Consider the following 60,948-nt stretch of genomic DNA (forward strand, 5'->3'; position numbering starts at 1 on the left):
TAAAAACATCGTTAAATATTGCTCTTTACCAACTTTTTGACTGTAGGTACATCATCTTTGCAACAAAAATAAAAAGTGACTTTAATAAAATGGAAAAAAAAATAGTCATTATTAAATAAAAAAAAAAAAAATTATTATTACGATTGTCAATAAATTGCAAATGAAAAATATAGGTCACATAAGATATTAAATTATAATTTGTATTATTCGTGCACGATTTAACCTACGCGCATTTGGCTTAGAGGATACAATGCTGTTAAGCTATAAATTTAAAAAATAATGAAATACAATGCGGCAAAATATTTTTTTTCGATCTCTTACAAATATGAATTAAAAACTAAAGATATACTTCACAATATATCACGATCGATGGAGGCCACCATGAAGCGAAAAGAATTGACAAATATTAATTCATGCGTGCTTTTAATTGATAATTACAATGACATGGGGGAGTAAATTATTTAGCGGTTACCGTAAGAATAAAAAGGGGCTGAAATTTAATATTCTTATTTAATTTGAGAACATAAAATAAGAATAAAATGAACACGATCAATCTACTTTCAATCTGCGCGTTGTCACAGTATGAAAATCATTTCATAAAATAGTGAAATCCAAATATATTTTTGAAAAAATAAAGGAAGCGAAAGTCTTAAGTACCCTATTAACGAGTACGACATTTTAGAGGCAGATTTTAAACTTTATCCTTTTTTCATGTTCTTATACGCAGCTCTAGGGGAATGGTGTATTTATAAAAATTGTATATTGTTAAAAACAAAACAAAAAAATTGTACTCCTCCAACTATTGTAAATACGTATAAATGTGTAATTAGGAGACGTACCTATTACTTATAATATGAAGTATAAATAAACTATTATGATATAAAATATAGTATGGTATGATGTTTTAAATACTATTATGGTTTAGACCCACCAATAAAGTCACCAGAGCCGCCCCTGCTTACTCATATACAGTTCCAACTGCCATAAAAAAGAAGTTTTTATAAATATGACGTAAGATTATTTCAATTTTGAATTTATGTATGAATTTATTTTCATATACATGCATTAAGTTCAAATTATAATAAACAGGAAACACCTAATTGTATTCGTTTTTGCATTCATATTTATAAACAGTAGGTACTTGTATAGTATAGTATTTTATTTACGTTTCTTCATTAGTATAATATATACTATCTACCAAAAATATGACATACCTGTGATATTCATATACGAGGTCTAATTAAAAGTATGGCAACTGTTAAAAAAATATGATTTACATTTTAATAATTTTCAAAATATGCTTTTTCTGAAATTTGGATCAATACAGTGTCTTCAACATTCCTGTCACTTTTAAAAACACCTCTGAAAATTATTTTCACATATATTATATTTAGGTTAGGTTAGGTTATATCACAAAATTATTATAAAGGTTATGTATCTAATACTATTTTTTAAATTAATTTAAAAACAATGTTTTTACAGAAGACAATAAATTGAATTAGTAATTTTAATAAGTTATATAATTAAGTAACTAAAGTAGATAATTCCCAGGACTGTAAATAATTTTAAATTATAATATTCAAGTAGGTACCTATTATAATCACATGATGAACTATATTATATTCATTATGTTGCTACACATTCTAAATTCACGTGGAAATTCATTCGTCATACATTAAAAGAGTGCACGTAAAATTATCAACATACTCATAGAATATGTGTATGATGATATTATTATTTAATATTATGCCTTAAGCACTGTCTTCTTGTGGTCTATTCGCGCATATTATTGAATTTTAATACTAAAATTATCGTTTATAACAAAACTTCCATTCGATATTTTTATAAATAACCTTCGATGGTCTTTTGTTCTTTAGACGGATTGTTGCTACAAGGCTAAATTTAACACGAACAAAATTGAATATTTGAATAGTCGAACGACGATTTCCAATAACTATCACAAATATTACACTTTGAGTAGTATACCAAACCATGTCATTATAGTATAGGGTTTCTAGACCTCTGATCATATCCATCGTTGTGTATGACAGTGATGTGTGTGCAAGTTCATTTCTCTTATACATGTTTCTACTTGCACGCATGTGTTGACATTATAAAATTATAATATTTTAATTTACTACATATCGTATTTAGTGAAAATAATCAACTATACAAAATAGAAAATGTTTTTATGACGGTTTCAATTTAAAACTTTTTCAATATCCGCCGCAACGGTATTATTAATTAGTTTATGATTGCGTTTAATAAATATTTTATAGTAGATAGGTAACCACACATATATACATACCGATCGTATTTAAGTTTACCCATAATACAATTTAAGAACCTAATTTGTGTACCCTTGATACATCACAAAAAATAACCTTAAAATCCTTATGTTCAAGCTTTGAAAAATGTGTTACTCTATTTTATATTTATCTTCAATAGCTTAGTAATTCTCTAATCATTAAACAATCAATAAACACATTACTCTATAACCCTTGAGGAAGGCTAAAAATAAAATGTTGTAGGAATTTCCTTCTATTTGGCATCTATCAATGATTAACACAAGTACCAAGTGTTACCATTGGGTTATTTTCCTATTTATATTATATTTACCATTTATCAAAAGTTTACTGTACAAACATGTTTTTTGGATTACATATATTTACTTTAACAATAATAATAAAAATAAAAATTAATCTGAACGCTTTTTCAGAACTAATAAAAAATAAGAACTAAATTATGATATACCTATTCTTATAAGCTATAGTTTACTAATACTGCAAACATTGGCATGGTTCCGTCATTGATTACAAAATCGTATTCAATCATTGGCGCCAGACTTAAATACACACATTTTAATTCTATTTTTATTTTTATTTTTATAATATTATATTCTTTTCTTTTTTTTGTGTGGCCTAAGAAATTATTTTTGCAATTTTTTTTTCAACGATTATCTAGCATAAACGTTTATTTTTTAATAAATAAATGTTTTTAAAGTACAATTAAATATACTATATTATAAAACAGCTTTTACTGACAGTATTGTGATTTTATTAAATCCAACTGCATAAATGAATAACAATTATCCATACTATGTATTATATAAAATATTACTAAACTTGGAGCATAATATATTTGTTACCTTGTCGGTAAATGGCTGCGAATAGAGTGCGGCTAGCCATTATCCACGTTCAATCTCTCCCATGCTCTCAACCCTCTCTCTGAAGAATATATTATTAAATATTGTATCGTACAAAAGTAATAAAATACACACGCTACTTGCACGCAAATAAAAAAAAACACCAGAAACTTCTCTTTGAAAATTATCGCTCGAATTCACATTCCTCTCTATTCGCCATCTCTATAGGTACTTAATTATTTGCATTCAATCAGTTGTTTTGTTAAATATATATTGTATTACACAGTCAATAATCTTGTATTATTTCGGGGACTTTTGAGTCGTGGTAAGCCTTTGGTACTCGGCCTATTTATTTATTATTTGTTATTTTTTTTTTTTTTTAAGTATTTTCAACCCTCTTCGTGGACGGCCCGCTGACATTTTTAATAGGGTTTCCGGGGTTTTCGGGCAACGGAACATAAGAGTTTTTTTGTCAAATACAGTGCCCTTCACAAACGCGACCCTTTTATTCAACCTTTATTTGTCTTGGCCGAGCATTTTTTTTTTTTTTAAGTGAATAGCAAGCACGTTAGATAGAGAGAGACAGCGAAACTAAAAGGTCAACAAACTGTAACATTTGAATAAACTTTATCGTCATCACCTGTCTTTTCTCTTTCCAACCATTGGCGAGAGACGTTCTCGATGATTTCAATAATTTCTGTTTCAAATTTTGAATTAATTTTATGCTCTCGAAAATGTCCATTGGTTCTGAATAGCTAATAAATTATATATTGGTACCTACATCAATCAAGGAGAATATGACTAAGAATCAAATAAAACCATCACAATATAATATGTTAATCTAATAAAATATGTGCAGTACGTAGATTTAATTTAGTTAAATAGTATACTGAGTGTGTGCAGATAATGGCAGCTTAATTGTATTACGTTTAAGAAGTCATCAAACGAATATTATTCTCATTAATGCGCTACTGTTTGATAGTACTTCTATTTGACTTCAAATGTTATATATAAACGTAAAACTTATAACCGATGCGAGAATAGCTTTAAAACTCAAAAGCATTATATTTATAGCCAGTAGCAAGCCACTTTGTTTTTCTAAGTAGTTACATCAAAGTTGTGTTCCTAGATATAAGTGAAAGTAATTCATTATCCCTGTAGTGATACAACACGAAAAAAAGCTATGTGAACTTTTTTTATACAAATAATAAACATATATAAATTATAATTTATTTGTTCAAAACACTTAGTCTCAGAATATTAATATTTTTTTGGGCATTTTTATTAACATCTGGTCTATTATAAAAATTATCACAAAAGACACGTTGGGAAAGAAAATCACATAAATAATGATATTATGATATGATCGTGCGGCGTTTTAAATAGGTAATTTATGTACATCACTCTGGCATCAACTTATTTTTCTGATAGGTATCTAATAGTTATCTATTATAATGTATTGAAAATTCATTGATTAAATACATGTATCATTGATTAATTGATGATAATATTTTTTTAACATTAAAATTGTAATTACTAGGTGATTTTTATTATACAGGATACAAAAAACCCACAAGTAAACTAAAGCTATTACATTGGATCAAAGTATAATTTAAATCATGTTTATTAATATTAATATTCTACTCAATAGTCTAATCTATTAATATATAATATTCGAGTATTAATAACCAATTAATCTATTTTTTTGCGACCCCCCTCCTTATTGGTATAATTTTAAGCATATATAAGCGATAAGTACCTCTGTGCATTAATCATAAGCAAAAAGTATGAGTGATGGATGATTCGTCATCGCCTATAGTGGACTTAACAGTTAAAACGGTACTATGATATTATCATTATATTATAAAAATCTCGATTGGATTTATACACAAGACACGCATTTTCTAATCGATTTCAATCTAGCACAAATGCGCGTTCGACATTACGTGAAGCAGTTAGTTTTATTTTATTCTTATTTTTGTGAAGAAGGACGTGCTCAAATTCGCAATATTTGGATCGTATACGCGACCATCGTTTCGAATGATGTTCGCAACCGCGTGAGGTGTTATGAGGTGGGGTCGGAAAGTTGATGGCGGACCGGAAATTTAGTATTCAAACGGATGAAAATGGCCAGACACGCGTAAAGCCTAATTATGTTTATTAGGCTACACGCGTTATAAATTACGTGCATGCCCGTGTTACGCGCCACGGCGCAGCAGCAGTTCACGTCTATATATATATAGAGTGCAGCGCACTAACGACCTGCTACACGACGACCCACGGAGACCAATCCCGCTGGCAATCGTTACCGAAAAATACTTTTGGGGGAGAAGGAAGAAGAGGTAGGGAAGGTAGAGAAGAGAAAAAAAACGGTAATACACAAGTTGGGCGCTATTAGGAATCGAATTTCATTACGACTGTCAGACGTGTAATTATATAGGTCAGATGTATGTGTATGTGTTTATTTATATATATAGGTTTACTGTCACGTTTAATTTAGTTTAGAAAAATTAGTTTCCTATGATATAAAATGGCTACTGCTGTGGTGCTCTAATACGCGCAGTTAATAATACTAATATATATAGATGGCTATATCGTAATGAAAATTGATCGTGTAATACGCACTACGGGTGAAAATTTAAAATCAATTTGATTAACTTTATTACGGCATTAACATAAAACAAAAAAAAATATATATAAAAACTATCTAGAGTAGGTACTCATTTAAAATGGTCTTTAACTCAGTGGCAATAGATCAGAATGCATAATATAATATTATACTAAATAAATATACCCATAAGCTATAAATATTTTATTACGTGTTACTATAGCGTTCTTATTCAATTAATGCTGTATAGTAGACAAAAAACATATTCACATAATAATATAATATTATAATAAAAAACACGAAATTTTCTCTTCAATCCTCGAGTTTTTTATATTGATATTCTTCTTCCATCAGGAGTGTTATCGCCACTAGCGCTTAATTTAAAAAAATAAAATAAAAATATCATTACGGTACAATATAACATTAAGATGATAAAAATAATAATTATAATAATAATAATAATAATATTTGTTCAAGACTTAGGTATTTGTACCGAATTAATTTATAATTGCATGATAAATAACTTTGAGAATATAAAATAACAAATTATGTGCATAGATGCAATATAATATAATACAACGAAAAGCCCGTTGACCAACCAATAATGTGGCGGTGCACCAGGTGGCCAGAGATAAGAACTTAATGAGCGCTTGGGATGTAGCTTGGTACTGGGATCCGTGATAATAATAACAATTCGTACAATAAGAAATACAGATTTAATCCTGCCACACACATGATTGCACCGCTAACCGCACACGATGAATAAATCACGAAAACAATACCGAACACGAATGACTGCTGCAACACCAAGACAAATACGAAAACAAAACTACGCTTATTCGCAATTGCTTCTGGTACAAAATAATGAACATCTTAAAACCGGAAAAAACAAATTAGATCAAATATGGGCAAAGGCCTCGGACGATAATTATCAGACAGCCAATTAACAACAAAAACGTGGTTTGAATAAACGCCGAAGCCAATGACAATAATAACGCAAAACAATCTTCACATAACACGCACAACGAGCGAAAAATAAAAGAACGAACCGCTCTGCTCCCTCCGTTTTTACGAACCGAACTTGTGACTTAAATTAAGTACATAAAATGAAAGCTCAACATCGCCTACATAAACTGAAAATGCATGAAATTACAAAACTTTAGGTGATACTAAGCACAATGACTAGATGAAATTCACCAAAACGTAATCAAATTTTTTATGGATATACTTAAGGAAACGACGGCCATCATCGTATGACTATTAGTAACGTACTTCATAGCTGGATTGAGAAGAGCCTCTTATCACACCACAAACCGATGTTGCAACTTCGGGCGCGTTAGTACGTCACGTCATGAACTGATAATATACAATTCACGACTATTAATCACAACTCGTGACACTAAAACGTTTTGGCGTAAAGTAAAACTGCACAAATTTAAACACGGTAGCTAACAAGGGGTATAAGGTTTATAGCGCATATTAGCCAATCAAAAATGAGTGAAAAATTTTCATTTTTACATTATTATAAAATTAAAATCTTATTCTAAGTGAGCACGTTGTAGATTTCAGACTCCGGTTATTATCCTTATAATTTTAAAAATCTGTTCAAAATTCATAAATTTGTTCAACACACAATTTTTTTTTTTTTTTTAACAAACTACCTTTTATAATATGTGTTTGAAATCACGGAAGTGACTATAATGTATAATTTCACAAAAAAAAAAAATTACTTCCACTTTAAAAGCCCTCACGAACAAATATCGTCTTATTGTTCAATGATTTGTAACAAACTTACGTTTCCTAACCATTTTAAATTTCAAATTGTCAAACTACGCATTCAAATGAAATCGATTGAATTAATTTTAAACGAGATGTTTTTGTGTAGGTACAGTGTTTTCGAGTGATTCTTATGATTATTTTTAAACAACAGCATGTAAATAGTGTAATAAATGCATTAAAATATATGTCCATTGTTTCTATGGCTCATATTAACTATAATCCGTTTTGTCTTATATCATGGCAAATAAAAAATTACCTTCGAAACGTTGAAGTGGTAAAATAATATGGACCAATACTTATGCACGTTCAAACAAAAATAAACTACAACATTTATACAATTCATGACTGAAATAATTACAATTTAATTTGTGAATTAATTATTAAATAAATAAAATACGTATGGGCGCCGGCCTAGTTCAATTCATTTTTTCTTAAGTTTTTTAATTTGTCTCATCGTGAATTAAAGTAAGCACGGTCGAAATTCAATATACATTAATCCAAAGTCCAACGTCAGTTATGATAAACGTGTCATCGTTGCTATTAAGTATTTGAGTTGTAAACATTTACCACGGTGTAGTTATATTTAGGTTTAATCGTAAATTACTTGAGACTTTGAAACTATAAAACCGTATAAAAGTTTATGTATAATATAATATAAATTCAAGTAAACTAAAAATGTAAGCAATAAAAACGTTGTAAACTTTACAATAAAATTTGCGATGGCTATACGTTGTCAATGTTTCGCCGTATGTATATATTATGTATTATGTATACATAAATATAAATAAATTAATATGATACGCGTGTGCGTGATGCGTGGACGGACAGACATTATTCTACTTTTCTGACGTCTCTTCGCTTTTGAATCTTTCCGTTGAAAGTTTTATCATCTCTAATTCCACAAAGTACATTTTAGATTAAGTGCACACATTATATACATACTACAATTTGTTGTATACGTTATTGCGTATAAATGCGTTGTCGACAAAACGAGGATTTATTATATCTTAATTATTATTTCATCTTGCGAATGACGCGATAGTAATGTTGTTCAACTCATGAATGCCTGCACAAACAGTACATAGTATAATATTTCATTCGTTTATGATAATATAATAAATTGTCACGGTAAATACAAGTGATGTACTGCGCATATGTGAACATTTAAGGGATGCGAAAACGATTGTCTGAGTGTCTATAAAAACGTATGAACATATTTTTGAATCTACGAGCAACAATGATATGATGATCAAATCGAACCGATTCGTCTTTTTGGATTTAAATATTGTCTTCAACTTGCCCTTTAAACGGCTATTAGAAATACAGAGAACCTCCCCCTCCTTTATAAAACTTTACTCTGTTTTATATACCTACCTATACTGTAATAGTAGTGTAGGACATAATTCAGTTATAGTAGTAGATAATAGAACAATATTATAATATAGTATTATATGTATCATTTCAGTGCAGTACGAGTCCAGAAAACGTTAAATAGTTTTTATTTTCCGTCGTAGGTAAAACTGCAATTACGTGTATATTTAAGTAGCATATATATTATATATATATTTATCGTCATAGCCACTCGAACTGCAACACTACTACTGTTGTTGGTGTGCAAATAGCTACTGCTGCTGCGGAAGTAAGTACACAAAACCCCATCTGGCCGTCGTTTCTAATTCGTGACAAGTCGACGGTTATTATTATTATTATTATCATCATCATCATCCTCGTCATCATTATTATTATTGTCATTATTGTTAAATGTCGCAGGCGCGACAAGAGGGCGACCGTATTACGCGTTATATTAAACCCACTACAGTATGGTTTGTGGCGGGCGGCGGTGAGGTAATCGAAATACGGATTCGAACGGCTGCGGCATAGAATGGATCGCAGGTGTGCGCCACTACGCGTATATAATATATACCTACTGCTCGCGTTTGTAGTAATTGATGATTGAATATACAACCGCGTCCGATTGACAATAATATATATTATTATTATATAGTAGACATATGTCTTCAAAATTGAACATTTTATTTTGAATATATTGTAGTATAATAATATAATAACATTGTGTAGAAATCATGGGAATTTTTATTCTTACCGTGAATATATTAACCGGGATATAACAATATACGATTCTACTCCATTTTTTTTTTCATATTTCTCATAGGCATTGATCTAAAAATATGCTAGATGATAATATAGTTCTTTAAAATTTAAGAAAAAATTGGAATGGTGCGAGAAAAAATATTTCATGGTTTGTGGGGAAAAAATTATTTAGCAGTAAATGTGTACAATTTTGTACAAGGTGATCACTGATCACATATAATCACAAAAGAAACGACATGACGTGTATACATTATAAGTAAGTACGTCAAATACACTATTTAGAATACACATATTAATCCTACGGGTAATTACTAATTATACACAGTTCTATGATTTAAATATTTAATATTTCGTTTTCAGTATAACTTGTGTCAGTATATAATCTATAATATGATTTTGCATGGAACAATGATTAAACAATAAGACCATTATACGTAAAATAGGTTATTTTTTAAATTCCTCGGCAGTTAAAAAAATGTGATAAAAGGTGAAATGCATATAATCTGAATTAAATTAAGTAACACATTTGTTCATAAAATATGTATATTCGGTACAACGTATAGATGTGTACATAAAAACTAATTTGAAAAAAATATATTTTACAGTGTTTAATTTTAAAACAATTTATTTTTATAAATAGTTGTGTATAAATGCAAAAAAAATAATGTTTTGATATCAATAACATATATATTTACATCAGAAACTTTTTGTACTGTTGTAGTTTTTTTTATATGAATTCAAAGCTAATGATAAATAAAATTAAGTAATTTATTTATTATATTAAAAATAAATTCAAAAAAAAAAATAAACATATTTATACGTATATTTGAGTGCATAGTCTGATCTGATAGAACATATTATCAGTAAATGATAATAAATGCTATCATATAATACTGATCTTCAAAGGTATATTAATATAAAATTTAAAATATCAATATCATTGCAATTATACTTACACCTATGGTGTGAATAAATCAAAAACATTTTATGATACCACTGAAAATTAAATTTTATTTATGCTCAACTCTGCAAAACTATTAAATGAAAATAAAACTTAACTATATTATAATACGAACTCTTATAATGTTGAAATACTAAAATTCTAATTAAAAATTATTTTTATATTTATATATTAAAAATTTTAAAAATTCTAATTAAAAACTAGTCGCTTATATGATATAAAATTATATAAAAATATATATTTATAAATACTTAAAATACTATTTTTGCTTGTTAGAATGACGAACGATGTCAGTGACTGATAGATACAAAAACTAATATGTACAATAGACGTTACGTTACACGTAAGCCCATAATCCATTAATCCTTGTACTAACCCCGTTTTGGACAAAGTGTCTAAATTAATTTGCGATTTTACATTTTAGACTATTTTGTGCCACGTTCCTGCCATGGCTGCAGTCGTATCCTCCCTTCCTTCGCCAACAAATCCATAATTAATGGCATGGCGTATATTTAGGGTCACACGCGGCTATAATACATAGTATATACATTATATATATACACGCGTATAGGAGATCGAATCAAAAAAATGTATATGACAGTTGGCCAGTCGCAGTCAGGGCTGTTACAACAACATAAAAAATAAAAATAATAATAACAATACATATATAAAGTGTATAATTTCATACATGATAAAGGTTTCAATTATTATATGTGACTTGTGCAATGCATGCGTATATATTCATAAAAAAAAATTGCAGTAGCGTGCAATAACATAATAGGTATAGGCCCTCCTTCTCGTTGTAGAATGTGAATTTTTTTTCATGCATACAGACCGGCCCATTGAGTGTACATTTATTAACAAATGGTTTGTTCCGCCAAAACACAATATAATACATTTTAGTATTATAGTATACATGAAATTTAAAAAAAAAACCTACCCATATTCAAACTAACGCCTTTCAGTATACAAAATGTATTTCGCACGTTTATTACTGTGCGTGTTTGGTCCGTTTAGGTACGCATTTTGCTTACATTATATACATTTGTGCATGTACCCATTGCATTTAAATGCAATAACGTAAGATCTATAATACGTAAACATAAAATTTAATAATATTGTATAATATATATAATAACTTTACATATAATATGAAAGTCAAAAAGCGTCGAACATAGCACTAGATTTTTCTAAACAATAAATTCATATTTATTCTTCATACAGCCGGGCGCACGCAACGTCAATAACTCTCTGTACAAACACAATCCTCTGAAAAGATTACTGCTAACTATGTTGACAAATTGCATGCATTTTAGACCGAACAAATAACACTAAATATATGATATATAGGTTAGATATAAATGGATAAATATATATACATTTATAGAGAGATAGAGAGAGAGAGAGATAAAGAATAATATTTTTTGTTCATTAAACAATATATACATGTGTATACATTGCTACTCTCGCCAAGATACATCAATATTTTCACGTAAAATGATTTTTTTTTTTTTTATTTTTTATCCGGATTTATACGAGATCAAACGAATAAATATATTTAGCTATTTAAACAGCAATGTACATATAAACATTTTTATTTTGAAATTTTCAATGTTTAACTTTGTATTATTTTTCCTTAGTAGCATTAACTATAACTATTATTTAACTGCTATAAAAACTCCAAATTACCATTCATCCTTTAAATTGTAGTGTATAAGTAACACTAATTAAGGTAAATTATATAGCATTATGCATTTCATATTTATAATCATGAACGTTAATCTACAACTAAGCTGAAGTTGATAATATGTATGCTGAATTAATTTGTATCGCCAAATAATTAACTTGTATAAATGAATAAATTAGATAACAACTTCATAACATAACTACTTTTATTTTGATGTATCACAGTACTTACATGCATCTAATGTTTAAAAATTATAAACATTTTTTTAATCTAATAACAAAAATAAAAATGCATATTATATAGTTACTAATTACCTAGTTATATAATACTTTATTTGTAAATAATGATCACAAACAGAAGTTAGTAGGTATACAACCGATTTATTAAATCTATAAAAATATTAATCAGATAAATTTGTTTTATCATTCTTAAATAAAAGGCTATATATCAAATGTTTAATTTATTGTTTTAATAAACATAATATAATAAATATTATATTTAATGTGGTAGTAATTATAACAATTTATTAAAAAAAAAAATAAGATAAATTAAAACATATTATTATTTTCAATAGTTGACTTCAAATAAAAGTACGTTGGATATATGATTTAATGTATAGTGAGTAATGGGTACATCACCGAAAACAGTAATTACGATGATAATTGTGTATGTTTGAATGATGTGATATACGATGGGTGAACATGAAGAATAGAGCGAATAAATTATAATAGTCAGATACTATTAGTTTTTTTATTGCGATTAAATCAAAAAGTTATAGTGGCCTTGTGGATGGTTAGTTTGAAATGTAATACTCATATTGTAGTTTAGAAATCGTTTTCCTATGCATCTCTATCCAATACCTGTTATTATTATTCACTTTTTTTTTTTTACTAGATCTAAATAATTTTAATTTTTAACAATATAATTATATGTAATATTGATATTATATAAGACTTATACAAAAAAAAGATAAGTAAGTCAAGTATCAAGTGGGTCACTTGTATGCGTGTGTTAAATTTGAATTCAATGTTGTGTCAATATTTACGAAAACAGTCTATTATATAGTCAACCTACACAACTAAATGTCATAATATTTTTTTGATATATGGTTATTAAAATAATTTATTTTACTTTTATTAATATTGCAGTAAATTGATACACGAGTAGATAACTGTTTTCTAAAATTTTGTGTCCATTATATTTTTAAAATTTAATTATTCTAATAATAATACATATTTATACCTAACTCTTGAAACTCAACATTTAATAATATTTTAATGTAAATATCGTAAAACAGTAAAAGTAGGTTCAAGTATTTTTATAAATAATATTTTAAAATTGGTCGACTGCATATAAGAAAATTCATAATAATATAATATATTAAATTTAAAAAAAAAGGTTTGAGTACGTGAATAATGTTTTATATTTAATAATAGAAAATAAAAATTAAAAAAACAAATGAAAATTTGTTTTGTTTAAAAATAGCTTAAAAAGAATTAAGAAGTTTTAACATTTTTTCATACAAAGAAAATGATAATATAAATATTTAGTGAAAATTTGAAGTAGCACTGTAATTTATTTATTTTTCTCTTAAATGTAACAATATGTAAAAAATTGTTTGAAGAAAATAATTATTTTACGCGTGAATATCTATTATTGTAAAAATTTAAACTTCAAATGCTCATAAATATTTTTTTTTAATTTCTGGCAGACTTTTTTAATTTATATAAAGTTGAAAAATATACAAAAAAATCTTTAACTATAAAATAATTTGTAATTTTCGAGATATTAATAAATTCTGTCACGATTCTAAATTTAAGCTTTTGTAAAAAAATATTGTGACTTTAGATTGTAGATATTTTTTTATTAAGAAATAAACTACAATTTAGGAACCTCGTATCAAGATTTCAAGCAGTTTCACCTATCAATACTCATTTTTCATCATTTAAAAAAAAAATCTATAATTTCAATTAAATACCTTTAAATAGTTTAAAAGACCCAAAATATTTTGAAAATAATATCATGTTTAGAAAACAAATAATATATAATCATTTGATAAAAATTCAAAGTTCCTACAATTATTCGCTTTTGAGTTACACTAAAAAAAAAAATTAATTTTGTTGAAAACTTGATTTGTATAAAAATCCTCATTTTTCCTAGTTATTTTGAAAAGTACTGATGATTTTTTAATTTATCTTAACTTCCCAAAAGAACTTGCTAGATCTAATCTTCTATTTCAAAGCTCTTCAAAGTTTAAAATGAAACCATTATTTTTATTACTTATATTATACACACAATATACATACACAAGACAAACAAACATTATAAAATCAATTGTACCTATTTGTTTCTAGGTCAACTAGCTTACATACTTGTATAAATGCATATAAAATTTACACGGTTTCTTATATAATAATTTAATAAAATTGGAATTAGTGATTCGTAAAATTTCAATAACTCCCATTAATGAACTCGCTTTAAATTAAGACCGTAAAAACAAACGAAAACGATAAACTTAAAATACATTATTTTTTAATTTCTAAATAAAACATCGTTTAATATTACATTATAATAATTTATTCACCGAATTGGATTGGCTTAATTTACTTTTACGACTTTATATAAATGTCATTACATTAAATGTATAATTTATTGTTTAAACAGTAAACACTAACCCATTTTAATCGAATGTACTAAAGTATATATAATTAGGTATAATAAGTATGTTAAAAACCGAGAATAATCATTAAAACTGAAAATCAATATGACGTAGCTATGTGGGCCTAAACCACCATAATGTATAAAATTGTTGTATAACGTTTATGGAGATGATAATGTAGGTAATAAGTTGATATGTAAAAATATTTTGTCCAGTAGTTATTGTTATTATTATTTTTTTTTTCATGTTAAAATTGTCAAAAATATCAGACGATCGCTATATATTTGGCCCAACAGTACCATTATCAGTGCACCGCCTATCATTAGGTATATAAATTAATAAAAAAAATACCTATAGTAACATAGACTATTGGGAGACATGTTATTTTACAAAGCGTCATAGCATACCTAAGGCTAGGATTTATATGCGATAAAAAATTGTAATATATACTTTTGGCTTATTAAATATACACAAATAATTTTATACAAGTTAAAAAATATAAAATATACCTTAAAAAAACAAAACCATATGTTTTAAAATTAATAAAATAATATTCTTATGTATTCACGCTATTCAAAATAAATGCATTATACAAAACAATAGCATGGTGCTTTAAATTTTCAAAACTAACAGATCTTCAGTTAGACCTATGTTCTTATATATAGATATGTTTGAACAGCATCAATACCTACATACTGTCACACGATAAAAATGTATAGTAAAAAAAAAGTATTTTTCTTGTTTTTATAGTCGAAATATACAATAATATTAATTTTGTCTAAAATATGCAAAAATATACAAAATAAAAACCCCACTGTTTGTCTCATCATTTTTAGATTTTTAATTTTAGATCTAATGGAATCAATGATGTTGATCGTTTCAAGACGTGGATGTTGAACAGTTCTAATACTGGGCACGCTAAGAGTCTTTTCTATAATTTACTTTAACTACTCGTAATTTATTTTCTGTTCGATATTTCTTTAAATTTTTTTTAATAGGATCAAGTATTTTTCTGAGCTTTATGTTTATTTTTTCAATACAATGGGTGCGTTTTTTTTTGTTTTTATGTTTTTTGTTCATGGTTGAGATGTTTTATTTAGATTTGAGTTAGAATGAATAATTTATTTTGAAATCATATATTTTATTGTGGATTTAGGAGATGACGAATTAGTTATTAGACTTGATGATGTTAAAGAAACTAGGTACTTCTTCATAACAGTTGTATTGGGAATCAGCATATTATCTTCTTGTGTTAATTCCATATTTATTATATCATCTAGAAGGTTTAATTGCATTGTGGTTTGTAAATTTCTTGTATGAGTATCACCTTTTAAATTTTCTTGGTGAATAACTTATGAAGATTTATTATATCGATGACGTTAGTGTTACTTGTAGTGTTGTTTTAATCTGAGGATTCATATATCTTGGTTTTCAGAGAGTTTTTGTTGGGAGATTTTCGTATTATTTTGAGGTGCGTCTTTTGAGTTTGCATTTATTTTGTAGTAAGAAAGAATATCGTCAGAAAAAAATTCTGTGAAACGTATTTCCAAAATTAATTAGTTTAGTAGTTTTCGAAAATCGTCGGGATTTATATAAACTTGGTGTCTAAAGTTTAATATATGTGCTAATTATTTTATATTAAATCTCACGTTGATGTGTATTATTGATGATAATAGTTGAATATTTTAATTTTGTAAGAATACTATGATTCTGTCATTGAAAAAACAGCATAAACATTTAAAATTATAATTTTTGTAACTGTATTTATAATTTATATTTTTATTTTTTTTTAATGTATAGTCATTTAATTTGATGATACGATGATCATCGTTTTTGTCATTTAAAAATATGCAAAATCGATTGTTGGATATTCAAGAGACATATTTGATATTTTTTGGTAAAAATTTCTTTGTTGAATGCCGTATTGATTTGAGGTATGTTATAAATTAATTCGAAGATGATTTTATTCTGAAGCCATTTTTATCGATTTCAATAAAAAATGTATACCTACTTGGAACGCTCTGTATATAGTTGGTCTTGTTGATAGTATCATAATTGAAGTTGTTTGTATCGATGGATTTGATTGCGACATTGTTAAAGGTGTTATCTGAATATTTTAAGGTTAAAGGTGGATCATTAGTCTCGTTATCTACTGTAGTGGAGACGGGCCCGGGATTGAATATTGTAATATTATGTTTATTATAAATTATTTTTGATGAATTAATTAGTCTATCTTTAAGAACTATAGAATTGCTGATAGTATCGCTCATTTTTTGAGGTGTGAGATTATTAATATAAAAATAGTAAAAATGAATCTACTAAATGATAAATATTCACATTACCTGATTTTCACGTAGTTATGCTAAATGCTTACAAGAGCTAAAAATACGAAAGCGCGAAGCGATAAATGTGTTGCTCGATCGAGCGTACACACGTAACTGTAATATATTATATTATTTTATATTAATCATATTAATATTAAGTCTCAAACGATAACGTGAAGCACTTAAAACTCGACGATACTTTTAATTGTCGCAGAACAACAAAATAAATAAAATAAAATATAATATAATTTTAGTTCATAGAGCATTTTCTCTTAAGAATTTATCATACACATGATACAGTATTGATGTAACAACATTGAACATACCATCATGTATAGTCGCTTTCGCTGATTTTATTTAATATTATTGTTTAAATGCAAAACAAATGCGAAACTTGCCGAAAGCATTAATAATAATAATAATAATAATAATAATAATAATAATAATAATGCGTTTTGAATAGGTACCGCATGTTGCCGACATTTCCGTATAACTTATCGAAAGTATACTCGTGGCTTATATTAAATTATTATATATGTATATGTATGGCTAAACGGCTGAAATACATACATACATAAAAATAATACCATTTTTTTTTCACTAGAAAATAAACCCATACAATTTTCATAGTGGATACGCTTATAATATACATTAATATTTATTTTAGTTGTATCTCGTGTTGTATTTTTTTATGATTATTATTATTATTATTATTAATACTCTTTTATTATTATATGTTCAGAATTTCATTACATAATTTATAACAGTTATATAATTATATTAGTTGTATGCGACATGAATTCTAAAGCAATATAAAAATTTGAAAAGTTTATTAGACAATGTAATTTACACTTCTTAATCATACTAAATTAAAATTATACTATTGTTATAAAACCTTGCTTATGACATTCCTTTAAATTGTTTTTATTATTACTTTGATCTTTGATAAATTACCGTATTTATAAAAAAAAAAAAAACTACAATAATTGTATTATGTTGTGTTATATCACGATAACGTCATTTTCGGTTAGCGTTTAATATATTATTTTGTACATTGAAAATGCAAACCATAAAATATTAAATGCAGTACCCAAAATTTAAAAAAAAAAAACACACACAAAATCATGTAATAAGTCTATTGACGTCTAATTCAACTTTTCGTCAAGAATAAACAACAAATTTACCTTCCTACCAAGAAAATTGATAAGTTCACACTGGTATAGTCCGGCATATACATTTAATATACTGTCTATTGAAATGACGCCACTGAATACGCTCAGAAACTCACCCACTCACACATATACACACATACATTTATTTTTAACGACTCTCCGCCGCTGTGCTAATGTGTTTTTCGTGTCCACGTTTGTGAGTAAAAGGCGCGCGGCTCCTGTAACGAAATCGTGTACTCGCATAAGTATACATAAACAATACACACTACGCACGCATTTACATGTATATATATATACATTAAGCACGTAGATTGTTGAGTTGGGTTGAGTGTGTATCTATATAAACATAAATACGATTTTAATAACGGCCTAGCTGGTGGGCTGAACGTGGTGAATATAGTATACAGGGTGTGTTACTATTTTCGATGATATACCCATTGTACATTAAATCATTTACCCAACGTACCCAAGAGTAATATTTAAATAGAAAATCAAAAATATGATTTTTTAAATATTTAAACGGAAATTATAATAGTATCAGATGTTTCGTGAATAAGTCGTATAACGAACTTTGAATTTTCCAGCAGCCAATTTACGATTCCCTGCAAACCGAAAAATATTCGAAACAAACTATAATGATTAGGTAGTAAAATAATTGATATTAAGTGTGGTAAGAATCAAAGATGATACGATAATCATTTTCAAAATTACTGATTGGAAAAAAAATATATCGACGAGCACAAAGCGTGGTGTCTCACCCTATAGTACACCCTACAATAAACATCGTTTATATATTGAACTATCCACACGACCGTCTGCATTATTTATCGGTCCATTCGACGCCAGCCACCCCGAAGTAAAATAAGGGTATAAGCTATAAGAACCTAACCTATTCGGTCGCCTGTCGAGGGCTGGCGTCCCGCCGAACGTATGTAACGCAATCATACCGTATTAAAATATTTTAATACTAGCTGGTGCAACCCAGTTTTCTCCTAAGTCATGATTTAACAAATAAAATATTATCATAGCCTAAGAAAATAAAATAACATAAATAAACATATTATATACCTTTTTTATGATCACAAGTTTCAAGTAAAAAGTAACATTTAATTTTATTTACGTATATAGAAGATTATATTAAATTATTAATAGTTGTTCTTATGAAGCGCTTGGATCGGTTGAGGTAGTGTTTGTTTGAGGAGGAACGGAGTAACTACTATTTTTTTTTTAAATATCCCAACCTTTTATAATAATAATTATTATTGATCTATAAGCTTTACGCATTATAAACAATTCGGTATTCGAGGATGTACCACTTTCAGAAGATACGAGTATATTATATCTTATTGTATGGTTTAAATAATTACTTCGTATTATTCAATTAAACATTATACGGATAAGATGTTAATAAAATATGTATTGTATACGCGTGTATATTTTTCCAACAATAATGGTGCTACTGCAGAATTTATGTCCTTGAACTTGGCTCACTGACTTATCACAATTATGAAAGTTGCATCGATATGTTATACGATTAGTTTGCGAGAAATCTTGAGTTCGTCATAAACATAGTTTTAAAGTTAATCCCTCCATAATTCAAATAAATGTAGTGAAATTTCACGCTAGCACTTATTTCACCCGATTCCATCGAAATACTGGTATAAATATTTATTTTAGCTCTCGATATTCGAATTGTCCAAGTAATCCTGATGTCAACCCAGTGAGGGAAAATAATTCATATACATGCTGGAGACAATTTATCACCTAACGGGATTACTTTCTCATAATGAAGACGTCACAGGATGTAACAATAATATAATTTGAAACAATCGTTTAAGTTTTGGGTTTTAATTAATTATTTCTATGTACCCGCGGCAACCGTTCAATCGCAGCTTTGATTACCGCAGTTGCAAAGTATAATAATACCGTTAGTCGTCAATTTAATATGAAAAATAAAATAGATACACGTATAACGCCCTATTGTACATTAAGCGCTGAGTAGTTCACTGTTATGGGTATACGGAAAACGATTCTGAGAAAAGACGAGCTGTCAGAGAGCCAGACATATCACTAAGTATATTTTATGATAAATTAAAGTCATATTTTACTTTTTACTTTTGGTAAAACGTTAAGTTGTTTTATTTTTTATGGAAAATATTGCATTTACCTAATCTATTATAATATTTAATTATTATTTATTATTATATATTTGTACAATAGTATTTTATCAAATTATATAATTTAACATTTAATAATATATTTTTCTAAGTACCGTAAAACAGTAAAAATAGGTTCATAGTATAAATAGATAATATCTTACAATAAATAAAAAATATCATTGTGTACTTAAAAATTCATAATAATAGAATATACATAAAAGTTTTAAGTTTCCACGAATATTTTTAAACTATAACAAAATAGTTAACGCATTGATATTTATTTAATATTTATGTACAAATATAGAAACAGTTTTTGTGAGATCATGAAATACATTTTCGTGAATTTTGACCAAGCGAAAAGGTTTTTTTATTGTTATCTATAGAAAAAAAGGTATCGAAAATGACTCGTTTGCACCAATCGAACCTCTATAACAACAAATATTGAGATTGACTGGGATGAGTCTTGATCGTAACCGAGCCTGAAGACGATAAGGAAATTGCCATTATTTTCGTGAGCACCAACGCCACCATGCCGTTTATCACCTTCCACGATGTACAACCACAGCAGAACAAACGCCGATTTCTGTAATTCAACCGAAGTAGTCTCTAGAGGGTCTTCGGAACCATATTTTTTAGTTTTGCAATTCCGTGCTATCGGTATTGTGATTAGAGGAGAAGTCAAAGAGAATGCCAGCTCAACGGACACGTTCGGACAGGTGGACTTAAAAAGGGGGAGTGGGATCCTGAAAATGCACATTCATGTAAGACGGTATGTTATCTAATTCACGTTTTTTGTGTTCATGTTTTTTTTTTTCTGGCGGATGTGTCCGACCTGGTTGTCGGCTTCGGTCGCCGTCTCGACAGATTAGGAGACAGCACTACGCGTACCGGATGTTGGACATCGACGCGACTCGCTGGTATCCGCGGTCGGCAGCAACTGCAGCATTGGTAACAGAACGGATGTCCGCGACACCATGTAGCGCATTTGACATTGCAACCGGCTGCAAACAAGTCTTTCGACCGACTATACCGATTATAGGGTTTCCTGGTGCGTGGACGGCTAGCCGTTCGAGCTTAACCGGTGAGCCACAGGGGCGAAAACGACATGTCAGACACGGACTATTATAATATAAATTACATTATAATGTAAAAAAACATTTTTAGTGCACGCAAAAAAAAAACCGTTGTTTATTATTCATATTGCACTTACCTACATCTTTATTTGTTGAATGTTGAAATCGTATATACTCAACATGAATCTGCAGTAGACCTATCACTTTACTATACAAAAAGTTCAAATGTGGTATCATGACTGATCGAAGTTGATAGAAGTCACTGTAATGAATATTATGTTGAATTCAAATTGTCTTTTTGTATTAAATTAAAGAGTAATATTTTTTACAATTTATTATATTATTAGTATTTAATTATTATATTAATATTATATAATTTTAACATATAAAATATCAACCAAAGGCGGAGTGGCCCACCAAGATACCAGAAAAAATCACAGTAGCCTGAAGTGTAGATAGAAAAAAAAACATAAAAATAGTGTAGAATAATATGAGAAGTATATTTATCTACACACAAATATGAAAATGTAATAATAGAAATTTAATTAATAATCCTTTTTATAATATTTTTGTTATTTTAAATTCTAATAAGCGATGGCTATTCGATATGAATTATCCGTAGTCCGTATATAGTGTTTACAATATACCAACATTAGTGGAGTACACACATTAAATACACTATTTATTTTTAAAACTTTCGTCGAAGCCCTACAATATATTAACACCTTATCACCTCGCGACTATCGAGTCAAATATACATTTTCCTATTATTTTGTCATCAAAGTATCTATTTAACAGACTACAGCAGTGGTTTTCAAACTTTTTTTATACACGGCACACCGTACACTTCAAAAAATTTTCACGGCACACTGACATTTTTTTAGATGAACAAAATTGTTTTGAATTAATTATAATTTTATATACATTTAATTAGAAATTTTTATTATTTATTTATTAATATTACAATTATTACAGTATAATATAAATATATATCAAATCCATAGAGATTGAAAGCATTTATTTTCTTATATCGCAATTCAATGCAATCGGTAATTTATGGAAAAACCGCGGCACACCTAGTGCATACTCGCGGCACACCAGTGTGCCGCGGCACCCAGTTTGAAAACCACTGGACTACGTATGATGGACTAGTTTAGTACCTTTATACTAAGTACATTAATTATATTTCAAACGTTTTGTAACTTTTGTTTTTAAATATTATGTTCATTTCAATATTAAATATTTTTCGGGTTTTCTCGAAATAAGAGATGATAAGAAAATGATAGGTGGTGCTGAAAGAGAGAGAAAAAAATAAAAAGTTATTGATGCTAAGTGGAAAATAATATATGTAATTAGTTTATGTTATTGCAAAAGAAATTCACCAAAAATTTTAACGGATGGTACTGAAAATATTTCTGATCATAATGATTTATCATTTAAAACCAATTATATTTTTAACATAACATATTATGTAAAAACATTTTAAGATCATTAAATTTTAGTTACTTATTTTAGGTTTTAGATTTAAATTGTTTAATAGTTTTATTAATAAAATACATACCTATACAATGCATTTTTATATTTGTTATTTACCTATTTACATTTAAATACAAAATTCATTACATACATAAATAAAATAAAATTTCTATTCAAGAGATGAAAATGTTGAATGGCCTAGAGAAAATTTATTTTCCTGTCCTGATTTTTTTCTTACTCCACCCCTAATATAAACTTATATGATTGAAATGTTAATAAGATCTTTATATAAATACCGTAAAACAGTAAAAATAAATTTATATTCATAGTACCTATAAATAAATGATATTTTAAAATAAATAGACAATATCTTGCGTATAGTAAAATTCATAATAATATATAACATATTAAAGTTTAAGTACCCATGAATAATGTTTTGAAATTATAACAAAATAAATAACATATTGTTATTTATCTATTAAATAAGTAATTTCATCAAAATTGAAATTTAAAATGTATATAAAATAGTAATTGTATTTATGCTTTTTTTTTAGATTTTATAGTTTCAGTATAAACTATTAACTACTTATGAATAATTTTGCATTCAAATTTCAAAATTTAGATACAAAAATAAAGTATATAAATTTTTAACTTCAAAATAACATATAATTTTTTGCAATTTTGACAAATTTCGTCAAAGTTTTAGCTTCAAATGCATATAATAAAATATTATGCTCATGTATTTTTAATATTTTAAAAAAATTATAATTTGTAAGAATAATTTTTTTAGGATCTTGTTTACTTTTAAAATTTTCAAGAATTTTGATCCAGCGAATAATTTTCAATCGTTATTTACAGAAAAAATATTCAAAAATTGTTGAAAATTTTATTGTTTAATGAAAATGATAATATAAATATTTATTGAATATTTCAAGTATTTATTGATATTAGTATTTATTTTTTTATTTTTTTAAACACAAAAAATATGAGTGTTTGTCAAATAGTGATAACGTTTGTACTTGAAATGTTTATAAAAAATCAATTTAGATTTCTGGTAGAGATTTTTTTTCATATATAGGTTGAAGAACTAATAACAAATCTTGTTTACATTTTGAAATCTTAAATAAAAAAACAAAAAGTTTTGTAATTTCTTACTAAAACAAAATTTAATAATTTTCACAATTTTCATGAATTTCGTCAACATTTTGAACTTAAACATTTAAAAAAAATATTGTGAATTAAGGTTTTTGATATTTTTTAATTGTGAAATCAACTAAGCACAAGAGGCTTTGTATTACATTTTCAAACATTCTACTCATTAAATAATTTTTAATTACTTAACATTCATAAAAAATAAACAAAAGAAAATAATTTCAAAATGTCTTGTTTGTAAATAGTAAAAAAAAATACGAAAATGTTTTAAATTATTTATTAAATAAATAAAAAAAAAACAATAATTTAAGTTTATAGTGGTAATTTCAAAAATCTACATTAATTCTTTTATGAGTTATATAAAAAATAACAAAACCAATTCTGTCAAAAATTTGATTTACGTGAAAATTCCCTTAATTTTTGTTTGTTCTTTTCGATTACAAAAATAAACTAAGAATTTTTTATTTTGACCTCTTAAATACAAACTAAATCCAATTTGATATCCAAAGATATTTCCACTTAAAATATCTAAGCATGTTATCGACAACATACGGTGTACTCATACACACGAAAAATAATAAAAACCACGATAAAATCAATACATTCATCGCTCCGCTCAAAATCTATAAACTATTTTTTTCTGCTTCTTTTGACAAGCAGATTAATACATTGAATTCACCATTTTAGGAATGTAATTATTTTTAACAATATATCACGTTGAGTTTTATTAGGCAATTTGATAATAATATAATAATAATAATAATTTAACATCAATAATTTATCATCTTCGTTGAAATAATTCATTGAATACTCATAAATCAAATATATTTAGTTAAACATACCTGCAGGAACCATTATTATATAAAATGCACTCGTAAATCGTACAGCGATGTTCTTATACTTGTTTGTTACAGTAATATTATTATACATTTATAATGTTTATTATACATGGTTCCTATTCATTGCTTCCGGTTACAACAGTGTATTGTAATTGACGATTTACGTTCCTGGTCTTATTTTTTTTCTCGGGAATATACTTTATATTATTTAAATTTCTTTTTCGCTTTGAAATGTAAACACTCTTCTTTTGATTGTGAAATGATATATTTTCTTTTCACCTTGTAAACATACCTAAAGGTGTACTATTCCTTGTAAACAATCTTATATTCACCCTTACTCGTCCATACCGGAATGCTTAGTATATAACACAATAATATATTACATCAAAAGACCAAAAATTTTCAAGATTTTGCATTTGGCTACGTATACGTAGGGAAAAAATAAAATATCTTCTAATATTACGGAGTAAATAATGAATGAGATGCAATAATATCTGGTTTCTTTACACAGCAGATGTTTTTTTTTTAATTTAATTTTTCTTAAATTACCATCGGTAGTCGACAGCTATGACTATTGAAAATGAAAAAAATTTACATATTCTATTTATTTAGTTATGTAAATATAGATCGCAAAAATGGATACATTATCAATGTTAATGTATATGTGTATAAAGTTAAGACATATTAAAGTTTGATGAATATTTTATATTGGCAGTAACAATAAATTAATAAATTTAGTACAGTAATTATCTTGAAAATTGTAAATGTCATAATAAACTGTACAGTAAAAATTTGTTAACGAAATTCTTTAAAATTCAAATTCGTAATGAATTTTTCTTTACTTATTTTATAATTTATTATGAACTCAAATCATATATGAAATTAAATTATTTAAATGTACATTTATTATCGGATTAGTAAAATATTATTCATTATTTATCATTAAAAGTAATAATTAATTTCCATTATTTATGTTTATAAAAATATTTCAGTTATTATTACTTAATATAAATCATTAAAGCATTAACGCCATAGATCCAAAATATAACTTGTTTAACAATTTTTAGTACTTAATTTGTGTTCAAAATGTTTAAATAACTATTATTTATGAATTATTTGATTTATTAATATTAGAAAGTAGATAATAATATAAAAAAATAAAAATAAAATACAAAAACTTTAATTAATAGACGAAAATACTTACAAAATAGTATTGTTTATGTGTCTTTAATTATGTATACTCATTTTGTATTAAATTAGTTTATGAATAATGATTAAAAGTTGAATACAAAACAATATTGACCTGATTATTGTATTTAGACCTTTTAAAATAAAAATTGATCAGTATTCAAATGTTGTCTTTTTACAATTCATAATATACACATTATTACGTATCAAAAAATGATTCCAATTTTTTCTTTCGGTATAATAAAATTCTAACCCTGCCTTTTTCCTTAAAGTATTTGTTCCGAATCATGTAAATTCTAAAATAATTTTTTTTTCTGTGATTAAAAAGTATCAAAATAATAAAAATTACCGAATAAAACGGGTTACTTATTTTAAAGGCATCTAATAAATAAAACTAATTAGTATTACTATTAGTATATGCTTACACTCATGTACTTATTAAATTATCTGAAACTCGCTATTAATTCCAAACGAAGTTAAGATAACGTTGATTCAACAATATATTTTTATTTTTTTTTTATATTTATTTTGTTTATTGATAAACTATTATTTTAGTATTAAGTTTGTAGCTTCCACACTTGTCAAAAATATATTTAATAGAAAAAAATTTTAATGTTTTTTAATTACAATATAATTGATTTCGTATCAAAAAATTTTACTGAAATTGTCTGTTAAATATATTCCAAAACTTACCTAAAACGCAAACATTTTAATTCCATTTAAAACATGAAACATTTTACCTATCTTTATGTTATTAATAAAAAAGTCGTGAAGATATAACTGGATGTGAATGTGTAAAGTTGACACTTGTAACTTATGAAGTCGAAATTTATTTTATTTGGCACCTAAACACCTAAGCCTAATATACATATATTATATAATATTAATACTAATTATTTACATTTTTGATGCTATAATAAACAAGTTATTATAATATAAATTTTAAATTTATTTATTTTACTATAGTTATTAGTTTGTAATTAATAAAACCATGTATGAATTATAATTATAAAATATTGCATATTTAAAAAAATCCATAATATTATGATTTAAATAAACAATATCATTAATAAATACACGTTCATAAAATAAAAAAATAAATATTGTTTAATAATATTGTATCTTGTTTTTTAAAGCACGATTATTTATATAGATAGGAATCTGCTTCATATCTATATCACTAACAACTGCAATCTGTCTCTTTCTAACCGTAATTATAGTATATAATAAAAATCAAAAAATATGTAGTTTTGTAACTCTTTATCATTTTGTATTTACATTTAGAGTAAGTACCACGATCCACTACTACGCCGGACAATTTATTATTAAATATATGTATATTATTGTTATCAGTTGTAGGTTATTATGAGCTTAATATTTAAAAAAATTATCTACGTGTATTCGTCCGTTCATCTGTCTATTATAACTTGCATAAGAGTTTATTACATATTTTTTATAACTTAAATACTACTAACAGATGTGTCGACGGTGTCAGCCAGATAGAAATTAAATTATTCCATAAATTATCTAGCACTTTGATAACATGAATCTTAGATCAACTACATAAATTATATAAATTCTAAATCATCAGAAAATATTATAAAATCGGTAACAATTATTTTATATGAAATATACACTACATAATATTATAGACTAACGATGTTTGAGTCACGTTATTCTACGAATACTTTAGTTTAATTTATTTATTTGACTATTATTAATTTAAGGTACTTATATATTATTAGAATGTTCCTTGTACAGTAAATAAATTGTTGTAAACGTTCGGTTGATTGAATTCATATTTTAAAATAATAAGCTCAACATATAATTTGTATACGTATAAACTATAAAATAACCAACATTGTATTGTACAATTAAATTACAATCTTTTCAATAAAAAAATAATAATTTACAAGTTTACAATATCCAATAGTACTCTAATAAACATAATGTATCGTAAATTAACCGGTGCCAACCGGACGGATGTTCCACAGTTTAGATTTTTAGTACTTAAGCGTATAGTTTAGGTTCAGGGGTGGACTGGGTGTCGAGGGGTTCAGAGGGTTAATCAACTAGGCATATTATTATCACATTTGAATTAATAAATATTTTTAGTTATTAGTGCATAATCAATTTTATTTTAATTCATTTGAAAATAAATGGTGTTTTACAATTATATTTTAATATTACATTTTAATCTTAAATATGTATACATTTTATTAATTGACACTATCAAGGGTACAAGAGGTGATTGCCCCTTTGCCTTCTTAGCCAATCCGCTCCTGTTTAGGTTTGTGTAATATACTAATATACGGCATTATCATTGAATACAATAAGTAGGTATTTAAAACTAACAAATATATTCGTCATTAAATTTTCATGAACATTTTTAGAATTATTACCAACTTACAATAGTTTTACTAAGTTTACAAAAAACAAATTATTACTTTTAACAATAATATTGATTTGTGTCATATGAATTTTTTATCTAAAAGTTTTCACAAACATTTTCTTATGGAACGCTTACATTTTATAAAAAATATTGCATTTTGGTTATTCTAAATATGAAAAAAATTGTTAGTTTACAGTATTCACACCTATCACTTAATTCATAATATTTCATATACATAATTTTCATGTAAGTTTTATAACTTACTTTTGATTAGGTATGATTAATTTTAATTTAAAGTTTTCGAATGATAATAGTTCTTACATAATATCATATGAAAATACAATTTAAGCAACTATACGTAAACATTAAAATAATTTGTGTTGGATAATATAAATTTTAATGTTTTCTTTTGTTTTTATGTTATATTGTTACAAGAGTAAACTAAAATAAAAATAAATTATTCACCTGCATTTTATAATTTAGTATTTATTTTACTTTAAAGAAAAATACAGTTCATAACATAATATTGATATTGTTTCAACACAAATTATGTTATGCTGAAAACAAAATTATTCTCTAAAAGGTTAAAATACCTAAAAAACATTAAGATAGCCATTGACAATATTGACTTAACTGTGTACACTGAAAATTCAAAGTACTATTTTGTCATTAAATCAAAAAAAATATCGTTGAAAATACGTAAAACAAACATCCGTTAGACCTTTTCGTTTATTAAACAAACATTTAAAACTTAAATTTAGTTTCCCATGTTTATTTTTTTTGAAAATTTCAAGTTATTTTATCTACACACCTTATTTTTATTTAAACAATACTAATTGATTGTAAAATCACTTAATCACTAAGCATAACTAATTATTATTAACGTATAAAGTTAACACTATGCTATGATTAAAATGAAATATTGAAGTTTAAACGGAGGTTAGGTATATATTAAGTCTAATGCTACACCGCACACCACACAGTCTTCTATAGTTTCCTGTTTATCATTAAACGTTAGTAATCTAGTAATCAGTTAACTAAATGAGTTAATTAAATATTGTTCATCAAGTATATTTATAATTGATCAAATGAATAAATAATATTCCTTTTGAAAACGAGTTCAATTATTTAATGAATTACATAATTTTTAAATAAAATATCTATTTTGATGTAAAAAAAAAGGAAATAAAATTGTTGGAATTCCGAATAAAATGTTGAAACATTAAACTTCTATGAATATATGATATTTATATACAAAAATAAATATATATTTGTATACGAAGATCATATCTTCAGTTTATTTAACTTGATGTTTTTTTCTCTAACAAGATACATTTTACTTTGTTATTATTATTAAAACGAAAAAAATTACTATTTGTTTATAAAATATACAATATAGTACTAAAAGTATAATATGAATACAGAAAGACAATATCTTTATGAATTCATCTATATAATATATAATATATATATATATATTCATGAGTATATATATATTCATTTTTATTATCATAGTTTAAATTAAAATTGATGAAAAGCTGAAAATTATAGGAGTTTTATTGTTATAATTTAGAGTTCAAGTCACAACTTATATTTAATAATATTCATGTTAACAGATAATATACTATACATCGTTCATCTCACCCTCCTTAAATAACTCAAATATATAGTCTTCTCGTAACGTCATAAGTCATAACTGATAAATACTGATAAAGATACAATATGCTCTATGTTGAAGAATCAATTCGTTTAAGTTTTGGTTTGTATAGAAAAAATTGAAACAAAACGTTTCGATAATTATGTCCCTTTACGATTAATCGTGTTAAATAAAGTAAATATATAGGTCGATGGTTTTTTGTGCGACACTAGACACGACTGTAAATGCTTAGATGCTTAGTGTTGGACTGAAAGTATTAAACAGACTAATGGATTTTTGTGAGCTATTCTTTCAGACAAGTGGCAGATATAAAACAGACGGTTCACTATACAATGGTGGTAGGTGTGGAAGATCACTTTGTGTAAATCAAATATGTGAGGTTCCACACCGTGTATACTGTTTCGGGCTAGAGTACTTACATTTTCGGCATAAGATAATATGCTCTTCTGTGAGGATTTCAAAATGGTTAAACTAACCCTAGATTTTTTTCCTTCGTGCATTTTTATATAATTTTTTTTTAATAACAACTGAAGTATTTAACACGTACAATAATATAAACCAAAAGAACGAAAAATACGTTTAAATTCGCACGTGCTATTAACTCGTTGGATATAAATTAACTTTTAAAGCTTTAAACATTTTAGATCAGAATACTATAATTAATTCAAACAGATATTTGCGTCAATATGTATTTTTTTATATTATTGCACGTGTCAATAATATTTTTGATAAAAATGTAAATTTATTTATACTACCTAGTACCTACGATATAACATATATTAATAACAATTTTAAGTATACACTGCACACTATAAATGAAAACATTGAACACGTATAATTATAGAATATCATGACAGTAACAAGTAATATTATTGTAACCGTAACATTTTATAATAGTATTTTAAAAAAACGAATAAAAAAGAATGCATTATTTTATTCATGCTCGTAGAAAAACTCATGTAGCTTTTATTTTACATACTAAAGTACAATAAGTACATAATATATTTTATTCATATCAGTTATTTATTTATATTTTCCTATAGAAACGAATTTTGTTAAGTATATTTGACTACTTTCATGTTTTGTATTATAAGATTAATCAAATAAACGTTTAAAATAAATAAAAATAAAAAACTTCAAAGCCGACACATAAAAAAAATACTGAAAATATCGTATCGATTGTATACGTCTCTCGATACAGAATTAAAAGGTAGCTGTGTAAAAATATATTTTACTAATGTAATAACGATATTGTTTCTGTTATTAATGGATTTTATGAAAACTATCTTAGATGGCACAGCAAAAGAAAACTACAGTATCGGGAATGGTTCAGCCTCCTAGTTTAACACAGAAAGCTCTCGTCAAAAGTTCCAAAACCATATTAGTGGATGACCATTACAAACTTGGTAAAAGAATTGGAAAAGGAAATTTTGGGGAAGTTCGGATTGGAAAAGACATAAGAAATAACGAAGACGTTGCCATAAAAACAGTATTTTAACAATCATAGATATTTTTTTAAATATTAATATTTAGAGTAATTAACAAATTTCAACTGTATGACGTATAAATATTTTTTTTTCGAATACTAGATAAATTTCAAGTTAAATTAACAATAATTTAATATAAGTATTAAGCACGATAAAATCAAGATTATAGTCATAGCGATATACACTATATTATTTTCCATAATAATAAGATTTGGCATTCGAAAAATATACTCAAAGATTTTTTTTTTCAATTGCATCTCTACAAAAAGTTTGAAAAGTTTTATTTACGTCATTTGTTATATTATATTTTAGTTCATAATGATGTACTAGAGAACTTGGGAAAAAGTTTTGAAACCACTTAATAAATTAATAGCATAAGTTAATAGTTTTGTCAATTAGCAGATGATAATTATAAAATTGAATAACTTATTAAATTAGCCTGTATTATTATTATTATTATTATTATTAGTCTATATTATTATTAGACTGAAATCACAATTGTAGGCAGTAAAAAAATGATAATAAGAAAAATATTTTTAAAAGATCTTCAAGAATATTAGTTAATCATCATGTATGATAATTAATAATTAGAGATCTTATCTCTACTTAAAACTGTATCTTTAATAAGAAGCATTACATTTTTCTTATTGTTTCCTTTAGATTAAACAATATAAACTTAAAAGTTTAAATCCACATTAGCATACGAAAAAATCTGTTTGATTCAGATCTGTTAATATATTTTTTCTATAGCCCATCTTGTGGCTAAATATAAATAATATTTATAAATTAGTCCCACAATAGTATAAACAATTTATAAAATAAAAATACTAAAATACTCATATTCTTAGAATCCATACATTTAAACCTGTTGAAAAAATTAATTATTCGTAGATTTTGGTACTTTTAATATAAATAATAAATTCATAGTTGTTTTATTTTTTTTATTTCATATTTTTTTTGCGACTATTAAGAAACTACGGAGACATTAAAAAAATATGTATATATATTCTATAATATCGTTTGTATCTAATATGTGTGTTATAGAGTTATCAGTTATTTTGAATTATTCCATAAAAACCATACTAAAAAATAAGAACAAATAAATTAATAGTTCCGTTAAAAATCGATTACCTACTTTAATAGTAAAATTATAATTTCTTTTTGATACTGATGATAAAAAAAATCATACCTTACTTATATAATAATTATTAGAGATAAATTCAATTAAACCATGTTAAACAAACTGTAATAATATCTGTTTCCATAATGAATTTAAAAAAGTGAAGTAAATAATATATTTGCAATTAATTGAAAACAAATATTAAAAATAATTTTATTAGTATGATAAATTTAAATAATTATTCATATTTTTATTCTATGTTATATGAAGTCGGAAATACATTATACATTTTAATATTATACCCTTCTGACCTTATCCTGTGTAGTTTGCATCCATCTAACCTTTTATTGGTCTATATAGTTATTAGTTAGTCTGAATTACTATTAATTTGATAAACATACTATTATTTTACGATACATTTTCTGGTTAAAAGATTATTATTTGCCTAAAGCTTAAATATATCATTCATAGATTTTTTATTATCATTTGTAAACAATAATAATAATAATAATATTATGAACAATAATTCTTCATTTAATTTAACAATGATTATCTATTACAGTAATTATCTCAGTTCACAATGCTTACATTTACTTAAATTTACCAATTAATATTTTTTTGAGTATGGAGTAAACTTTCTATTAAATAAACTATTCAACTGTGGTCATTGATTATTCCTGAAATTATAAAATTTTATTTTATTTGATTAATTTATCAATTAATATCCATGTAATTTAATCACACATATTTTTTATAACCAATTATATGTTACTAATATAAAAATTAAACTTCAGAGTTAATTTACAATATTTGAACTTATATATAAATACTACTAATTATGGTATATCATATTTCGTGATAAGTACTCAAATACAAATATACACAATACTTGTTTAATATTTAACTTAATCATTTTACAATAATATATATATTTCATTTATTATATTTTTTTTCCTTCAAATTAAAACGCATTCAATCAAATTCATTAATTATTACTTTTGAGTAATATTAATATAAATTTACATGTTACAAAGCTTACAGAGGATTATCTTGACAATTTGCCATATCGGTTTTTTATTTTATTATTTTATTATTATTGACCTTGTATTTTATTTGATTATAATAAAAAAAAAGTTTATAAATTTAATACAAATAATCAATATTTTATTTTATACAATAAACAATACATCTATTAATAATAAAATAAGTTATTATTTTCTTTATTTTTTACAGGAGTCTGTAACAGCAAAAATACCACAGCTTATGTTTGAATATAACATATATAGACAGTTGGGAGCAACCGGTAAGTGATTAGCAAACTAAAAATTTAGGGTTTAATTTGATTGCTGAGAAGCAGAAATCATTAAAATTATTGCTTAAACTCACCTCAAATACGTGTAGAGTATATAACTAAAAAATCTGAAAATATTACACTGAAATTTGTATGTAATATCTTTTAAATCTATCCTTTATAATCTATCATTCTATACATAAAAAAATAAGTCTACGTTTTGGCAAGGCTTATAAACTTAGAAACTATTATTAACCAATTTGAACCAAATTTTAAACATATTCCTTAAGGTTCTGGGAGTGTTAATACATTTGTTTTTCAACCTCTATATCTTATAGCTATCCCAGCTTAAATATGAATTTCGTTTTGACTTAATATAAAATCCATCTTTTTTTATTTAAATAATTAAGGTTATCATTGGTTACAGAAATACAGTTTAAAAAAATGCCTATATCATCATAGATTACAGACTAAAAAAATGCTTACCTGATTTTAACACAAATTTCAAAAATTTTAAAAGTTATCAGGAAATTTTCAAAAGTAGCCTGAATCACATTTGAAAATGTATTAAGCACTATATTCAATTCACCATAGGCGAATTGCTTAACTTGGTGAAATTAGTTCACAAGTGAGGTAGGTACATTAACATCAATTTTCCCATGATCTTATGTACTCTGACACAAATATTAATTATAGCACTGTATTTTATACTTGTTCGCTTTTTCCCGGCCAATGTCAGGTTATACAGTAAGTATATTTATAAATTATACGCATCATTTATGCACAACGCGAGTCTATTAAACGTATTACATAATAATTTATAATATACTCCTAAATATTTAGTATATACATAATGTACATATATTTTCTGTACTTTCAGCGCATACCATTTTATCCATAGAATATAGGTACTACATTTCATCTTCATTTTTTTGATAGTCTATTAAAAGCGTGAAAAATATATTAATCTGCGAACTTTAATATAATTTAACAATTATTTTATTATTATTTGAAATTAAATTCCCTTTCGAAAATTATACAATAAATTATTAATGTAAGAAAAATTCAGCTACTTAAACTTAAAATATCAATACGTAGATAAAACGCATAAGATGAAAGGAATACCAAAAGTTTACTGTTACAAATTAGCTGGGACACAATACAATGCTTTAGTCTTGGAACTGCTGGGCCCATCTTTGGAAGATTTATTCAATGCCTGCGAAAGAAAATTCACTTTAAAAACTATCCTAATGATCGCTATACACACGGTATTATCAATGATTTACTAAATGTATGTTTAATACTTTGCATCTCGTCATTGCAAACGCTTATTATTTATAGTTGCACAGGATAGAAACCGTGCACGAAAGAGGAATTGTGTATAGAGATATCAAGCCTGAAAATTTTGTCGTTGGCAGAAATTTACTAAAAAAAGATAATACCATTTATATAATAGGTAATAAATACTTTTCATCAACTACAGCTTGATTTTACTTTTAAACTGGAAAAAAATTACCAGATTAAATAATAAACAGATTTTGGATTGGCAAAAGAATATATCGATCATAGAACAAAAAAGCATATACCTTATAGAGAGAAAAAAAATCTGACTGGTACAGCTAGATACATGAGTATAAATACTCACCTCGGAAAAGGTTGGTTAATATAATATAATAGTGCTACGAGCGTTTAAACTGTTTGCTAATGCACAATTAAATTGAAAGTTTGAAAAAAAAAACATTCACAATTATTGTCATTTCAGAACAAAGCCGTCGTGATGATTTAGAGTCCTTAGGTCATATGTACATGTACTTGGCACGAGGCTCTTTGCCTTGGCAAGGGCTTAAAGTTCATAATGCGAAAGAACGATTTCAGAAAATTGGCGAGATGAAAAAAAGTACACCAATCGATAGCCTTTGTGAGGGTTACCCCGGTAAAAATTTATCATATCATATCAAAAATTTTACAATTATTATACGTATAATATATATAAAATAATACATAAATTAAAAAAAAAAATTAAAAAAACATTGCTGTCTATGTTTATTTAAAGCTTTTCTTTTGTGCCTTAATCCCCTAAAAATTCTAAGAAAAATGGATCATAAAATGTGATAATTTAATTAATTTTAGTTGATTTCATATAAGTTTGAAAACATGATATAATGTATATTTCATGTGCACGACAAATTCAATTATTTTTTTTTTTAAATACTTATTGAATCCTGTATACATATATATATATGTTACGGTAAATGATGTTAAATGGAAATTAACGTTATTCACCGGTTATTAACGTTATTTACCAAATATACAGGTAATTATCGTTATAAACTGGATAATCACGTTAATGACCAAATACACAGGTAATTAATGTTATAAATCAGATAAGCGCATGAATCTCAAATACAACAATTTGAAAAATTATGTAAGTACCCAGATATTTTTAAAAATAGAATAAATGCATTATTATTTTTTATTTATTTTTACAAGTTTTACTCCCATGACATTTAATATAACATAATTTTTCAGCCCCAAGGTATGCACAATGCTTATTATTATTACAACTAGTGACAACGCTGGTACCTTTAAGGGTTTGCAACCGAATTATTACTAGCTCAGTGTCAACTGCCTACCATCTGCTAATTTTATCACATTGTCTATGTCTAATAGATTTTATTTGCAAACAACTATTTTTGGTATGTGAAATAGTATTTAAGAAAACTATATTCCGTACTTATAAAATAATAAAACAAATTTTAATTTTAATAGTATATTTTTTCATTAAGAATTAACTAACAGAGTTTGTATAAATCATGTTCAACTTGAGTGACAACTGATAGTATATTTTGCATAGAACCACGAGCTCTATCAACGTTTGGTATAAATACACATACAGTTAAGCCTATTTCAAGCTGAGGAAACTTTTCTTTAGAAAATTTTATCATTTCCTCTCCTTGTTTTTCTAAATTTTTTTTTGAATTTTTACATGCAATACAAATATTTTCTTGACAATCATCAAAAAAATATTTAGAATAATTTTCAAATATTTATATTTTAGTTTTATTTTTGTTATATTTAAAATTCGGAAATTTATCGTTAAATAATTAAAAAATATTTAAGTACCAAGTTCCGAATTTTTTTCTACGATTTCTATGATTTAATTTCCGATTTTGTCTTCTTTGATGATTGGTTCTTTGGTTATTTTTTTAAATCTTTCGCAATAACCTCTTTTATTTTATAATCAGATCAAAATTTCCCTAATCATACGGTTATTAACGTTATTCACTAGAAAATAACGATAATTCCCACATTCGTAGGTAAATAACGTTAATAACCGGCGAATAACGTTAATTTCTGATATAACATCATTTACCGTAACATATATATTACGTAAATTAATCTGAAATTATAATAGAAACAGAACGGTAATATGATATATACATAGACAGCAAATAACTGCTTCTAAAACCCCTCAAATATTGTTTATATTAAAATAAAAATTGTTGTATATTGATAGAAATGGCAGAATACATGAAATACGTTAGACATCTTGAATTTTATGAGGAGCCAAATTATAAATTTCTCCGACATATTTTTACCAACACCCTTCATACAAACGGATTTGAAGACGATCAAATATTTGATTGGATTGATAAATAAAAATAGTACCACTAACTTATTTCTTTTTTGTATGTACAATAATCGCAATTCATTGTAATTGTAAGCCTAATCATTTTACAGACAAAAATCAAATTATCACAAACATAATAATATATAAGTATATAACTAAAATAAAAATTATTACTTTACTCCTAATATTGTGTGGAAAGAAAAATCTAATTATTTTATAATAGATAGATTATAATATGTTATGTGTTTATTTATCTGCAAAAATTGCCAGTGTAATACAATGAAATTATTTTAATATATTCTGAAAATGATGAATAGAAAATATAATTTATGCATTCATGAAAATATTCATATTGTATTTTCCTTCAAGAATATTATTTAATTTATAGAATTGGAAATAAACTTATATATATATACATAGACAAAATAATGTATAAAACTTTCAATTTAAATTACAGCCCATTGAATATTTATTAAAAAAAAAAAAAGTCACTAATAAAAATAAATAATAATAATTGTACATAGTTTAAGTATACATTAAATATATTATTCGTACAACAATTTCAGCAAATTATTAGTTTTAATTCAAAATTTTTTTAATAGGTAGATATACTGTTATTTATTATGATATTAATAATCTAACTTTCATAATAATTTACATTTTAGCTGCACTACCAGTTAAAATTAATTTTTTATATTACAAAATCATATAACTAAAGTATAATACTATGTTTATAGATAGGGATATCAAATAAGTGATTTATTGTGTAACCATAACTTATGTTCTGATAATTTTATTATTTTTTTACCAGTCATTTCACACAGTTTATAGGCATATCGTAAAAATAAAGATAATAATTTATATTTACCAAAAAAGCACGTACTAAAATTTTCAGTTTCAAATTACATAATAATTTGCTGAAAAAAAACTATTATCTATCATGATAATATCATAATAAATCATAAAATAATAAATTAAAAGGAACATCATTAAATTCACTAAGTTTGGTGCAATCAGTTTATTATTATTTCCAATATTTTAACTAATAAGCAATATAATTATCCAAACAGGTTATCAATAGCGTATTGTGTAGTTGTTTATATATACTAATATTTTCAGTAAGAAAAAAAAATTACATAATTAATAAATGACTTATTACAAAGGTACCGTATAAACGTATTTATTGTTAATTGTGGTAGATATAATAAATTTAACCTATTTCAAAAATATCTCATAATAACATTCAAACCAAATCCAATTAAAATGTATTACGGTGCCTATTTAGAACTTTTTTTATTTAAATTAGGTAAAACTTAGATAAATTATATATATATCATTATTAAATACATTTTTTTTTTTTTATTAATATTTCGATCTTGATAAAATAAAAAAAATATATCTATATTTTTCAATATATTCATTTAAATATAAATCATAGAAAAAAAAAAATTAATAAATGTTATATAAAATATAAAATAAAATTATAAATAGGTACCTAAATTTTTCTCTTTTAAGACTCTAAAAGGAGTTAAAAATATTATATTGATTTATCAACGATTGGGTTTCATCTTATGTTTTACTTTTTTTTGACTCATATTTTTTTTTCATAGTTTTCTAATTAAAATATTAAGCAATTATTACTCTAAAAATATTATTTCATTAATTTATTATTACTTGATTTGAATTTCAAGAAAAAAATTAATAATAAAAACATGACAAGCTTTATTAAAAAAAAAAAAAAAAAATTTAGAACATTTCACAGCTATTTGAAAATCAACGATCCTGAAAATTAAAGATGTACTTAAGTTATTTATTTTTTAGTAAGGTTGACGAAATTTTTTTTTTTAATTTAGGCTAAATTTATATTTTGAAAATAGAATATACAAGCTTTTTAATTTAAATTTTTAGCCAAAAAATATAACTTTATTCATTTTTGACCATTTTACTATTAACCTAGGTCTTGACATTATGTATTTAAGTATCTAAAATTATAAATAAACAGTATTTTAAACAAAAAGTGCTATTTATAAATTAATAAAAGAGTAGTATTTTAGTATTTATTGTTAAAGCTCAAGTGACTTTATTGAAGGATTTTTTTCAATTCAAAAACACTCAACTTGAATTTGTACTCTTTCACGTACACTCCACGTTACTAAAAAATAATAACCATGAAAAATGTATTTTATTTTAAAATACTGTTTTACTTGCAGTACGTAGACGTACCTATATGTCAACATGTTCTGAAATATTTATTGTTTAGAACAATAATTAAATAAGAAAAAAATCTATTAAAATTTATATAATAAATCGTAATGTATTATACGTTACTTGTTTATTATGCAATAAACGATTGTTTTGATTATTAATTTTTCAAAATTATGCATTTGATAACCTAAAAGTATGACGTGGGCACACTGAACGCATTGACGTCAAATAATAATGTTGGAATATTGATGTACATATTATATCAACATATGTATATTGAACTTTTTGTTTAAATATAAGTTATAAATAATAACTTAAATGCGTTTTAATTTTAATAATTTTATCATAGCCTGTTTGTTAAACTATAATGATTATATAGTTAACAGTTTTTGATTAATACGTATTTTTATTACTCCAATATTTATGTAAAAATGTGTATAGATACTACATTTTATAAACCTGAGCATGCATTATATTTAGTTTTTGGTTTTTAATCATACGACTTATTTTATTGTAGATTAATTATTTTGCTTTACAATAGACTGGTTTAATTATACAAAATATATACAGGAAAATTAAATTACAAAACTCGTTAAAAAATATTTCCATTGATCTTTATTACTAACTATATAACATAAAACACCGATTTGGATTGTATTATTATGGTTTTAAATGTTTTTAATACCTTATATAATATTCACTTAATTAAAATGCTTTAACGAAATTGAATTCATTCGCGAACACTCAATGGCACTTGAAACACGCCCGTGCTAGAGTCGGAAGATAAAGTAAATGTTATTATAATAGTGGTAAACGAAACAAAACTGCTGTACAAGGTCCCAAATGCAATACTCAAGTAACGATTTGAATAAACACGACGGAGGATAATTTATTACCTCGTCCACTTGTAACTTAAATAACGGAAACTACTTTTAAGCAGCAGCGGCCGACGACAACGGAACAATAACAACGACGACCACGAGAAATATGTATGTATACGATCTACCTACCCATTTACAGTAGAGACTTATTATTTAGTTTTTTTTATTTTAATACATGGTTTTCAATTAAATACGTATATAATATATAAATATTGTTATATAATTTAAAATATATTTCTATAGCGATGATAGAAGATGATAAAGAAAATGTTACGATAGATAATGCACAAATAATGTATCTTTACTGCAATGCAGTAAAAAAATGATAAACATTTTATATAATATACCTTTTTGAAATAAGTAAAACATAGATATAACCATTTTTACTATTTTGTTTAAATTGTATTAAATTAATTTTTTATTTCTATAATATTTATTATTTTATTACCTATTATTCATAACAAATAATTTAGAGTAGAATTTTATTTTAACATATAAGAACGTATAAAATATAATATGTATTAACAATTTATCTTCTTAAAGTTATAAGATACTTAACGTTTTAACAGAAAAACTATAATTTAAAAATTGCTATTATATCATTAATTAAAAACATTGATTAAAAAAAAAATGATTAATAAAAAAATAACTAAGGTCTTATAACACTAGAATAAATTATTACAATAAATCTTTCAGTCAAAAATTGATAGACTATCTTACACCTATTTTCTTTAATTCAATCTTTTTAGTGATAAATGAAAAATAAATAACAGATAAGCATTTTAATATCAAAGTATTCATTGCTGATTTTATATTATTATTCTTAAATAATAAATATAGATACTATTTTAAACGATTAATTTTAATTATTTTATACTTATTATTAAAACATTATCACTTATTTAATTACCATTTAATTTTTTTTTTTAATTTTATTATTTTTACATAATTATTATTTTTTATAAATTATGCAATGTAATTTTATCTATTCTTCATTATTGTAAAATAATTTATCAAAGTAACTCTACATCATCATCATAAGCGTCGTTTAAAAGTAGTAAATATTTTTTGTAACTTTATGTTATCTGTTGTAAACTTTAATTGTATGTTATTACTTAAATCGTTGATTACGTTAAAAAAAAAAAAACTATATAAACCTAGCTGATATAGATATTAGGTTACACAAATTACTATGACCAACGATAGTGTTTAATGAAGTTCATTCATAAAATATCAACCAAAAAAATAAAAATAGATAATTGTATGAATAAATTAATTAGTAGGTAAGGTTGTCATCTAACAATGTATTTTATTATGACTACTGGTTAGATAAATGATAAAAAAAAAAAAAAAAAAAAAAAAAAAAAAAATAAAAAAAAAAAAAAAAAAAAAAAAAAAAAAAGGAATAAATTTAAAACTTTTAATAGTTTCAAAAAATACGTGAATGGTTTTATAGGTAAGATATCTGATGAATATAAAAGTAATATTATTTTTTTTTTATGTATATATGATATAAAATCAAAATATAAAAACTATAATTATATTAAACTTGGCCAGTATAATAAACAAAAAAATTCTTGATAGACTAACCTCGTTTCTTTAATTACAAAACTTAAATTCATAGAGATGACAGGGATAATATTATGTTGTATTAGTATTGTTGTGTTTGTAAAGCATTTATTGTCGACCATTTTCGTAATTTAAAATTCTCATGTATTTTTATGAAAAAGTTTTCAAAGTAAATATAAAGTTTAAAATAATAATAACATATTTTTGAAAACAAAACGTTTTTTTAATGTAAGTTAAGGATATATAACTTATTTCGAGGAAAATATAAATATATTTTCACTCACTTAAGTTGTATATAGGTACGTTTATTTCTTTTTATATTTTAAAAATGTTTATAAAATTGTTATTCTTAATAAATTCATTTTATAGATATTTCACTTATATAATAATTAAACCCACAACGTTTCATAAATTTTTGAGATGTTCGAAATGCAAAACATCATTAAACATGTTCAGGATAATAACGCTGTACGCCGTACACTGCAATGCTTTATATACACACGTATATACCTACAGGCTACATTAAATACGTTATATTATATATATATATATATATTTTTTTTTTTTTTAATGCGTCGCACCTCATTTAATCTGCTTCCGACTACCATCATATCCGATTTTAATGCTCAATGGCCTTTAAAAACGAGTTCACGTACGCCTTCCCACTTTTCCCGTAGCTATAACAACTTCCTTTGTGTATATATATATAGGTATAAGTACATTCTCTTCTCTTTTTTATATTTTTGCTCTTAAACCTTAAACTTTTTTTTTTGTTTTTTGCTCGTCCCATTTTGTTAAAATAATTTTGACGTACACTATTATTTAACCTGCGGGCAGGAAAAAGGCAATATCGCGCCTACATAAAATAAGAGATATTTTTTTTTAACTTCACGACGACGGTGGCACCTGCTCAAGCGTATCCGACAATCCGGGGGTTCCTGGAGCGATAAGACTCGACGGGCGAGAAGGTGTGGTAGACAGGACACAGCAAGGGGCTTTAGAAGATTTATGAGCAGGTGTGGGGGTAGAACGGGTGGGATTAAACTTTAGTGACGTCGCCTTTGGTTAATCGCCATCGTATGTATACATGCATTCATATAGGTGTATGTATATACATTATGCATGTTTGTAAACTCGCTCACACACACACGTCTCCTCTTTTGTGTGCATTATCGATTGTGTCTGCAAAATGCAAACACACACATGGCCGCCGCCCGTTCAAGACTTGATCGCAGAAGTCTTACACATGTTTTTTGTCCTTTTCTAACATATTTTCAGAAGAGTATTACCAAGGTATAGCCATCAATTTCATACAAAAGTTCCTTTGCTACAATACTGTACACACTATAATACCAAATTTATTATATAAGTAATAAGGTTTCGTAATAAATCTTCATTGCTTTAGTGCCATTCATAAAATATGTATTGAATGTAAACAATATGTCAATACTTGATAGATTTGTAAAATGCATATACAGTTTGAGTAAAAATTATATTAAACTTATTAAAGTATAATCATTGATGTTGTTATACAATAGTATAATAATTTATTAATATGTGTATCGGTACCTATTTTATACGCTTGAAAACATAAAATGAGTATTTACGTAATAATTAAAAATATGTGATACTTGTAAATTCACTTTTGCTTAGCATATAAATTAATTCAGTTGACTTATTTTAATTATATTAATCTTATGATTATGATAGATATAAACATTTTATTACTATAAAGTATAGTTAGTTTGGTAAATTTCATAAAACAAGTAAATATGGTATATAAAATTGTGTATCAATCTGTTTTGATGACTGCAGATGTATAAATAATTTGTTGAAATGATTCGTAAAAAACTTTGCTATTTTAAAAATGTAGCAATATATTTTGCAATGAGATAACATTTATTAAACTCCGTTAGGATACTTTCATTAATCAGTAATCTTCTTGTATTTTAAAAATGTTAGTATATTTAACACGTGTCAAACGAATCTTTTTAAATGTTTACCATTGGATCAAGATTCCCACTCAATGCATACTTAATGAATAACATTCAAACGAGATTTAAGTTTCTCGGATATTTATTCAAGCAAAATATATTTCCAGCCACTATATTATTACATTTTTTTTTTTTTTTAATTTGAATGAATATATTTAAAAAAATTATTCTACTTAAATATTTTATATAATTATATAAAACAATAATATTAAATATATTAATGAAGATTGTAACAATTTATTTATTAAGATTTAAATGGATACTCTATACTTGAATAAAGATAAGTACATACAATCAATTATGTAGATACAATTAAAGTATAATTTATAATTCTACATAAACATACTTATTATACTCGTACTTACTCAATTGTATTGTTTCTGCGCTTAAAATAACTAAGATACAATTTAATAAGCCTATGTTTATTGATATAATACATTTAGCACTATATTTATCTATTTAATATTTTATCATTAACTAAATATAAATATGCTTTAATAATACACAATCTTTCTTTTTTTGTATATAATACCTAAATACATTATTTGTGTTTAAGAATATATTATCGTTTAAATATTGTTTAATGTTAACTATAAAACTACAACAGTATGTTTCATTTTAAAATTTATTAGTTTACACTAATATAACTTTATCGTTTTTACTTGATTTGTTTATCAATAAAACAGTTGATAGCCCTAAGAGCATAAAAAAATAGTGTATACAAATATTTTCATTTGTAAAAAATATTGTAATAAATGCATATTTACTAATTAAATCAATCTGATGTAGTAATTAAATATTAATATTTCTCTGAGTTTTTCTTTTTATTATTATTAAGTTAAATACCAATACCAAATAATATTATACTTGACGCTGAGAAAAATTGTATTATTCTAATATTTCACATTTGCTATTTAGATATCTAGTTTTCATTCATGCTAAATAAACTGTAATCACCGAATCTTTGTTATTGACTGACCACTGTTTAACCTTTTTTTATTGTGAAATCAAATATCACAAATACAGAACAATGACGGTACTAAAATAATTTCTTAATCCAATCTAAAATAAATTGTTCCTAGCTTATTTACCATATAAATGTATGAACAGTAATATGATATACTACATTATTTTGATACATATAACACAATAATATATTGTGTGTATATGTAATGAAATTTTCACATACCATTAATAAACTTAAATATAATAAATAATCTATTCATTGTACTCTATTGAATAATGGACCCTACTATAAAATATGTATAACACAGGCCGTAATTCGACTGAGATCGTCTAAAGATCAACTCATATTAGTATAATAATGGCTCTCGTTTATACAATCAAAGAGAACAGGTGACCAAAAAACGGATCTTATGTCCAAACAAATATAACACTTGAAAACGCAAAACTTTTTATTTAAATCATATATCACACTATACACATACGCATCACTCATCTTAGCAACCACCCGTTCTCTGAAAAGAACTTAATCCCGAGAGCAACAATTGATCTTCGTTTAATGAACAGTAATTAGTATAGGTTTTCTTAATTCGATTTACCTATTTTGATTGCCTATAATTTATGTCAGTAAGTCACCTAACACCACAATATTCAGGGGCAGCTGCAAGCCAAGTAAAAAATATTTATTTATTAATTTAAATAAAATTATATTATAAGATATTATATTTGATCAATTCTCGAATATCATGACCATAGGGGCCCACACCATGATCTATAACATGAAGATTAAAGCTTCATAATAGCTATAATTATTATAAAACGATTAGTTAATACTGAGTATAATAAAAGGTAACTAAGTAGTTAGAAGTAATAACTAATAAGTAATTATTTATATTTAAAACAGATAAAGGTAATATAATAAAATTAACAACTGCGTTTTAGGCGTCGTTTAAGTGGTGGATTATGTATAATCTCAACGTGAAGTGAATCTGTTGATTTCTATAAAGTGATTAGTGAATTATGGATATTTTTAGTCATAGTACTTATGTGATATCGATTTTTTTTTTTTTTTTTTTTGAAGGCCTTTGTGTACAATTTAATTTCGCACTAACTTTAATGAATTTAATAATATTAAAGTACTTAATTTTTAAAAATTTTAAAGTGTGTTGATGTTTATGTTTGGTCAAGCGAAAAACTAGTAACTGTAATATTTGATTGACAGTTGCTTTAAAGTATGAACTCACTGTTGAACTTTAACGATAGTGGTGTACAACAATAGTGTAAGTTAAAATACGAATGATGTGCTTTTCGAAGCATTAATTTCTATTATCTAAATATTTTTATACTATCTTGATAGTAAATTTAAATGGTCCTATAGATTGATAACTTTTGCACTGGTATTATGGGATTCACAATGCATTTTTGTGTCTAATTATTTGTATTATTCATGTAAAATATTTTTATAAATATTATTATAATTTATAGTGGATCTGTGTATCAAATATAAATGTTAAGTTGTTATGAATTTTTAAAATTAAAATTAAATACATAACTAAATAATTCATACTAGGTATTTAATAATACAATTTAAACATGAAGATGTTAAAATTATACTAAAATAATACGATCTGCAGTCTAAGTTTTTAATTAGAAGCTAATAAATTTAAAAAATAAATAAACGCAATAAAATTAGTTGATTGTGATAATAATACATTGTGAAATAAATATTAAAGAAATAAAGATCGTGATTTAACATAAAAATCGCGAAATTATACCAAATTATTGAAACACTCATTATAAACGTAATACTTATTGTCTATTATTTGTATCATAATAATTAATAATAATACATAAAAGTGAGATTATAAAATGAAATAATAGATATTCATAAAAGAAATAGTCTTATTTTTCATCGATTACATTAGTAATTTTATATTCGAACACGATTAAATACAAAATTATACCTTATTCATTTATTCCGAAAAGTAAGTAAAACAAGATTTTTGTGTAAATATATACAAAGTTAGGAAAGTAAATTTTTACCATCTACAATTATGCGGTAACGAAATTCAACTGAAAAGGTTTAAAAAGAAATTATGTTTCCTTTTTATAAGTTATAATATTGTTGTTTTTCTTTTTGAAGCTTAATCGATTCGAAGTACAAATCGATTCATATCACCTACTTTATTAAGGAAAATATTGTTTGTTGTACATTAATAATATATTCGTTTATGTTTATAGTATATATGTACATAGTAGTAACGAATAAATCTACCGAAATTGTCTAGAGATTTCAAGAATTCCACAAACTTTTATAATAACTGCGTCCATCCAAGCGTATAAATCCATTCCTACTATTTACTAACCCTGTCCAACTATAAGCCGTTAGACGTGACCCGTTATCGATTGATGGTGTGGCCCACGTGCTCATGATCGATAAGCCCGAGGCTCGAGTAGCAAATACTCGAATGCTTTATACCTATCTAAAAACTGTGTAATATTTTGCTGAAATAATTGAATAAGTCTATGATAATGTGTAAGTAGTTAGGCACCTTCCTAAAAAAACTGTATAAGCGTAACTGACCTAACCTAATCCTTTTCGGTTGTCCACACTATGGCACTGGTGCAATTATTATTCTAAATTATACCTATACATAAATACTGAATACTCGTTAACCAGTGACCGATATGATGTATGTTGAATCTATAGAATGGAACAATTACAACATAATATAAAAGTATTTACGATTTTAAAATAATTAATTACAATCATTATTATTATAGCAGTAGGCATCGATGATACTATCATGTATTTTGTACCATTTCAAATTTCACATTTTAACGTAAGTAATTATACCTATATAATTATCTGCAGCGTACAAATAAAAAAAAAATATATGCACCAATGCACAATGTATAATGATTTATTTTCTTGATTCTATATAAATTATAGTATATATGATATATTGTATGACGTGGCACTATATGTATGTGTTTAATATATTTAATTGTCTACCTTTGACGGTTTTTGTGTTTTAATGTTTTACAAATTTAATCTTAAAAAAAGTTATATTGTACCTATTTATAAAAAACGCAATTAAATATGTCTATGATTATTTATTAAAATGTGTAATAAATCTATACAAATACTTACAATATGTTAAAATCTATATTTGAAGTGCAACAACTAGGTATATTTTATCTTCAGAGATACAATTACATTTTATGCAGCACAGTCCAAATCGCATTTTTAGCAGGGCTTGCATTTGAAAAAAAAAATTTGTTATAAGTTATTTACAATTAAAACGTTATACAAATGTTGAGTTGATCGTTGTTCAGAAATTAAACGTTATTCAACTTTTGCGTTTATCGTAATTCAGAGTTATAATTTTTAATACATTTTATAAATTATAATTATTAAATAATTGAAAGTTAATTATTTCGTTAATGATATACAATGTTTTATGTTATGTTTTGTTTGATGATATATCATATATTTTTTTAATCGTTATATTTTGTTTTTTGTTATTTGATTATTTATGTTTATCGTTTTCTATTATGATTCCGTTTAAAAATTTCAATCGATCTTTTCAAATACAACGTTATTAATTATTATAACATTTGTAAGCCCTGATTTTTAGATAATCGCAGTTTGGTAGATATCAAACATACAGTTGAACCTACAGGTACAAATATGTTAGTAGATTGAATAATAATAATAATAATACATTTTATTCAAAATAAAACCGATCGATCTGGTAAAAATTAATGGAATAATTAAGTCTTAACTGAGAATATTCGCCACCCGCGATAGTTTCGGTACTGTAGTCTATATGAATAAATATAATATCCAACTAAAATATTATTTAAGTATGGCTACGTATATATGTGTTATGTAATGTCAATATTTGTCAAAATCCATGTATTATATAGGCGACGTCCAATTGCTGTAAATAATAATATTATGATGTTAAATATCATAAAAGATTATGTAACTTCAATAAGTTCAGTAATGTATGAAACCCTCTTACAAAAATTAAAAATTTTTATTTGAATTTTTCGGAGTCAGTTAAATTTAATACCGCACAATTTGATATTTTAGGCTTAAACTGCGATTCAAGTAAATTATTCACTTATATCACATTGTAAAGAAATCGACATTAGTAACATCAAACGTCACATAAACTCACGTTCTAATCTGTTTCACTTGCCTCATTTTATCTGCAGGACCTCAATTCTATTCCCAACTCGATTAAATTCATCATCGTCACAAATCTATCCAACAATATATTACTCTCCCTTATGTATCATCTGTAGTATTTAAGTAGTCTTTTCGTTATAATTTGTGCATTGTTATATTTTTGTTTATTATTAATATTGAATTCAATATGTTCAATATCACCCAAAAACTACTGTTGTCGCGGGTTTATTATATATATTATAAAAAAAAAACTTACCATTCTATACCATGTATTATATCCCAAATGGTGAATAATTCAAATTTTGTGATTTAGATCTTTGGGAATAATAATTGCAGTATATACCTACACAACGTTTAGTTGTCTTTCCTATGTCTTACCTCGACAGTCGTCGGTAAATAAGATCAAGCCTGTATAATATTAACAATGAAATATTATATTAGCAACATCACTATTTTTATTTGTTATTATTTTATTATCATTACTATTGCGTAAAATAATTTATTAAAAAATACATTACGTTGTTACTTGAAGTCGCTACTCGTTTGGTGGCTCAAGGAGTTGGCTTCAAATCTACGTATTTAGTCTACATATTTTAAAATGTACATAAAATAATTAGAATATTGTCAGTATTTAATTATTATATTACATTGTTAGTCTGTGGAAATTAACTAGTATATATTCATATGTACATTTACTTTTTTTATTATTTTTTTCTTTGAATTCGTTAAACAAATAAAACATATACACAATGATAAAAAATGTAAACTTATTGGCACATGGGGAAGCCGTCATGGTAAAAATAATAAACCAAATATTTTTAAGAGTAAATACATTGTCAACAATAGATTCACCTATATATATAATATAAATATTATTATAATATAATAATGTATTTTATTACATACACATCATAATAATACGCACATTTTAAAAGTATACATTTTTAAATGTCACGTGTCACATTAAAAATGTTTTTAGTACTATTTCAATATTGACATATTATCCACCTATGTAGTTATCTTACGGCCGACTAGTATGTTTTATCGGTACACGTTATGAGTATAAGTGCATGTTGAACTTTTTGACACGGCTGTAAAAATAACTCGTTCCAATTTTAGAAACGACTAATAGCCAATAAATAATATATATATAAATATATCATATAGGTACTTACCTACTATTTCATACTATTCGCAACGTATTAATCATAATATATAGTATGTTGTACACACACACACACAAACATATATATATATATATATAGTTCTAACGATGTTAATGGTTTATTATATAGTAAAACATAATATAATACAGAGAACTGATAATTTAATCGTGTCGAGACGAGACTACTTTTATTTTAAATGTTTGGTATCATCTATAATGAATATTAAATTATATCGTAGGTTAATGACGGCTAATCAGTCAGCAATCGCATGATACACGGTTGAATATAAATTTGTGTTGAAGGTATTATAATATAATATAAATAAAATAAAGGGATAGCTTTTTAAACAACGTTTTAGGTTATAAAATAAAATATTAATTATCATGCATTATCGTCACTCGTTCGTTCCCACAACAGTGAATGTTATGATTGCAATTCGTGTGCATGGGAAGAATTTTTTTCATTTTTTATTTCCCCCATTCGACCAGCCTCAAAAACCATACAGACCACGGCCCACCGCCTCGCTGAACATTAATTTCATGAACGTAATTTATTCCGAGCCACCTTCGAGATGTACGGCAATAGCCACGCAATGAATGATTTACGATGGCCAAAAAATAAAAAAATCTACTATTGTCGAATGATCTTTTTTCGCCAGCTTCTCAGCTCCTTTTTTTTATACCATTCGTTTTGTTCCGACAGTTGAAAGAAAAAATGACTTTAAGTTCTAAAAGGGATTTGACACCATCGCACTTCTTTATATATAATACTATATATGTATATTATATGAACTATACACAGAGAAGAGCACACTGGAGACGATTTGCTCGTAATCGATTATGGGACAGCAGTCATTTATATATGTATTACTTTGTCATCCTAATATCGAATGTATTATTATTTTAACAGCATTTGGTGTGTATTTAGCATATGAGTATGTAAGTATGTTAAAACTCTGCGTAAGTATTATATATTATCGTGAGGTGATTAGATTATTTATTATTCATTTGTACAGTTTATTCAATGGCAGTTTAAGTCGAACGCGAAACGAGTAAATTGTATGATATACATAACTTAATATTATGCTGCACTATGGAGAGAAAAATATCGAATCTAAAATATTTAACTATATATACATATTTATTGTTTTTATGTTCTGCAGCTACATGTATTTATACAATGTGTATTTAACGAGTGACGGATTCGTATAATACACATCGTTCAAAAGTCATATTATAATTAATACACACTTGTAGACTTGAGATAACAATTATTAGCTAATTAGGTATTGATATTTAATCAAAATCAATATATTTTGTTAATTAATACGCCATTATAATTATAATACACAAAACACATTTATAAACTTTGTATAACTACATATACAATATATTATAATTTATAACAGTATATAACATCAAAGTGTGTACGAATGGATGTAAGAAGAAAAAAGATTCGAATGCTACAAAAGTACCCTCAGGCCGAACCGAGGTAATACGCTGCTCGTTTGTGGTTAATATTTTTTTCTTTCTTTTTATCATTAAAGTTTTTGAATGCCAAACGAAATGTACGGCTGAATAAAAAAAACCCGTCATAACGCTTGACATCTTCCGTATGCCCAAGACAATTTCTCCCACAAATGCTTTTGAACATGCATTTTTTACCCTCCACAAAAGAGCGGTGGCTTAAAGTTGTGGGCGCCACGGGGGTTTTTTTTTTTTGCCAATAGGTTTTTCGTTATAATATTTCTCTCGTGTTTTGGGGAAAAAAACTTACAATACTTTTAGTGCATTAAAAAAAAAAAAAAAAAAATCAAATAATTTATAATATAATATGTATATATTTCATAATAGCATTCTGTAATGTATTTATATATAATATCGTGTGTTGAGATAACTATGTGCAATTTTAAAGGCTGAAATTATTACATACAACGCGGGGAACTTATTATTTAAACGTATTAAGAAATAATTGAGTTAAATATCGACTTAATAACATCGATATAATAAACATGAAATCTTACGTGTGATTAAACGACATAAAATAATCATATTATACTGTAATAAAAATAAAATTTAACGCAAAAATCAATCATCCTAAACGAAATATCTTGTCAAAAAATATACATTAAAAAATACCAACAATAATCTGGGAATACAGCAAAAAAGTATATGATACACTGATATATAGGTACTAGTATAACTACAAAAATAAAAAAATATACTAAAAAAATGTATGTAAAATTCATATTTATAAATGCATAATACGTTTATAGTTAAACAATTCTACTTATAATATGACATTTATTGTTTTTAATATAAATTAATATAAAGTTTTTAAATAAGTTTGAATAATTGACATAAAGAATATGTTTTAATACAAAATATACACATTTTTTTTTTTTTTTTGATAGTATTAAATGTTTAAAAAAAAAATTGATTTGAAACAATTGCTATACTTGTATAAGTCATTAGTCATTACAAATATTTTATACTTTAAGCATGAAGCGAAAAAATGTATTGGCTCTACAATGATGATTTTATTTTTGTATACATTATTTATTCCAAGACTAATTTTAAGGTAATAAATCGAAGTTCTTAAAAATGTTCTTATTCTACTTTCAGTTTTTAAATTTATTGGGGGGGGGGGAATAGTAAAGAATAACTCCTGTGATAATAAGTATGTAAAGAATTTCAATAAGTTTTAAGAAACTATCTTTTGAATCAAAGCCAAAATGTGTTTGAAAAGTATAATGAAAAATATGTATTTAAATTGTTTGCAAATACCCTGTATAAAAGTTTACAATTTTTAAGGCTCATAGCCTAGTATGTATTGATAAATAAAGAAAAGAATAGTCATAAACGAAAATAAGGATGTCGTTAATGTTATCGTTTTATTGTCGCTGCGATATATGAGAAAGATTTCTCACTAATACATTGCTTTTTAAAATTTAGTTCATATAAGCTCATATTATGCTACTTAAATTCCTACCTATATAATATCATTAATATCAAGTATTTAAGTATAATCGATTTTACATTATATCTCCTCTGTTGTCTTTTTTCTATTTTCCCGCTGTATATAAATATACGAGTATTATACGAATATACGATACACTAGTAGGTATAGTGTAATTATTCATTTAAAAAATATTATCAATGACTTACGCACAATTATCATTTTTTTTTTTTTACAATTATTTTCAACCGTCGTCATAATACAGTATAATAAATAAAGTATAATATTATTAATTGTTTTAATAGTACCTGCTGTAAAATGATATTTCATATAACGTATATAATATCGGATATCGTGAAAAACAATCAATAACTTTTTGCTTATTCGTATGGGTGCAGCAACATCGTGGATGTAGATAATAATATATACACGTCTATCGAAAGTCCATGAATGTTTCCCCTTTGAACTGTTTGCTTTCCAGATTCAAACGGACATTGAACGTTCATTATAGAAAACTATATTTATGACTAAATAATTATTCTAAATAGTGTTAATAGTAATTATAAACCAATATCGCTGAATCGCAATATTTTATTATGCGGTATTAAACATCATATATATATATATATATATATATATATATATTATCATTTATTTATCACGTAACAAAAACATATATAATAATATAACAGTATATAATATATATATATATATATATATATATACTATACGTTAATTTGTTATACGTGTGCACGGAGTCACTATACTGTATACATATTATCATTATAAAATTTTACGAAAAAAACAATTTTTTTAAACAGCCATCTAAATCATTCGATTAAAATAGTATACAATATACAGAGTTATTCAAAATAATTTGTCTGATTCTTGGAGATTAACCATTTATATCACCTGATATTACTCTATGTGGACTACTTATTGTGGTTATTTACTATTAAAGATTCTGTGTACATAATTTCATTATTAATTTAGGGCCTGGATTTATATGCATTGGCATGTTTTTTTCTGAACAGTCCAAAAATAGCTAGGAAAGCTTCAATTTTGATTTGTAGTCAATAAATCCGAAATACAAAGTTTTATTTTGCATATTTTGTCATTTTTTTTTACATGTACTGCATATTTTTATATTTTACGACTTTTTTTTTTTATTGCAAATATACGGTTTTTAAATGCATAATATGTAATATTTTGCTTATTTTAATTAAAATAACATATTTATAGTTATATGTATAGTCCATGTAATATGGCAAAGTTATTTTATTACCTTATCCGAGACCTATCGAGACAAGTAGTCATCTTTTATTGAGAAAGTAGGTTTTAGTAAATTATACATTGGTCATGTTTGTCGTGATCTGAGTGCGCGTAACTTTCATTTGATTTTATTTATTTATATATTAATGAAAATAAAAGACTTATTTTAATCGATTTTATTGCATATTTTTTATTTTATAAGTATATTTCTATAAAATAAGAGCATAAATGCATATTTTATAGTGCATATTTCTGATGTTTTTAGAGCATAAAAAACCGAGCCCTAAATTTATTATTAACATAGGGCTTATGAAATCCTTAAGTACCAACATTGATTTGTTCCTTTACATAAGTCTATACTATCTTAATATTGCTATATATATATATAAAGTTAAACATCTTCACTAACACTTATTTTCATTGTAAAAAAATAATATATTTACATATTATATCATTCAAACATTAAAACATAAAATTGTATTAAATGTATCTACTATAAAATTATCACTTTAAACCTAAAAAGTTAAATCATATAACAATTATCTGAAACCGAATGAATCGTTTTGAATAACCCTGTATAACAATTAATAAGAAATAAATGATAGCCTTTTTTTAACATTTTGATACAGTCATATAAAAAATACATTTAAAGTTTTGTGTTTAATTGGGTAAACTGGGTTCTGAAGTTCATTTGCGCATATAGATGTATAGTCATTACTATCAATTAAAAATCAAAAGTAATATTAAAAAGTCTGCACTTTGAAAATTATTCATTAAGAGAACTGATAAATATAAAAAAAATAATTGATTACTTAATTTGTTATTAAAATTAATCTGCATATTACATTTTTGCAGCCACCATGTATGTTTATTTTCGCGAATACGTATAAGTTCGATTATCACGACCAGATAAAATAATGTGTTATATATAATACCATTTGCTTACTAGTATAACTAAACTAACTGAGAAAAATAATAAATAAAATATTATACAATGAAACGCGCAATTATTTTGACAGGTCTTTAATGAACTGAACGGGTAACGCGTTGTATATGCATGCGTAGCAGTTGTGTTAGATACATTGAATACATACTATTTGATGTTCTGTGTACGAGTTGAATATTTTATACGTAGGTTTTTGTATACGATGAGATTTTCGATTTTTGTCATCACAGATATAACTTGTTTACTCAACGTGTAGAAATAAGAAACAAAAACCACCGATATCATAAATCTTTGAACGTTTTTATATGACCAGACAAAAATATTATGATATATTATTATAGTCCCCTTGTTGTTGTCTTTTTTTGTCAATTTATTTTTCTTCTACAACAACAACATGATGTTCTATTCAACGAACTAGTTTCAAATTATTTAATTAATTCAATCGACTGGTACATTTTACAGAACTAATTTTATTAATACTAAAAATCCAATTAATTACAATCAATGTTTGGAAAAGTCACTTTTATCAACTTCGACAACCATATCTTAACTATACAGTATGCACAAGTGTTAGGTAGGTAATAGGTATATAATATATTATTACATTTGTCTCAAGCAAAATAATAGATAAACAAAAATAAAACAACAATAATTATAAATCCATCCAAACAAACAGTTGTGCCGATTTATAACCGTATAAGTTGTCACGAAAAATTCTACCACTCACTAATACTCCAGAAGTTCAATCGCGAACACATATTTTGTAAGTAAACATTGAAACATATCTATATAACTATATAGGTAAACTTATATATATTATTTGTGTTTATGTACACGATTTCAGTAGGGAATGGGTTCAAAGCAACACATAGTAAATAATTATTACACTATTTTGTAATATAATGTTTTTACAAAAATACTATTCTCAATTATCTGACTAAACCACACGGATGAAGCTTTTGGTATTAATAACTATTAGGTATGATATACTCTAACCACAGTTTCAAGTTTTCTGATTTCTTTAAGAATGCTGCATCCAGTCTAGAATTGTACTTAAAATTGTTGTGTGCAATTTTAACAATAATAAAGTTCATTATAAAATATTTTTTTTAAAAATTGGAATCATAGTAAATTGTATTTTCTGTATTACTTTAACTTCGGTGAATATAAAGTAACTGCAGTGTTTCAGAAAGTCGTTCAAAAATAATAAAATATAATTGATATGTTTGTATCAAACTATCCAAATTAATAAACTATTAGAGAACAATCATTAGTATTTAAAAGAAGCTAAAACTTTGATTTTGACAAATAAATACTTAACAATTTTTTAAATCTCTAAATTTTTAGCTATTAATTGTAAATAAAACATAAAATATACGTAAAATTTAGTCTAATCTATTACTTACTTTTATTTTTAATCGGACAATTTTCACAAATCATGAAATGTTTAATTATCAATATTAATTATTATAATTTTTATATCATCGAAGCTTTTATATCTATTATACTTATTATAACGGATTATTACGCTTATTATGTAAATTTAACTAAAATTAAGTTTAGTTTAAAAATATAAAACTTCTAGTTTGAATTCCGAATTAAATATAAATATACATTGAAATCATCAAAAATCAAATAATTTACCACAAAAAAATTCGCTTCTCAATTATTGATAAAGAACTTTTTCATTGTTACAAGACACTTATAAATGGTAAGTATAAAAAAAGTGAATTACTTAAAAATATGGTCATAATTATAATAAATATATATATATATATGTGTGTGTGTGTGTGTGTATGTGTGGTTAAAAGGTTCAACTATCAGAATTTGAATAAATAAGTAATTAAAAGAAAAATAGAGCTGAATATATTTGGTGATTGGTGAATCATTCTATTTATATATTTACTTATAAATCAATTGTTATCTCTAAATTATCAATATCTTTAAAATAAAATAAAAATTTTGTATTTATACGTACATATTAGTTATAGTATATTATAATAAAATATTCATCAATAGCGCGTAATACGTATCTAATAATAATAATTATTATTAATTGTATATATTAGAACTTTACAAGAATATACGTAAATTTATTGATCACGTACCTAAATCGATTATTTTGGATTTAAACGATTGTATAACTCAATTGCCAATTTATTAATTACAATAATAACTTAATATTTGAATGTTATCTTTGACGAATAATTTTTACTATTGCTAGACAAATACAATATTATATTTTATGCATATTCAATAAGTAATGAATTGCTATTTTTATTTTTTTATGATAAAAAAATTCACGTGTACACCAAACGAATGTATTTTTGCAACAGTAATCACTGATGTTAATGAACTTTCCGATTATCTTAGAATATATTATAATTTAAATTATATAAAATAATTCGAGTTTTATGAATAGAAGAAGACGGTTATTATACTAATGCATATGAATAAAATTGTATGTGGTTTATCCGTTCGTTTTCCTAATTTAAAAGTTTCGCAAACAATTATTATGTCTGTATTAATATGTACCACATTTAAAAATAACAAAACTTTTGTTTGCCTGGACTCAAAATTCCAATATTTGCTTTCACGTGAATCTAATAGTTAAAATCTAATTCACATAAATATTGTAGAGCTATATTTGTTATTCCATTTCCGTTATGTGTTAAAATTATAAAGTGATTCATAACGTATTTAACATATATCAATATTTTATGAATAAATATTACACATGCAGAATTGAATTATGTGAACTACATAATAAATATTATTATTGTAATCATTTCATTTTCGTCGTTCGAATTTTTTGAAAACGAACAGCAAACTAAAAAATTGGCACAGTATTCCACGATGGGTTGTGCACCACCCTATTATAATATATAATATATTTTATACACGGATATACCTTATATTATAGCAAAAGAAAAACGCCAATCGGCCAAATCTCTCGGGGTAAGGCTATATATAGGCAGTAGGCACATATACATATGAGACAATGTTGTCTTGAAACGATTTCTGATTGTGATTCCCTTGGTTTTTCTGTTATTCGTAAAAAAAAAGGAGGAAAAGAATCGACCACTTCAGCTATTTCGCACAGAGCGCAATATTGCGCTTTACTTATATATATATAAGAATAAAAAATAAATAACCAAAATCACCCGGCCCCCGAGGGTGCGGTCAAATATTTGGCAAAACGGTATAAAAGGTTTTCGGTTTCAATTGTTCCCCGGGGTGCAAAGCGAGTAAACGAGCCCCCCTTTGAAAAAAGGAAAAGAAGGTCACACACATTTTGAAAAATAAACACTATCGCCCACCGGATATGTACGTGATAATAATATATATATAAACATACATATGTCTACCCAAACACCATGGTCTACAGTGCCCTACTACCTTTACAAAACCATAACGCAGTATATTATTATTACTATTATTATCATTATTATTACTATTATCATTGTTAGTACTATATAATATGCATTACCCACATATACAAGTCAGTATTTAATTTCAATAATTATATTGCTTGTTTTTGTTTTAATTTAAAATAAATAAATAAGTATACGTTTTACTTACTCTGCTCGTTTGAACAATATACTTGGGCAAATTTAATTGTGATATATGTTTAAAAATATTCATCTTTATTAACATTAATCAATTAAAATAAACATTCGATTGGTATTAAATACATATATAATTTTTTTAATACTGGGGTTGTAAAATGTTATAGATATATCATAGTATACTCTTATAAATTCTATAAATTTCTATGACATATACAGACTTTAAACTATTTCAATTGGCATTAATAACTACTCGTTTGTGTAAAAAATAAAAATACTGCAATAATATACGATTCAATTGCGTAACGATCGGCCACAGTGTTAGTGAATCTTTTCATTTTACTAATAATTTTAAACTGTACTCTTAATGATTTTACAGTATTTATTTTTAATCTTGGGTTTTCACATTTAAATCAAATTTATAACAAAATTATATAATTTTTTATTACGTTGATAAAAACAAATAATTAAAAACAAAATGCAATAGATAGGAACATTTAAAAATATTATTATTATCTTTGTTTTGATTTTTTCGTGCCTTATAAAACTTTGAAATATGCGATAGGCATTAAATATTTTATTATTTGTAGCTTTATACATTGAACAAATTAAAAAAAAAAAATCACTCACACGTATTGTCACCGTCTTAAAAACGTACAAAATATCAAATTTGCGTTCAACTGAAACAAATTTTGTTTTGTTGACTTTCATATCAATATGAACTGGCCCATTGTAAAACTCAAACCTTATATTAGATACATAACTCACTTAAAAATTAATATATCATACAAAACAAACACAAATAATGGTCTTTCTAAGTATTATGATACTTAATTTGACTTTGCATGTTTTACCTAAATTGTATAATGATCTTACCTAAGTATTATGATACTTAAATTGTATATATAATATGTTTTACCTAAATTGTATAATGATTTAAATACATTCAAAAGTTAAAACATGACAAACCTGTAACTGAACACTGTACATTTCCTTCTACATACATGTAAATAGACGGTATACTATTATCATCATCCAAGAGATCCAAAATCGATTTAAGTCAAATAAAGTTTGATGTACGCTCCTACAACCACAGTGCAATAGACAAAAGTATGATATTATATAAAAAGAAATTAATCTTAGCGCGGTGTGTGGGTAAGAACAAGGGATATAGCGATATCTGTTCGACGATGAAAAGAAACTGAATGAGATAAGTAATTAGAGTGGAAACGACAACATTGTCGTGTACCCGGAGGCCAGCTATATATTATTATATATCACATCTATATATATTATATACATTATACAACAC

At 25.2% G+C, this 60,948-nt stretch overlaps 1 protein-coding gene across 1 annotated transcript; it reads left to right on the forward strand.

Annotated features, from left to right (window-relative positions):
- The first annotated feature begins 31,674 nt into the window (after positions 1-31,674).
- On the forward strand, positions 31,675-37,941 carry LOC112593693 (casein kinase I-like). Its single transcript, XM_025338201.1, has 7 exons — positions 31,675-31,872; positions 34,224-34,293; positions 35,380-35,549; positions 35,623-35,737; positions 35,817-35,936; positions 36,044-36,214; positions 37,799-37,941. Exons 1-7 carry the CDS (start codon positions 31,675-31,677, stop codon positions 37,939-37,941), a joined length of 987 nt encoding a protein of 328 aa, XP_025193986.1.
- Positions 37,942-60,948: the final 23,007 nt, after the last annotated feature.

Source organism: Melanaphis sacchari, unplaced genomic scaffold (genome assembly GCF_002803265.2).
Source record: "Melanaphis sacchari strain LSU unplaced genomic scaffold, SCAv2.0 Contig20_pilon_pilon, whole genome shotgun sequence".
Lineage (NCBI taxonomy): Eukaryota > Metazoa > Arthropoda > Insecta > Hemiptera > Aphididae > Melanaphis > Melanaphis sacchari.

Coding starts and splice junctions, on each gene's coding strand:
- LOC112593693 (XM_025338201.1), top strand. CDS start 31,675: ATGGCACAGCAAAAGAAAACTACAGTATCGGGAATGGTTCAGCCTCCT. Junction 35,937..36,043: donor AAATACTCACCTCGGAAAAG/GTTGGTTAATAT, acceptor TTGTCATTTCAG/AACAAAGCCGTCGTGATGAT. Junction 36,215..37,798: donor CCTTTGTGAGGGTTACCCCG/GTAAAAATTTAT, acceptor GTATATTGATAG/AAATGGCAGAATACATGAAA.